Below are 70151 nucleotides of genomic sequence, written 5' to 3'. Positions count from 1 at the left end.
TACACATGTGCCCTCTTTCTTTGGATTTCCTTCCCACTTAGGTCACCATAGAGCACCAAGTAGGGTTCCCTGAGCTGTACAGTAGGTTCTCATTAGTTATCTATTTTATACACTGTATCAATAGTGTATAGATGTCAATCCCAATCTCCCAATTCATCCCACCATCCCCCCTTGATCTCCATAGGTTTGCTCTCTGTGTCTATGACTCTATTTCTGTTTTGCAAATAAGATTAACTTCCCAGGTGGCACTAGTGGTAAAGGACCCATCTGCCAAAGCAGGAGACTTAAGAGATGCCAGTTCTATCCCACGCACAGAGGAGCCTGGTGGGCTACAATCCGTGGGGTTGCAAAAGAGCCAGACATGACTTAGTGACTAAAACAAAAACAACGACTAGTGAGGTTGAACATCTTTTCATAGGTTCATTCATTCTTGGCGGAACTGAACAAGAATCTTCACAGTGGATAATAAAAAGGCAGATATCACAGGGCTCCTTGGCCTGGGTCCAGGGAGCCCTACTTGTACAAGGAGACTGAAGAGAGGGTGAAGCTCTTCTGCTCTGTCCTTCAGCCAGGACAAGGTGCTAATCGGCTGTTGATCGAGCCCACAAGGGCCTGACAGGGGAGGAGAGCAGTTGTAATTTGCAAAGAGAAAAGCCAGGGCTTTAGAATGAGAGCAGTTCAAGTCCTAAGTCTGCTTTCTGTGGCCTGTGTGATCCACAGCAAATTACTTAACCTCTCTGAACCTTAATGTCTTCATCTTAAAATAGATTATTGTGGGAGATCCATGTGGTTTTGTGTGGTTAATGTTTTGACAACGAGCTTTCCAAGAGAAAATAATGCTCTGATTTGTAGCATTTGCAGATTTTGTTATATAAGTACTCAGACTGTGGCTAATTTCAAGCCACCAACTTGGTGTCTTTGGACGCAGCTGGGAGGAGGGATCCGCAGACCAGCTCCAGCACATCACTGGTCCTCCCATGAGATGCCTCGCCCAGGATTTGGCAAGTGTCAGGGTCTCAACAAAGTTCCCTTCCTCACTGCCTTCCACTGTAGGGACTCTGTGTGACTTGAGAAAGAATTCTTGGGTTTATTTAACATGTTTATTCAACTATGTATTCGTATGTATTGAGCTCCTATTATGTACAAAACCCTGTCCCTGGAGCAGAGTATAAGCTCAGGAAGAACAGGCAGGAGGTCTGCTTTGAGCCTGTTATTGTCAGAGACTCCAGGGTGGCTAGGAGATCCTCCCATAGACCGTCATCTCTCTCATGTAGTATTTTAACCACCTTTGTGCTTATCTTTCCCGCCAAGCTGTGATCTCCTTGAAGACAATGACTGTGTGTTTGTTTGGTATCCACGCTGTCTGGCATCTTGAAGGTCTCCAACAAGTATTTGTCAGGTGATTTCTGAAACTTAAAAGCTGTCTAAGGAGGAGATGAAGCTAATGCATCTGAAACATTCAGAGAGTAACACAAGAGCCATATTTACAAAACTTTCAATTTGATAAGCCTCCTTGTGCTTCAAAGCATTTTCAGTTCAAACAGTTAATAGCCATTGAATGCTTGGGTATGTCAGGTACCAACAGTAATTCAGTGTTATCTCATTTAATGTTTGCAACAACCCAGTGGGATTGGTGCTGTTATTCCTATTATCCCCATTTCATATGAGTAAACTGAATAACAGCCGTTAAACATTTGTTTGGGAATGGACCTTTTGGCCAACCCAATGGATTTCCCAATGGTTTTGATTATATGTGTAGTGCCAGGATGTGCACCTCAAACTCGATCATGACTGCCCCAAGAAGTGGAGAAAGGGGTTATGTTGTTATTTCTATCAATATTGCAAAATCTCTCCTCCATAAAGGTGAGAAAACAGGCTTCAAGAGGAAGAGAGAGTTTAAGTGACTTGTCCAAAGTCACACAGCTCACAGGCTATGGAACCAGGATTAAGGCCTAGGCTTTCTAACAGGATAATAAAGTACAATGTTAGGGGATGTACAGAACAAACGCTGTGTCAGAGAAAGGTGGCACCACTGGATGTCAAGTGGTCAGGGAAGCTTCCAGAAGACACTGGGCTTGAGCTGGAGGTGGACCTGGATCCGCAGATGTCATCCTCCTGTCCTCAAACACGGACACACATACACACACAGCCCAGTGGCCCTGACCCCTGGCCTCCAATGTGGAAAGCGAGGAGATAGCGTTCAGAAAAGCTCACCCCATCTCATGGAGACTCCACAGGAGATGTGCCCAGCAGCAGCTGCTGTTTCTCCCATGTGGATGTTAGTTATTTGTATAAAGAATCCACCAGCCCTAGGTTGCTTAGACGGCATTGACCTTTCTCATGGCCTTCATCTCTGACTCCAGGAGAGGCTGTCATGCTTCCAATCACTTAGAAAGTGCCTGTCTCCTACACATAACCTAGAGTCAGCCCCTCTGACTTTGAGGGCAACGGTGCAGCCACAAGGGCAGAGCCTGAAGCCATGAATCACTGCTTAAGGGGGCAGTGTGGACGGCATCCTCCAGGCAGGCAGAGTGTGAACCGCGCTCTGGGCTTCTGGGCAGGAAGCCAGATGAGGGAGAGACAAATGAGACAGTGAAGTTCACTGCTCCATCCCCAGATGCTGGAATCCCTGTCAGTGCTTAATTTGTGAGTCATGCTGCTGCTGCTGCTAAGTCACTTCAGTTGTGTCCAACTCTGTGCAACCCCATAGACGGCAGCCCACCAGGCTCCCCCATCCCTGGGATTCTCCAGGCAAGAACGCTGGAGTGGGTTGCCATTTCCTTCCCCAATGCATGAAAGTGAAAAGTGAAAGTGGAGTCACTCAGTCTGACTCTTAGCTACCCCATGGACTGCAGCCTATCAGGCTCCTCCGTTCATGGGATTTTCTAGGCAAGAGTACTGGAGTGGGGTGCCATTGCCTTCTCCATTGTGAGTCATATGAACTGTTAAATAATTTTCAAAAGGTTAAAAACATATTAATCAAACAATTACATGTCAACAATTTATTTACCTTATTAATGAAGCAACCAGTGAAATGACAAAGCTAGATTCAAAAGAGGATAAAGGAAGAAAAAAAATCAGTGAAAGAAAGGAAGCAAGCTGGAATAAGATTGCTAAATTTGATAAAGAACATGAATGTCTTATAGGGCAATAAAATCATAGAATCTGGGACTATCTTCTCTACTGGATGGAAGACATTTGTATATTACCAGTTTCTCTGTTAATATCTATCTTACAGGGTTGGCCCCTAATGGATAGTGAACAGCAAATAAACAAAGGACATGCCCCTCCAGTGGCCTTGTTGCCTTATTTCCACGTTTTCTTAACAGCTCAAAGGAACCCAGCTGGTCCTGTGCTCCTCGGGATTCTGCCAGTTGCTGAATATGTTTAGTTCACATATGCATTCCCAGACTGGGGACAGAAGCACAGCACGGGTTCGGGGGCCCATCGGACCTATTGGGAGAAGCATTGAGTTCAAAGACCCACTGATCACCTGTCCTCCCTAAGCTCCTATGAGGACTGGTGGATGACAGTGATGTTTGGGTTTCCTGGCATTGGTGCCTGTTCACAGCCAGAGTGCAGTATATGCAGAGCTCAGAGAGACAGCGGCTTCCGTTCCAGACCGCCCCAATAAAGCAAGTATCTCAGTAAAGTGAATCACATGAATTTTTTGGATTCCCAGCGCATACAAAAGTTATGTTTACACTATACTGTAGTTTATATGTCCCCAAAGTACATACCTTTATTAAAAAATACTCTATTGCTCAAAAATGCTAACCATGGCCTGACAATGTAGGGTTGCCACAAACCTTCAAAGTTGTAAAAATGTAACATCTTTGAAGTGCAATAAAACAGGGTAGGCTGCAGTCCCAGAAAAGTCAGATTATTTCCTTTTCTCCAGTGCATGGTCACCCTGGTAACAGACTAAACACCCTTTTGGGGAAGGCTGGGAGAAAGATTAACTATTAATTTTTCACCATGTAGTAAGGATCTTCCTCCAGGGGCCCTGGCCTCCCCTTCGTTCAAGGGATTCTGGGTAAATGAATTGGGTCTGGGAATTGACTGAAGGGTGATGACTCCCTTTTTTGGTTATTCAAGTTAGACTTCTGTTCACTTGATCTAGAACTCTTCCACTTAAACACATCAGGTAAGCATTTAGAAGACAACCATTCACGTCTCTTCTGGGAACACCACGGTCAACCACCTGGTTCAACGGGTCCCTGTGAGTCAGACTTTTCTGACTGCTTCTTTGACTCTGCTGTCCATTGGGGCCTGGAGACAACGTGGGCTCTGTGGAAAGAGCCCATGAGAAAGAATAAGATGTGAATTCTAGTTCTGCCTTTGCTGCTAACTAGCTGGGTGATGTTGGGCAAACTAATAAGCCTCTCTGAGTCATCTTCCTTAACCTTTAAAAAGGGAGTGTTAACCCTGCCCTGCTGGGAAAGAAGGCTGTTGTGGAACCTTTGAAAAATATAACCATGTCTTTATTATTTTTTTTTAATTGGAGTATGGTTGATTTACAATGTTGTGTTAGTTTCAAGGGTACAACAAAGTGATCCAGTTAAACACAGTGTCTTTAGACTGTGGCTACCTGTGTCGTTTTGGTGATTTAGATGGTGTGAGTGGAGGATGCAAGCTGCATCTGGTCTGTCAAAGTGCTTTGGCTCAAATGATGTGATGAATGTGTTGCCAGCATTTTTAAAATAAGGGGATTTCAACTAAACGTCTCAATTCGGTTGTTTTTGAAGCAGTGGAAGTTCTGGCACATTCTTGTATGAGGGTGATAGACTGTAAGGTATCCTTTAAGAGCTGCTCTTTCCAGTTTACCTGCCCTGCCCGCTACTGCACTCCCGAGGACTGAGTTTATGGAGGGAGACCGCAGGTGCCTGGTATGATGCTGGGAAAAGATGCTTACCAAATGCAAACGCTGGGTTAACAGTTCAGTGTGACAAGTACCACACGGGTCGGTGCCAGTCTGAGTTGGAGCTAAGGAAGACATCAGTTCTCCAGGATCGGGATGGACCTCTGCTTGCTAAATACCACCCTTAGACTCCTTCCTGGTTTTCAGCCATCTTGCTCTGACTTTGGGGCTGATTTTCACTTCTCTGGTCATCTCTCTAGTTCCAGTTCTTAGAAGACCCATCTGACTTGTCTGAGCTGATTCACTTGCCAGATACTAAGGCTAGATCTGTTCTCTTTCAACTATGACTCCAGCTTGAAATCTTGGCTTTGAACTCCCCGTTGCTATCCCCCTGGCAAATGCCATCTTGTTGGGAACAGCTCCAGGTCACCCTGCTACTCTGCCAGCGGAGCGTTTACTAATTCAGCACCTTTTCCTGGGCATCTGCTATGGCTGTGCCCCGTGGGAGAAGCCCTGCACTCTTCCGCCTGCCCTTGGCTGCAGTGACCTGTACTGGCGGGGGCAACAGCCGCCTCTCACAGCTCAGAGCATGGCACACACTTGCCTCATCTGAGCCTCGTGAATTCTGAGTTCTTGCCATCTGGCCTGCCCACCTTCCCACCTGCCCAAGGCATCTTGGGCACCCCCTCCCCAGGGATCTAGGCTGCTTCTCAGCCTTATAATGGAAGCTAGTTAAGAATGTCTCCTTGTCTGAGCCTCATGTCACTGCTCTGAGGGAGTCGGGCTGCCGAGTCCAGTGGTCAGGGAAGGTCACCTTTAGGAGATGGGCTTTGCCCTTGAAGGGTCCATGGGATGTGGAGAGTGGGGCAGCAGGTGGATAAACGGCAGCTTTCAGAGTTGAGGGAACGGGGAGGGTGAGGCGAGAGGAGGATGGAAAAGCACAGATCAGCTCCAACTTGAGTCTCCTTCCCACAGCAGAGCAGCAGGTTTCATTTAGGGAGGTCAAAAATAGAAGGATCTAGCCTGTCTCCTTTGGGGGAAGTGGTTGGTTGAAGGTATTTTGAGAGAGATGGTGACGGCAGCCAAAAGCTGTGGCTTGAAGAGGTGATCTCAGGAGAACTTGCAGGCAGTCTGGAGGTGAGGCTGGAGGTGGGGTTCAGGGAAGAGACTCTGGGTTCCGGCTCCTCCATCATGTTGCCTCCATCCGCTCGTGGCCTTTGGGCCTGATCTCACTCCACAGGCCACACTTGGCTCAGCTCCTTGAGGGCGGCTGAAGAGTGCTGCCTGCTCCTTGTTGCCCCTTCCCACCTCAGGAGGACCCGAGTGAAGTCTGATCTGTTATTTACCAGCCTCTCTGGGAAGCGGGATGGGGCTTGAGGGAAGCACCAGGCAGATTGCATTGCCCTTGCCCTTGGGTGGGGCAGTCAGGGCCCCAGGCCCCTCTGCTTTGGCCCTTCCCAGCTTCCTTCTTTCTTGGCTGGACTGGGCCTGGGAGAGGTGATTAATACTGCTGCCAGGAAGTACCACGTGGCAATTACTGAGACACCAGCTCCTTCCAAGGGGGAAATATTGTGGCAGGAACTCCTGGGCTTATTAGAGTGGGGAGCAGCTCTGGGAGTGTGCCAGGAGTCCCTGTGTTTCCAGGAATAAGCAGAACAGGGAGTGTGGTCTCCAGCCACAGCTCCTCTGGGCAACGGTGGCCAGCCAGTTGCCTCCATGGCTGGTTTGCCCCACTGCTCTGGGTTCCTCTCTGGGCATGAGTGCTCTGCTGGCCCGTGGACCCTCGATCTCATCAGGACATTCAGAAGGGTGTCAGAAGAAGGCTGAGTCTTCCTGTCTCAGAGCTCATTATCCCTGTGACTCACCCAGCTCTGTTTCCGGGCCCCATCTCACTGAGTGATGGTGACTTCTTGCCTGAAGTTCTTCTGAGCGTGTTCTATTGCTGGCCGCCTCTTGGAGACCTCTTGGGGTCCTTTATGGGGTCTTGCCCTCATCACGACCACAGACATCTGCTTTAGTGGGCAGTAACTGTAGCAGACAGCGGTCCCCAGACTGATGAGGTGAACGGGGAACTGCCTAGGCCCTCTGATTACTCGCCTTCCACCCCGAGCCCTCAGCCCTGGCTGGGCTGGAGCTTGCATGGTGGCAGGTGGGAGGACACTGAGGGGAAAGAGTCTTGGAGCTGCTCTAGGGTGGCCACATGTCCCTGTTAGAAAAGAAAACTCAGGATCGGAGGTCGCACGCCTGGAGATGCAGGGCACAGCTGGCGTCCTGTGTCCATTCTTCCGTCTTGTCCCCAGCTTTTTACCCAGCTCCGGAGCTCTGCCTGGGTGCCAGGTGATGATAGCAGCATGGCTGGCTGACCTGTGTGTTCTCGGAATGCTGAGAAAGCTGCATCTTTTCTCTTTTTTTCCCCCCAGAATGTGATAGGGGAGCCTTGAAAAGTGGTAAAGTTTTCTTTGTCTTGTTCTCAAAGCCACTTTCATCAGCCAGGCCAGGCCTCCTGTGCAACAGGGATGCAAATTCAACAGGAAACCTGAGAGAGTGGGCCAGGAAAGGTGCAGGAGTGGGAGATGATTTTACCATCGTTTAACAGCCTCTCAAAGCCATGCACTTGCCAGCACAGAGCAGTGGGCACAAACACGGGGACAGAGGAATGGAATGTTCCTGAGCGGGGGGTGGGTCTCCGGCCCTCGGCCCACACCGCTCCCGGTCCAGGCCCCGGGTGTGGGGGAAAGGCTGCTATCTTTGGAGGTTGGAGCAGAGTTTGGACTTCCAAGGGCTGTGACACGCTACCAGGTCCGTCCCAGCGGGCTCTGAGGGCTTCTGCACAGATCTGTGTCAGTTCAGCATTCTCCGGTGAGTTCTAGCTCTGCTGCGGTCCAGGCTGCCATGGGATCACAGGAGGCCAGTCGGGGTTCTGCGACCCCAGCCCGTCAGCACGGGCGGCAGGCGGGCAGGCAGAGGGGACCGTGTGGATGGTCCCGTGAAGCTTCTCCCACTTCGGAACACGGAGAGCATGGCTCACTGTAGTGACAACATCACCTCCATCTGCCACAGACACCCACTTTCTAAGTGGTGCCGCCATGAAGGCACAGCTCCCCGGGCTTCCTTCGGTTTGGTTGTGCTTTACCAACCAGTGGCCTGAGGCCTGGCTTTGGTGATGGCAGAAGAAGTGTGGGCTTTGGGGGAGGCCAAGGGACCTGGCTGAGAACCCCAGATCTGTCATTTACCAGCTGGGTGGTGATCAGGAAGTTTCTGGGGGGAATGACAGGCGAGAACCGTGTGTGCGTGTGTGCTAAGCCAGTTCAGTCGTGTCTGACTCTGAGACCCCATGCTCTGTAGCCCGCCAGGCCCCTCTGTCCATGGGATTCTCCAGGCAAGAGTACTGGAGTGGGTTGCCACGCCCTCCTGCAGGGGATCTTCCCAACCTAGGGATCGAACCTGCACCTCTTAGTCGCCTGCATCGGCAGATGTGTTTTTTACCTCTAGCACCACCAGCAGCACCTTATTCCGGGAGAAATGGCATTCTGCTTTCTGTCTTCACACATCGGCATGATAAATGCTACCCGATTCTTCTTCTTTTCACGATGACTTGCCTAAACCTATGTTGTGAAATGGGGTTGTTGTACTGACTCTGGGGGACTGCTGTGAGGCTGAGTGGTGAGACTGGTAAAACCTCTGAGTGTCTTGCTTTCCAAGCACTTGGTAGGGGCTTCACAGCCCAGTGGACAAGAGGGACTCTGCTACTAGACACATGCAGGCTTCACTGCCCCACCGTGCTAAGTTGTAACTCCCTTAGACTCCCCTGTAATGAAAGGATTAATAGGATTTACTTCTTAAGGTGGTTTTAAGAATTAGGAAAAAGGAGTGTAAAGTATGTAACACAGTGTTGAGTACACAGTCAACAATCAAGAAACAGTAGCTGCTATTACTATGAGAACCCATTTTCTCTAGCACTTTCAGCAGTCCCATTTCTGACCCTCAATGACTCAGGGGTAGACAATGGTTTTCTCAGCAGAAATGATTATAAAAAACACTTGGACGGCGAGGATGCCTGGGTAATTAAGGGTGGGATCCGTGGACCTCAGGCTCAGAGAGCAGTTCCAGGGGGAACTGGAGCTAAGACTGTCCATTTGCTTCCCGTGCGTGAAGCAGAGTCCATGTGTCCCAGCAGGAGCAATCCAGGAAGCTCCAGGAGGAGGAACGGAGGACAGGCAGAGAGAAAAACTTCCTGAATCAGGACAGTGGGCAACTCACTGGAACTCACAGACTGAGGCCCCTGGAAAGGCACCGGAGCCTTGGCTGGGAAGCGCCTCCAAGCCAGGCGACTCTGAGCGTCTCTGTATCCAGCACGGGCTCTGGGGACGGGCTGACCTTGAGTAGAGACCTGCTTCCACCGCCTTCCAGCTGGGACTGTGCATACATTGTTGACCCTCTCTGGGCCTCAGTCTCCTGAAAAATGGGGGCATTATGAGAATTAAAGGAGCACAAATAAGGAATATTGCTATGTCCAGAACACATTAGGGGATCAAAATGACTGGTACGGATCAATTGGCAGATAGTAATATTAATTTGCCTCTTTCTCCTTCACCTCCTGCCCTTGCACCGGAAGCTTGACGCCTATGTGACTCTCTGTCTGTGCTGCATCCAAGGAGTAATGGATGGGGGACCTCCTCTTTGCTTAGGAAGAGTTCTGGCCTCCTGTCTGCTGGTGGGAGCTGTGGCCGTGCCCCTTCAGCCAGACACCTGGGTACTGGAGATGCCACCCACCTGACCATGCAACACTCCACACCTGGATGCCTGTTTTTGGTTGATATAATTTTAGACTTTCTGAAGAGTTGCATAAGTAGTACAGAGAGTTCTCTTCTACCTTCCATCTAGCTTCCCCTAATGTTAGCATCCTATCTAGCCACAGCACAATGATCAAAACTAAGAAAGTAAAGTTTGCTCAGTGCTATAATTAAATGGCAGGCTCCACGTGGCACAGCAGTAAAGAATCCACCTGCCAGTGCAGGAGATGCATGAGATGTGAATTTGTTCCTGGTTTGGGAAGATTCCCCTGGAGAAAGAAATGGCAACTCATTCCAGTCTTCTTGCCTGGAGAATCCCATGGACAGAGGAGCCTGGTGGGCCACAGTCCATGGGGTCGCAAAGAGTCGGACACGACTGAGCGGCTAACACTATTACTGCTAGTACCCATTTATGATTTAAAAAAAACCCTCTTCAGAAAATGGGCATAGAGGGACTCTACCTCAACATTATAAAGGCCATATACAAGAAACCTACAGCTCGCGTCATACTCAATGGTGAAAAGCTGAAGGCATTTCCTCTAAGATCAGGAACAAGACAAGGATGTCCATTCTCACCACTTTACACAGTAGAAGCCCTCTTGCCCAGCATGGTTGATCGACCAATTGAAAAATTTCATTAAAGAGAAGATACATTAAAAATGATAGTTCAGACATTTCACTGTACCTTAGAATATTTATGTCCATTAATTTACCAGACTTTTGGTATATATTTTGAGCTTTTTCTTTGAGTATGAATCCACCTACTAGAGTTTTGCCTCATCTTATTTGCATTATATCCCCATAACGCTTTAGCTACAACTTCCAGTATTTTTACCTTTATTTTTAAAAGCAGAGCAAAGATTTAAACTTACGAAAGAATATAAATGTAGACTCCTGGATTTCAGAATTTTTTGCATTATCTTATTCACACAGAGCTAGTCAGTATTTTTTTAAAGCAATTTTTCTTTATCAAAAAATGTCCCCAGTCCATTCAAAAGAGTTTTTATGGAATCAGTATTTTAATTTTGTATTCATGCTTTATTGTTTATTAAACAGTGAACTAGATTAATGGCAATTGGAAGAAAAACTAGCATGGGTGGATTTGGGAACAGATGTGATGGGAAAGCAGACGGCTCCCCAGGTGTGCAGGGAGAGTAGCAGAGCGTGGGTTCCTACAGTGGATGCGCTGTGTGCCATGGGTACCAGTCAGCATCTTTTCCTGAGTGAGAACTAATTCAATGGGCCAGCAGCGTGGAGGGTCTTGGAGAGCTTTCAAAGTATATGATCTTTCTGGCCCTCTTCCCATCAGGAGGTGGAATCCACGCCCTTCCTCTTGGAGCTTGGGAGGCCTTTGTGACTGCCCTGATGAGTAGAATGCAGTGGAAGTGGTGCTGCATGAGGTCCAAGGCAGCATTTGGAAAGTCTCTGAGGTGTTTGCAGGCTTCCCATAGGACAGTCCCTCAAGGAGGGAGAGAAGAGAAATGCCCTAGAAGCCCCAGCTGCTTGAATCTTCCTAGCTCCAGCACCAGACCTGTAAGTGAAGAAAACTTTGAGACGACCCACATCCAGCCACTGTCTGACAGTAATTGCATGAGAGACCCTGAAGGGGAACTGACCCACGGACTCACCACCTTCGTTAGTAACTAATGACATCATTACTGATTTTCTTAAATGAGCCTGTTTGTTTATTTATTTCTGGCTGTGCTGAGTCTTCCTTGCTGTGCAGGCCTTTCTCTAGTTGCTACGAGCGGGAGCTGCTCTAGAGTTGCGGTGCTCGGGCTTCCCATTATGGTGGCTTCTCTTGCTGCAGAGCATAGGCTCTAGGGCTCCCAGGCTTCTGGAATTCAGTGGTTGTGGCCCCTGGACTCTAGACCTCAGGCTCAGTAGTTGTGGCACATGGGCTTAGTTGTTCCTCTGCATGTGGGATCATCCCAAACTAGGGATCGAACCCGTGACTCCTGCACTGCCAGGTGGATTCCTTACCCCGGAGCCATCAGGGCACCTCTGTCAATACTGTTTTTAAGCCACTATTTTGGAGTGGTTTGTTAGACAGTGAGGACCAAAGGCCTTTCACTGTGAATCCTTTATACATTTTGAACTTTGAATTCTTATTTTTTAAATAAAACTAAATAAAACTAAAATTATCCACCCCTCTCAGATAAAGCACATGATCTTTCATCTTAATTTCATTGTTACTTGTGGGGCTCACACTTCATGGCTAGCATGTCCCAGATGCTGGAGGTACAAAAGAGGAATAAGTTATAGACCTTGCCTTGAAAGAGCACAGGAGATGAGAAGACATAGACTTGCAGATTTTGATACCACAGATGCCAAAAAGAATAAAAAAAAATCCTATTTGTGAAATGGAAGAGGAATAAACAAGTAACCCTCTCTTGAAGCAGATCACGGAAGGCTTCTTGGAGGAGGTGGCATCAGAGACCACAGGTGAGAATGGAGCTTGAAGAAGCAGGGATCACTGAGCATCATCCTCTCAAGGAACTCAAGATGGTAGTGTTCTCTGGCAAGGATGCAGATGGTACCAGATGTTCATTGTCATTAGCATCCTGCCTGGAGGGGACAGGACCCCTGGGCCTCCCCTCCAACAACTAAACCCTGGTGTATTTGTTAGAATTAACAGATAAGGGAGGAGGGTAGGGCGACAGAACCAGTCTTCCCTTGGGGAAGCCCAGCACTTCACAGAGTGAAGAAGGCAGCGGAGATACCTTGCGGGCACCTCTTCTAGCTCAGTAGCGGCCTGGCTATCATGCTGGTACATGAGGCAAACTGCAGACCTCGGTTTGCCACATGCCGGGAAGATGGAATGTTTTGTCTCAGCCTGTGATATGCACCCCGTTTGCCGTAGAGATTACCGCTTCCTGGGCCGCAAGTGTAATTAGATGATCAATCATAGAAAGTCTAAAGCCAAGGCAGACTTGGGGGAGAGAGATTTGTTTTACGGTGTCAGTTCGAATATCAGCTGGGCAGAAAGGGCCCCAAGAGAGGCTGTGCTTCAGACACAAGGGCCTCCAGCAAGAGCGCGGAAGCCTTCAGGCAGAGCGAGGAGTGGTAGGAAAATTTCAGCTTTGTCCAAATAGCACTGGTGTTTCCTAAAGCCTCCCCAGCCCTGAGGGTTCCCATCTTCCTGCAGCCACCAGGCTTAAGGGTGAGGATCAGGTGGGGAGATCCTAGAGTACTGTTCAGACCAGTCTGTACAGTTCAGCAATGTCTCTGCAACTCAGTTACCCCGGATACTGTTATAAAACAGGGGCTGCAAACTTAAATGTATGTGCGGTCTGGAAAGAAACGTAACCTGAGTGACACCAGCTGGGCGCAGGGTTGTAAGGCTTGATGAGGGGATTTCCCTGATGGTCCAGTGGCTAAGACTCCATGCTCCCAACGCAGGGGGCCGGGATTCGATCCGTGTTGAGGGAACTAGAACCCACATGCCCAAACTAAAGAGTCTGTGTGCGGCAACAAAGACCGGGCACAGCCAAATAAATAAATGAGACTGGTGGGCACTGTGCCCAGCTCGTTGGAAGGGGGAAGGAGGGGGAGGAGGGGAGCTCTGCCAAAGCCTTGGGGCCTGGCCCCTTGCAGACTGGGATGAGTGGGGAGAATGCAGGGGGCGAGGAGCAGAGAGTAGGGATGTAGCTCCTGCCGCCCCATCCATCCTTAGAGTGCAGAGACAGTCTTTTCCCCAAAGCTGGCCCCTCCTCTGGCTGGGCATGGCCACTGCTTTCTTTAGTTAGTGCGTACTCCGTGTAAAGGGGGCCACCTCTTTTGACCCCAGCTTGTTGTTCCCTTGTGAGAATGCTGACCCAGTGTTTCCAAAATCTGGTGATTCTTTTGATGGGAACCTGTATTTTCATGTGACGTCTGCAAAGTTTAAATATTGGACACAAGTTGCAATCTTTCAACAATGCAATGTAAGCCCAACAAAACCTATCTGCAAACCAAATGTGGCCCAAGGCTGCCAGTTGGCAACTTCTGGTATGAAAAGGTTAGCTAGCCAGTACTGGGTCTCTGTTGCTGGGCTGGCAGAAACATAACCAAGGAGTCGGCAAACTTGTGACTAGAAAGGATTTTACCAGCCTGCCATCGCCAACCTTCACTTTTCCCATACAACAAAATAGATGGATCCTGTGTTCTGGCATGTTCTGGTGTGTTCTGGACTTTTTGTTGGGCTAATGAGCTGTCTCCTTCCTTTCAGAGAGGATGATGGTTTGGCTGTTAGGGACAGGAAGTGGGGGTGGACACCTACTTTAATGACAGACAGAACCACTGCTGAACTCCTATTCTATGCCAGTCACCGTGTGAAATGCCAACCACATGCATTCATTTAATCTGCACAGCAGCCCTGTGAGATTAGATACTATTTCCATGTTAAGATGAAGAAACAGGCACAGAGAGTAACTCACCCAACGTCACCCAACCGCAGTGGCTTATGCACACAGGTGTATCTGCCTACAAGACCCAGGCTCCTTATACCAGGGGGTGAGTCTGGGTCTAGAGCGAGGAGTGAGGTCTGTGGCACCAAGCCCTAGAGGCACCCAGGAGACAGCTGCCTTTATTTCCCTGCAGACAGGCTTCCATCATGAGTGTGTCCAGAGTTGTACTTCACCAGGCTCTTAGGGCTCAGGCTGGAGCCCACAGGAGGCCCTCGGACCCTTCACAGCCTTCTAAAGAGGGAAGATGCAGTCCAGGCCATACCTGTATTTCCTCGGAGTCCTGGGTGCCTTTCGGCAACTGGACGTTCTGGCATGATCTGGCCGGGGCTTATGGCATGTGGCTCATTTGGAGGAAGAGAGCCAACTCTGTTTCTCGGATATCCAGCAGGTTAGACTTCTTGGACAGTGATTTTGTGTGTGACAGCATGAGGGTTGTGGGGAGAAGCTGAGGTGCCTTGGCATCAGTGGGTTATTTTCACGAACTTGGCAGCTCCAGCTAATCCCCGAGGAGAACTTCCCCTCCCTTCTGCCACAGCCATCAGAGCTCGGGGACCTGTCACAGCCTCATGACTGCTAATTCATCTTCACTTAGTGCATCAAAAGGCTGGCAGATTTATCAAATAGGGTGGGTGCACGGGAAGTTTGATTGGCGACGTTGTGTTGTTTGCCCTGTTGGGCTGAGAAAACTTAGCTGCTCTGTGTCCCAGGAGTCCTAAGACAAGACCGAAAGTATTTGTGTTCCGCCTCAGATACTCTCAGGATCAGAAGCTAGAGTGAGAACTCCAGCCAGAGGTGTTTCCTTAGTGACTTCCCCGAGGGGCACCTTCTCCGTGTGTCTCTCCTTCCCTCCCTTCCTCTGTCTCCTGACTCCATAGGTGGGTTCCCAGCTGAGCAGGGTTTCTGGTCACATCCCTCATCCTTTGTGGCAGAGCAGCTCTGCCCCCCTGGGAATCCTCTATCTCACACATCCCTCCTGGACCCGGGTTATTGGCTTCTGCTGTTGTCTCCAGCCTTGGCCTTGTCAGGCTGCTGAGCAGCAAAGCCAGAAATTCAGCCCTTTCCTTGGACTCCTGGGGAAGAATGTATGTGTGTGTGTGGGTGTGTGTGTGTGTGTGTGTACGCGCGCGTGCTCAGTTGTGGCCCACTCTTTGATACCCCATGGACTGTAGCCCGCCAGGCTCCTCTGTCCACGGAATTTAGAACAGAAAAGCCTCCCCTAAAAGTTGTTTCAAGGAGCAGCATCACACAAAGAAACCCAACACACCCTATGGCCCCAGGCTGTTCCCTGAACAGATGTTCAGGACACAGTCCATGAGCATGTAACCTGCGGTGTACAAGCCTTCATCAATATCCAGGGGAAAGTGAGAGCAGAATGTCAGGCTTAGAGAGCAACACTTATAAAGAAAGGATTATTTCCAGGGTGAACGGGCTGAGTGGGGACTGGATGTGTAGATGTATAGACTGGATGCATAGACAACTGAGCAGGCACGCACACATGTCATCTATACATCCAGGATCTATACTCCTGGATGCCTGCTGTTGCTTATCTCTGCTGACATATCTCTAGGGGAGATGAGCGTACACAAGAAACTGGATAAACTCGGGTTAGACTGAGGAAACATACAGAGCCTCCAGAGTCTCCTTAGCTGACTTAATAGCTTTGAAGATGCAGCTGATGATGACGATCATAGAGGCCATGGTGGTAGCTAATACCTGCTATTTATTGAGCCCTTTGTAGGAGCCACGGAGGCCATGTAAGGTCAAGCTGGGGGCCAATCTAGGGGCCTTAATGGCAATCCTGGCAATGAAAACCACCAGCTTCATGAACTCGGGTGAGTTTTTTTTCACTTTTCTGGGTCTTAGTTTTTTGATCTGTAAAATAAAGGAACTATATTAGATAAGATTTCTTTGACAAACAAAATTCAATATTCTACACTTTTTCCCCGTCAAGAGAAGAGGAACAACTGAATGTCTCCTCTGGGCTAGAGACTGTGCTAAGGGCTTGATGTATCTTATTTAACCTTCAAAATAACCCCCCAGGGAAGGTGGTCTCACCGTGTTTTAGAGCTGCACTATTGCTGTGAACGCCCACCAGGGCTACCGACATGCATTAACTCTTCGCAAGCTGGTATCCTTCTCAATAGGGGCTTCCCAGGTGGTGCAGTGGTGCAGAATCCACCTGCTAAGGCAGGAGACTCAGGAGACCCGGGTTCGATCCTTGGGTCAGGAAGACCGCTAGGAGAGGGAAATGGCAACCCGCTCCAGTATTCTTCCCTGGGAAAGCCTATGGACAGAGGACCCTGGCGGGCTACTGACCATGGAATTGCAGAGAGTGTGTCCCACGACTGAACGACTGAGCAGGCACGCACGCATGTCCTTCTCAGTAGATGCTAAGGATATACATGGGTTTAAGACAACCTCTGCCCTGCAGGCTTCACAGACCCATTGCAGAGACTGAACAGACACTGAAGCCAGGAAGTACCAAAGAACATGTACAACAGCGAGTGAATCGTATCAGCCCCCAACTCTCTAGTGAGGATGTCTGTGGGATCAATTTACAGATGACAAATGGAGGTCTAGGTTGACGTGCTAATAGTTCGCTAACATTTTATAGGACTTTAGACTTTGTAGGACACTTTGAAATATAACAATTTACATGATTATTTCAGGTATGACTGCTCTCGTTAAATTATCTATTATTAAATTGAGAATTAGGGAAGTAGCTCATCTAAGGGAACTGGATTATTCTTCTGCCTGTCAGACTCCAGCAGGTGGATGAAATAATCCAGTGCTGATGGTGGACTCTCAGAGTCCCTAAGGTCTCACTGGATGCCTGGCCCACCTCTGCCTTAGAGAGTTGAGACATCCCATAGCTGTTTTATCCATAGTATTTATCAGGAAGGTTCCTGGCCAACTAGAGTTTTTCCTTGAAGTCAAGGTGGCTGCAGATCCACGTGGGACACCCTGAGAAGATCGTAACCAAGGTCACCTGCCAGGTGTCCCCAACATCTCATGGCTTTTAGCTCAGGGCTGGTTGCTGCTGCTGCTGCTAAGTCGCTTCAGTCGTGTCCGACTCTTCGTGACCCCATGGACTGCAGCCCACCAGGCTCCTCCATCCATGGGACTTTCCAGGCAAGAACACTGGAGTGGGGTGCCATTGCCTTCTCCGACAGGGCTGGTTGGTGGGACAACACCATCCCTCCAGAGTGTTCAGAGGATTGGGGGCCATGGAGAAGTAGGAGGTCTCTTTCTCTCAAGGGCACTCATCGCAGCGTGGGTCTTTTGCTAGTGGTACCGGTGGGCACTGACAGCAGCAACGCTGCCCTGCGGGCCCTAAAACAGGGTGAGACCCCCTTCCTCATGGCTTATTTTGAAGCTTAAACAAGATTCATTGAGCCTTTAACATAGTCTTTGGCCCAGAGGAGACCCTTTTGCTGGGACCTGGCAGAGTTCCACACCCCCTACCCCTGCCCCCAACAGTGATACTAGTTTCTGATTATTGAGCCTCTTCTTGACCCCTTCATTTTGCATTTTCTACATTAATTTCACAACCACTCCAATGAGGAGGGATTTATTGTCCCCATTTTACAGATAAGAAAACCGAGGCCCAGAGCTATGACATTGTCAAGGCCACAGTGCTCGCAGATATTGGAAATGAGACTGAAACCCAGGTCTCTCTGTTTGATTAAAAACAACCAAGCCATCCTTCAATCCTCAGGATAGAAAGAAGCCCCTCCTCTTTCTTCTCAGGTCATCAGTGCTTAAAAAAACCTTAATGTTGAGGACAGGGATGGGGGACGGTAACACAGTACCAGTGGGCACACAGCTCACCATCAAGGCTCTGTGCCCATCACCGACACTGCCCTGAACTGAACACAACTGAAGCGACTTAGCAGCAGCAGCAGCACCAACCAGCCCTGAGCTAAAAGCCATGAGATGTTGGGGACACCTGGCAGGTGACCTTGGTTACGATCTTCTCAGGGTGTCCTTCTCAGGGTCTACTGCTGTCCCATGGGAGAGGAAGGTGAGGCTCTATTTGAGACCCCCAGCCTTTTGCTGCAGCAGGAAAACTGCCCCCCACTGCCTTCTGTGACTGTGTGGTGCGCCCCTCCCCTGAGTGAGGTGCCAGCAGCCCGGGGCGGGGCTGGGGGAGTGGAAGGGGGCACTGGAGGCCTGGACCCGCAGTGCCCCACCCCATGGAAGGAAAGGAAACACAGGAAGGACAGGAGGAAGGCGGGCTGACCTGGTCCAGAGGGATGAGCCTGGAGGCAGTCGACGCTCTTCCTTGCCATGCAGAATCCAGCGTGTCTGTCCTCCTCTGCCTCACTTGGTCCAGGCAGCCTAATGCTCTGGAGACCTCTAGGGTGCTGTTTTCTGGAAAGCATCTGGTTGCCTAAGGGCAGTCAGGACTCTGAGGAAACATGGGTGAGGCTGGGACTGCACCTTCCCTCTTGGTAAGGCTGAGAGGGCTCTGAGGGGCTCCTGTGGGCTTCAGTCTGAGCTCTAATAGCCTGGTGAAGTTATTGACCCAGACTCATCCCCTGGTATAAGGAGCGGAGCCTTGGTCCTGTAGGCAGATACACCTGTGTGCATAACGCACTGCACTTGGGTGAACTTGGGCGAATTACCCTCTCTGTGCCTGTTACTTGGTCTGCAACATGGAAATAGTATCTAATCTCATAGAGCTGCTGTGCGGGTTAAATGAATGCATGCGGTTGGTGCTTCACACGGTGACTGGCATAGAATAGGAGTTCAGTAGTGGCTATGTTTGTCATTAAAGTGGGCGTCCACTCTTACCTCCTGTCCCTACCAGCAGAGCCATTGTCCTCTGTGAAAAGGAGATAGCCCATTAGATCAAGGAGAGGTCCCAGAGCTCCTGTGTCCTGGACAGGGCACAGCAGTGATGGGGGCAAGGAGATGGTCTATCGGGCCCCCTACTCCCGGCAAGAAAGGAAGTCAGCATTTATAATAAGGGAGCAGGATGGGAAGGCTGGTTTATAGCCAGGTTGTTTAGGGGGGAGAGTGGGTGATGAGAGCTAAAGAGAAAGTTAGATTTTTAAAAAACAGTTATAGAATATTGTAAACATGCACACAATTAGAAAGAATAATATAATGAACCTCAATGTATCCATCACCCAGCTTTAACCATAATCAGCTTACAGTGGATTTTGTTTCATCTGTTCCATCTCATCAGATAAATCCCAGGCATCATATAATTTCAACTGTAAGTATCTCAAGTGTGTTTCTCTAAAAGATAAGGGCTCTAAAGCGATGAGCTGGAATGCCATTGCCACAGCTAAAACTTGTTATCAGTAACTCCTTCATATCATCCAAAATGTACTCTTTAAATATTCAGTTGTCTCATGAATGTCACAAAAAGTTGGTTTCTTTTGAATCAAGATTCCAGTAAGGTCCACACGTTGCAATTGGCTGATAGGCGTCTAAGTTTCTGTTATTATGAAGGCTCTCTCCCCACCCCCAGCTTTTTCTATTGTGTCCTTGCAATTTTATTTTGGAAGAAACCATACCATTTGTTCTGGTTCATTTTCCACAATCTGGATTTTGCTGATTGCATTCCTGTGGTGAAGTTTTACCCTCCATTCGTCTTTGAGATACGGACACCAAACAGCTATTTGCCTGGGAGTCCTGAAGTTATAGCTTGCTTGCCACCACACCCAACTCCCCCACCCCCATTCAGAAAGGGCTTTATCCTTTGTGGGAAAGAACTGTCCCTGGTGTCCCCTGAGCCAGCCTGCTGGGGCTGAAGGATGGGGGGAGTCGGGAGAGGGGCTTCCAGGCGGTCCCCAGCACATGACGGATGTGGGCTTTTATTTGGGGACGCCTTTTCATAAAGCAGAACAATTTTCTACCAGATAGCGAGGATTGTTTTTCATCCTTCTAGAGCAATAAGGTTCAGGATTTGTCTCCCTCTTGACTTTCAAGAGCGTGTTTTCTCAATTCTTTCCTGAAATTAAAGTAAAGGTCAAGGAGGCTGGTCTGAGGCCCGGTCGTCCTTCCTCTCCAGCTCCTGCTGGTGAGTTCGGCAGATAAGTGGGGTTCTGCCCCCTGGACTCGGGTGACCCAGCCCGGCCCCGGGGGTGAACTGAGCTCCACTTCCCAATTCTTTTCTTCATGGGGGAAGCTTGAGGAAGAAGAGGAAGGAAAACGGAAAACAGAGCCAGCCTGTGGACTGCCTTCTGACTTTAGACTTCCTGAGCAGCTTCTGGAGGTTTTGTCCCCACAGGGTCGGGACCCAGAACCCCACAACCTCTGCCCGGCTTCCCGCCTGCCCTTCTGCACGTGAGCTCCCCCAGGGATCGGCACTGCTGAGCGCTGAGAAGTTTTTTCATCAAAAGGCAGAGCAGGCAGAGAACGGTGCCGCCGCCCCCCACTCCCCACCCTCTCCCCACACTGAGTCACTCCAGCTAACAGTTAATTAATTTGTGACACTTTGACAGTTTGTGAGGAGACTTTTTTTTTTTTTTTACGGAGCCATCAAAATCCACAGAGACGGGGTTGTCAGGCAGAGATCCATTCCCGCGTGTACCCTTCTCTCTTCTGCTAGACATAGGGACCCTGGCCCAGCCCCCAGGAGACCTGAGGCGAGGCCACGACGCCCTCTCCCAGCACTTCAGACCCAGGGACACGCGGCCAGGCCCAGGGACGCTGGCCGCCTTGGGGAGAAGAGGAACCTCAGAGGGGAGGAGGCTGGTTGCGTTCTGCTCTGGTCTCCTGCTTTTACTCAGAGGCCCCCTTCCCCAGCTGTGGCAGCTGTGGGTGCCTCTCCCTGGCACCCCCCCACCCACTGCAGTTCCTCGGATGGGCTGGCCCTCAGCCGCGCCCTGCGTGCCCTGGGAAGGCTTTAGAGCTTCCGGCTGGTGCTCAGGGAGGAGCTGACTCCGGGCTACCGCCTTGGCCGGCTGTGACTTCACACCCACAGGGGGCGCTAGTCTGGTGCTGCCGCCAAACCCTGGGTCCCCAGGCCTTCCGGTAGACCAGAAGCCCTCCCCTCTAGCCTCTGTGTTCCCCTTCCACAGAATTCGAGTTATCTCCCCACCCACCTCCAGACACACCTACACTCACCTTCATGGGGTGTTCTCTTTTTTCTTTCAATGCTTCTTAACCTTGTATGACCATGGATGGCCTACATGGATGACTCCCCAACCATCTGGACATTTAACCCCAGCTACCTTGTGACTAGGACCCAGGGGGCCAGGGAGAGATCTCAAAGGAGGCTCCTGGGTACCCCTTTAGGAGAATCCAGGGGAGAAACAACAACCAGGGTAGAGAAAGACCAAGGGGCTGACTCCTTCACACCGGAGTGAAGCGCTACCTCCCACGGACGCCTCTCAGACATTTAAGGCGGACCTGCCGTAGCCAGGCGCCGTGTTGGGAGGCGAGAAAGCCACGCTGAGTCGAGACAGGTGTGAATCGTACACTGGTGAAACCCACACTTTGGCAAAAACAGACACCAAATAAATAATCAGACAAGTAACAGCTTAATTTTACCTGTGATAATGCCACCAAGGAGCATGTGCGCCAGGAGAGCTTGAAGTAACAGGACGGCTCTGTGCTGGAGCATCAGGGAGCCTTTCTGGGGAGGGGCTGCCCTGAAGGGTGAGAAGGACGAGGACCTGAGCCAGGAAGGGGTCCTGAGCCTGGGTGGGAGGGCTGAGCTGGGAAGGACAGGAGACACTGCAAGTTCAGTCTGAGGCTCTGGTGAACTCATGTTGAGTGAGCGAGTGTCCCAGGGTAGCTTCTGTTGGCTCTGAGGTGGGAGATGATGCCTGACCATGTGTAATTCCAGGGCAGAGTGGGACCTGCTCACCAACTTTAGAGGTGGGGTAACTGAAGGCCCTCAAAGGCCCACCCTCCTGGCTCCAGCTGGGTGAGACCAGACACAGTGGGACAGCAGGGATGGGAGGGCCTCCCCCAAGCTGTTGCACACACTCTAAGGAGCCCTGGGCAGTTCTCCCCACAGATAAGCAGTCTAAGTTCTGCTGCCGAGCTGCCCTGTGGGACTCTGGGTTGGGCCAGGGAAGCTTGAACACTTGGAGGAGCACTAGGGGGTGGGGTCAGTGTGGCTTCCCCTCCCCCTAGGCCACCGCAGATGGGTTTACCCACTAAACTTTTACCCAAACAAGGTTCCTTGTTTGTTATTGTTCAGTTGCTCTGTCACATCTAACTCTTGGCGGCTGCATGGACTGCAGCACACCAAGCTTCCTTGTCCTTCACTATCTCCTGGAGTTTGCTCAAACTCATGTCCATTGAGTTGATGATGCCATCCAACCATCTCGTCCTCTGTTGCCCCCCTTCTCCTCCTGCCCTCAATCTTTCCCAGCAGCAGAGTTTTTTCCAATGAGTCAGTTCTTCACATCAGGTGGCCAAAGTATTCAGTTTCAGCATCAGTCCTTCCAATGAATATTCAGGGTTGATTTCCTTTAGGATTGACTGGTTTGATCTCCTTGCAGTCCAAGGGACTCTGAACAGTCTTCTCCAGCACCACCATTCAAAAGCATCGATTCTTTGGGGCTCAGCCTTCTTAATGGCTCCTTATAGCAGTCCAGATCTGTCCCCCCACAAGCAGCACTGAGTTTCTGGGAGGAGGGAGGCAGCCACGTGGGCAGCCATGGAGAGAACCTAGGAATTTCTGGGAGCTGGACCTTGTCTGAGCCCCAGAGGGTCCCTCTCCAACAACTGCAGAAAAGCAACTGGGATTGTCTTCCAGCTGCTGCTGCCTGACAGACTCGCAGCCTCACCACCCAGCTCCCCTGTGCGTGTGGGCCTGGGATGCTGGGAAAGATGCTCAAGGCCAGGAGAGGCTGAGCCCCGGAGCAGCATTCATTCACCCATTGCACCAGCCCCACAACTCAGTCTCCGCTATTCTCCTCCCCAGTATGCCTCCATCTCCACTCCTCCTGCCCTCCCCCATTCCAAAGACTCTTCCCCACCAACCCACACCCTCCCCCAGCTCAGCAGCCTCTCTGCTCCTTAGCCTTTCCAGGTAAGACGGGAATGCACCTGTCAATGCTCCATGCCAGCCTTCCCAAGATCAGGGCGTGGAAGACTCTCAAGGCTGCCTGTCCTTGGGCCCTGGGCACCCCCTTCCCTGTGGAGGCTGCTCTCCAGGGTCAGTAAGTGAGGCCTTGTTCAGGGACTCTTCTTTTTCCTTTGGAGAAAGAAGGAATGGAGTTGGGGTGGGAGCTTCTCCCCCTCTTCCCCTCCCACCCTTCCTTCCCAGAGCTGCCTGAGGAGCTGGAGAAGTGCCCACCCCAAGTCACAGCCTGGACTCGGTCTGGAGGCGCAGAGGGTGACCTGAGTCACTGGGGTTGTGGGGAGGAGACCCCTTACCACTCACTCCCAGTTCCCACCCAGCGCCAGCAAGCTGCTTTTGAGATGCAAATGCGAAGCGCCTCCCGCCCCCCTTCTTTTTCATTGAAATGCTTCAAGTCTCAGAAAAGAGGGAAAAATGATGTGTTTAAGACAGCAGTGTCTCACCCGCCATCGAGCCCGGTAAGGAATTGTTAAATTTTAATTAGACAATTTGACTCCTTCAAATGCCAACCTCCCAGGGGAGGACGCAGCCGGGAAACAGGTTGCCGAGCGTTCCTCACCCCTTCCTCCCAGCCCGTGCCCTGGAGTTTCGCTGGTGGATGGAATCCAAACCAGAGATCAGGATCCTTGCCCCTCTCCTCCCCGACGCCTCCAGCTCTCCTCCAGGGTCCCAGGCACCCTAGCAGACTGACCCTGTTGCCCTCACCCTGCCGGGCTAAGGACCAGAGCGACCACTGCCTCTCCGTCCTTCCTGAGAGGAAAATACCAGGCTGAGGCATCAGCCTCGGACTGTGGAGCTTCAGAGGAGTTTTCCCTCTTCCGACAGACCTGTTAGAAGCTGTTTCTGTTTACAGGCTGGAAAGTGACCTGTAGCTCAGCCCTCCTCCCAGCTGCCCTGTCTGCCCATTTCCCACCCCTGGGCAGGGTGGGTCTGAGCCTGGTGGGCTGCTGGCCTGGGCCCTCTCAGTGGGCCAGTTCATCCCCAGGTGGCTGTCTGGGCTCATAGAGCACTTCTCAGCTTGAGAGCTAGCATATTTTCAAATTAGAGCACACACACAAAATGCTAACGGTCAGAAAGCAGGTAGTGTAATGGCAGAGGCCCTGGGGGCTGGACAAGCCCAGGTCCACAGTCCACTTGCCCTGATTGCCCCATGCAGCTCCATCCTCCTAGACATCTCCTGAGGAAGCTCTGCGTCGGAGACTCTGAAGACAGCAGGTATCACACCAGGCTGGAGTCAGACTGGCCGTTAGGGAGAACTTGACAGAGGGGTCCTGCCTGCCAACGCAGGAGACATAAGAGACGCAGGTTTGATCCCTGGGTTGAGAAGATCCCCTGGAGTAGGAAATGGCAACCCACTCTAGTATTCTTGCCCAGAGAATCCCATGGACAGAGGAGGCTACAATGCATGGGGTCGCAGAGAGTCAGACACAACTGAAGCGACATCGCATGCATGCACGATGGTGGGGTGCTGACCACCAGCGTGGATGATTCTGGAAGATCTTTCAGTAGGTCTTTGGCCTTCTACTAGGGGTGGGGCAGTGAGTCCTGAAGACACACGAGGCCCGGGTGAGCTCCAGCACTCTGACGGCCAGAGGCTTGCAGGCACCCACACAGATGGGTCTCCCCTCGCCCCTGGCTCCCTCCACTTCCCCCCACACTAAGGCAGTTAAGGAAGAAGAGCCCAGGTGATGCCAGAGCACACCTGGAAGCCTCTGCTAGTGAGGCTGGGGGTCAGGGCATGGTTGCCCCACCCTGTGGTTGCCCCACCCTGCAATTGCCCCTCTGCTGGTGAGGCTGGGGGTCAGGAGCAGTGGTTGCCCCACTCTGCTGCCCAGGTGAGGATGGTACTTAGGGGAAGAGGCCATGAGTGAGGCCTGGTATCTGCATGTGTCTTTGTCAGCTCGTTTGGGCTGCCTTCATAAAACACCCAGACTGGGGGGCTTCAACGCGAGAAATTACTTTTCTCATGGTTCTGGAGGCTGGGAATCTGGGACCAGGGGGCTAGGGTGGTCAGGCTGTGCTAAGAGCTCCTTTCCTGGCTGGTAGAGGGCTGCTCCTCACTGTGTGCTCACATGGCAGGGCGAAAGAGAGGTCAAGCTCTCTGGTGTTTTTCCTTATAAGGGCAGCCACCCCTACCCTCAAGCTTTCTTGTTGTCTCAGAGCCTGAGAAAGAATCTTGGCTAAGACTCTGCCTGCAATGCAGGAGACCCGGGTTCAATCCCTGGGTCGGGAAGATCCCTGGAGGAGGGCTTAGCAACCCACTCCAATATTTTTGCTGGGAAATCCCATGGACAGTGGAACCTGGCAGACTACAGTCCATGGGATCGCCAAGAGTCAGACATGACTGAGCTACTAACACACACATCCCTACCCTTATGAGGACCCTTACCCCCGTGACCTTCTCATGACCAAAGGCCTCATCTCCAAATAGGATCACACTGAGGGTTAGGACTTCATATGAGTTTTGTATGAACGCAGTTCAGTCCATTGCAGCAGGCTCAGATCATCCATCCCTCTCCCAGGAGACAGAACCAGATAGTTAACCCCACCAAGAGCTTAGAAGCAGCCATGACCATGCATGTGTTTGGAGTTCACTGAGTGACATTGATTGGGGACTGCAACTTGGAGCTTTTATGCATGTGGCAGGAGCCACCTGGGAGGAAGACGGAGGTGGCATGTGGAGGCTGGTGAGCAAGTTGATCATAGTCTCATAATCCCAAATCAAAATGCTTGTTCTGACAAAAAAAATTTTTTTTCAATAATTTGAGATCTTACTTATCTGAGGTCTTTTAACTGTAAAAATAATTCTCCTAGGGTTATACAAAAAGCCTAACTCTTTTTCAAAAAAGAGCAAGAAATGTGGACCATCCTGGCATATCCAGGGAGCCAGCTTTGTGTGGTATTTCCCACCTATAGGAGCCCCTGATCTCACCTGGCTGGTCTCACCTGGCTTCTCCAGACCCAGGGCCAGACCAGACTTACCTAGAGCTCTCCTCTCCCCCAACAGGCACAGGCTCTGACACAGATGAAGTTTGAGGGGCAGGGCAGGGGCAGGAATTGGAGGGGTGCCTCTGGAGTGAGAAAGACCATAGCCTGGCTTCTCCTTTGTTCTATCTTCTGACGGATGCCCCTGGAAGCCCTGGGCAAAAGGAAAAGAGGAAGGGCTGGGGCTGGAGCTGGAGCAGGGGGAGCCTGGGGACCAGCAGGTTTTCTTAGAAAATTCCTCCTGAGAAAATGCCAGCAGAGAAATGCCTGCAGGTCACTGTTTTATGCATTCTAAGATGCGGATCCTCTCCGACATTTTAAAGTCTCTGAAGTCATAATGCCTTTTACAATCAATGCCATCTAAGAGCTGTATTGGAGTTTGATGGCATTTCTTCTTTCCGAGTGGAACATAAGACAACGGTGCACTTTACTTTTAATTCTGTCTTAAAACCTAGGAAATATGGCAGTCTCCAGTGAGGAGCAAGTGGCCTGGGAGAGCTGGTCCTTCCAGGCCAGCTGCTACCCCATCCCAAGGGTCTTTCAGATTTATCCAGCAACCACAGTCTGGGAATACACTTTACCTTTTCTTTCCTTCACTCCTTCCCAAGCGCTCAACTGCTGCATCTCAGAATTTTCTCCTCGTCTAGTGCCCACTTTCCAAGGATGAGTGGCCATGTCACAGGAGGAGCCCAGCAGGTCCTCTGACCTTGATGGGCTGCATTTGGACAGCGCCTGTCACTTCATCTCTTGGGGGTCTTAGACTTGTTGTCTGATTGCTTGTTTCTTTGGATTATTTTGCTTGGTTTGTTTTCTCAAAGGTTTGATTTTTCCATGAGGGTTTACCTGTGCTGGCCACATATGCATCACCCTACTCAATCCTCACAACAAAAACTGCTGTCCCTATTTTGCAGATGGGAAAACTGAGGCTTAGGAAAGCCAAAAAATATGGCCAAGATGCCTGAGTTAGGAGAGCTACAGTTGGTATTTAACCCAGGTGTTCTGGTCTCCAGCTCCTATGTTATAGCAGTGTCTCTCGTGCCAATAAACCCCACCTGTGGGGGTGGATTTGCTGATGTCCAGATCCCAGATCAGTCTGAGAGCCAGCCAGGCAGCCCCTGTGGTTAAGAGATGTCAGTCCCGCCCCGATTAGGAAGGTTGCTGAGGACACAGAAGAAGCTGGAGCTCACTCTGAGCACTGGTTAGCAGGGTCTACAGGTAATTAGGCATGTTCCATACTTTCCATTTTTTTCTACAATGTAATTATGTTACATTTGTATCAGCAGAAAGCTACAAGAACAATTAAGAATAAATGTTCAATTTAAAAATTAAATGCATGAGGCCTTTCCAGCCTTTGGCAAGACTTACTCTGTGGAGTAACCAGCACCAAAGGGGAGTAAGTGTTACCCCCAGCCACCACCCCTGCCCCCCATTGCACCCATCAGTACTCACATTTGCCATCAAAATTGCACCCATAATGTACGTCTCAGTTGAAGTTCTCCCCTCTCCAGGAAGCCTTCTGTGAACACTCCAGCTGTGCCCACACACACATGCTCCCTGGGGCCTGAGCATCACTGTATCCCCAGTAGATCTGCATGTTGCCCTCCTCCTCTGTCTGCCTTCTGGAGACCAGAGTGTAACACCCATGATATTCTTGGGTTGCATCTCCCCTGTGTCACTTGTTGATCTGATGGGTTACATTTCAAGTGTGGAGGGGTTTTCTTCCCAGTTGGACTCACCCTTTGATTCAGTTCTGCAAACATCTGTTAAACACTTACTGTCTGTCAGTCATATCATTAAGAGTCAGAAGGGAAAAGCAAGATAGTATGCTTTTTGTTTATCCCACGAATAAGATGGGCATGAGCAAGATATGGTGTAACCCTGGAGATGCTTATACACACACAAATGAACCAAACAGACACATGAATGGAGAATGCTCCAGAACAGAACCATGAGGCAATGCCTTGGGAGCCCCCAGGAAGGAGGGAGATGGTCCAACCAGGAGAACTTGGGACAGATTCCAGGACAGGAGGATTCTGGGAGGGGCTTGCTTTGAAAGACATGTAGGACTAGCCAGTAGGGGCAAGGGAAAGAAGTTTTCCAGGTACTTTTCTGATTCGTAGAGTGAGGATGAGAACTACAAGCCTTAGAGGTTATTTTGAGGGTAAATGAGATAATATATCTAAAAAAGAAAAAAACTTGGCAAACGATCACATCCTTTGCAGGTAGATGAAGCTGTCATCATATGTAGGGTCAGAATCGTGCTGCAGAAATGAAAGTCTGGTTGGGCATGGAGAATGGGTGGGATGGGAGGGACAGGGGGCTGAGAGTCCCCAGCAGATGCCGCCAGTTCTACAGAGGAAGGAACCAAAGAGGTGGGAGCAGGGCAGAGGCGCAGTCAGGATGGTGGGGGAAGGGAGTGTGTCTCTGACTTCTCAGGCCCCTGACAGTGCTCGGCACAGTGCTTTCTGCCCGGCAAGCTCGATAGATGCTGATGGAGTAAATGAACGGTGGGAGCAGCCCCTGCTGCCTGATCAATACAGACATGCAGGTTTCCTGCTGTGGCCTCCAAATGGGAAGAGGAGCCAGTGGGCTTTGCAGAGGGCAGCTTCCACGTGACACAGTGCTTTGCTCCCTTGGAACTGGAAGACTTGTTGCAAGGGTGGCATTCCATGTCACTCCTCATGGAATTAGGCATTTTGCTTTCCTCTAAGAGGCTCCGGAGTGGCAGTGCTGGGTTGGACATCATCTACACTCCTCTGCTGAGAGCTGGCAGAGCAGATGTGTTAGCGAGGTGAAGATGGGCAGACCCTTCTCTGGGGCTCCCCTCTGACACGTCGAGGCTGGTGTGCCCTCCTCCCTGATTTGGATATAGTACCATGTTCAGATCGATTGGAATAAACTGCTGGATTTCAAACCCATTCGGGTAGCAAAACCACCTGGAAGTTGTGGAGCTCTGTATGGAATGCCTTGAAGTACTGTTCATTTAGTTCCATTGTGTGAAATAGGAACACTTTTGTTGGCAAGAGAGCCAACTGTATTATGTGTGCATTATGTTTCAATCACAACCAAAACACAGGCTGTCAAGCTCATCCATGCCTGCTGCCTCTGAGCCCCTCCGCTTTCTTTTTTCAGGAAGAAGCATCTCCAAGCCTCTCAGAGCCCAATACAGAAATCTGAAGTTATCCTCGTCTCCTTCTTTCCCGGCTTGACTACCCCCACTCCCACCCCACATCTATCCAGTGATCAAATTCCATGAAATCGACAGGTTAGCTACTGACTCTGAACATGTCTCTCCGTGTTCATCCCCGCACCACCATTCAGAGGACCACCATCTCTTATCTGAATTGCAGGCACAACCTCACTTCCTGCTAACATCCCCGCTGGCTGCACAGTCCGCAACTTTTCCTAAAAACGAATCCAATGGAGTCATTCCTCTGTACCTGGACTTTCAGGGACTCCAAGCTTATAAGACCCATTCTGCCCCATGAACAGCCCTCTGGTTTAATTTTCCCCAGCTTCTCCATCATGCTTTACAGTTTTAGCCAAACAGAATTGATTGCTATTTGGGACCACATTGTGTTCCCTCTGGCTGAGACATAGCCCCTGGACTCAGTTACCTGGCTCACTCCTCTGTCTACTTCATCTCCAATGACGCCTCCCTCAGGAAGTCTTTTCCCTCTGAGATGAGATGCCCATTTCTCAGGGCTCTCAATGCACAAAGGCACTCACCAGCTCTTCCTGGGGTCCCTGCAGCCTCCCAGCTGGTGACCTGCCTCTCCACTTAGCAGCACCCTTCTATTCTCTGCACGGCAGTCAGCCTCTTCTCTCTGAAAGGCAAATCTCATCATGTGGCTCCTGCTGCCCTTGAGGTCAAGTCTAAACTCCTGGAGTGATTTTTAAAACCTTCTAGGATCAAGCCCATTGCAGCCTCCAGTTCAACTCACTCCAAACTCTCTGCACTCCAGCTGCCCCAGATCCCCCGCTATCCCTCTCACATGGCACCCACTCTCCACCTCCATCATTTGCTTACCTGCTTCCTATGTCTGGACCCTTCCCCTGGCTCCCAACTGTTTACCTGGCGACACCCTGCAGGTGTCTGTTGAACATCACTTCCTCAGGAAAGCCTTCTTTGAATCCCTAAACTAGGTTGTGTCTCTCTCCTCATTCCATTTTCTAACGCCCACCACTCAGACATTTAATTGCTTGGTTAATTGGCTATTGTTCCTTGTATATTTTTTTCCTGCCTGTTTCTGGCATTATACAGAACAATGTTCAATAAGCAATTACAGAATCAAGAGGGAATGAATGCATATTTCTGTTCTTACCACTAGAAGCTAGATCTCCTCGTGGATTTGTGTGGGGCAAGGGATATGCTTAATTGTTTGTTGAATAAGTAGGTGAATAAATGATCAGCTCTTTTCAAGCTCATTGATTTTATTATACTTTAAAAAATGGTACCTTCTCATTTGTTTTACCATCAGCAAGAACCTGCTAGCAGAAGAATGGCAGCAGGCTGCAAAATTTCAAGAAAATTTGGGGATGCAAACTTAAAATCCTGAGGCTGGAGAATTCTCTTGTAACCTCCAGTGGTGGGTGTTAGCCCCGAGCCTCCCATGGGTAACAGCATGCTTTGGGAGGTCCTCCTGCTCACTCCCTGTGTCTGTTTCTCCTGGCCAGAGCCTGGCCACCCAGTGGCCCTGCTGCCCCCATGGATCCGCTGAACCTGTCCTGGTATGATGATGATCCAGAGAGCCGGAACTGGAGCCGGCCCTTCAATGGGTCCGAAGGGAAGGCTGACAGGCCCCACTACAACTACTATGCCATGCTGCTCACCCTGCTCATCTTCGTCATCGTCTTTGGCAACGTGCTGGTGTGCATGGCTGTGTCCCGCGAGAAGGCGCTGCAGACCACCACCAACTACCTGATCGTCAGCCTCGCTGTGGCTGACCTCCTGGTGGCCACGCTGGTCATGCCCTGGGTGGTCTACCTGGAGGTAGGTCTAGGCCCCCGCAGTGCTCTGGCACCTCCCCTGGAGACGCTCCTCACTGGTTCCCATTCAGTGAGGAGTCCAGGCTCCTCACTGGTACCCCTCAAGACTGTGCCTTCTCAGGAAGGCCCTCTCTCCACTCTGGGCTCAGTCTCACAAAAATGGGTGGATTGTCTCCTTAACAGTCCTGACTACGGGTTATAAGGCGCTTACTAAGTAAATGCCAGGGGCTTCTCAGGTGGTGCTAGGGGTAAACAACCTGCCTGCCAGTGCAGAAGATGTAAGCGATGCAGGTTCGATCCTTGGGTCGGGAAGATCCCCTGGAGAAGGGAATGGCACCCCACTCCTGTCTTCTTGCCTGGGGAATCCCATGCACAGAGCAGCCTGGCGGGCTGCAGTCCATGGGGTTGCACAGAGTTGGACATAACCGAAGCATGCATGTGCTAAGTGTCAGGCCTTGTGTTAGTCCTTCAAAGACAGCATCTTCCCACTGAGTCCTCACAGCATCTTCTAGATGGTGAGCTGGATGGTCAGAGAAGTTAGGTGACTTCTCCAGCTTCACACGGTGACTGGAGCCGGGGCCCCAGTGTCGGTTCATTAGGTCTCGTGGAGAATGAGAGTCATTGATGAGGATCCCTGAGGACGGCAGAGGCTTGTGCTCCCAGGCCTGACGTCTTCACCCCTCTCCCCCTGACTTCAGAATGGGGGCTGCAGCTCCACACTCTCCTCTCTGCCTCCCCACCCCACCTTGTGTCTGGGACCTCGAGGTTGAGGTGTCTGTCAACTGCACCCCAGCTCCTTTCTTCAGGAAGGACCATGCAGTGACCCACTGCTAGGCTGGGGACAGAGCCCACCCAGCCTGAAGCCCCCACTGTGGGCCAGGAGCTACCAGGCTCTTTACAGACCCACTCTTAGCAAATACTCCTGCTGCTCCTGAGTTGATACCATTCTTCGCACTTTAAGGAAGGGGAAACAGAAGCTGTGAGAAGTTGCCTGTCTGTATCCAGATCACGCAGCAAAGGGAGAAACCTCTGGGATTCCCAAAGTGGGGACCCGCCTCCAGGAGGACACACTCTAGAGGTGACAGGTAGATGAGGGGGGGACTAGGGGCCTGGAGTGGGCACAGGCTGGGTGCTCTTGTCTCTTCCTAGGGTTCTGGGGTGCTGTCTGGCTACATGGGAAACTGGACAGGTGTTCAGACACCAAGGTCACTAAGATCTCTGTGTTGTGACCTTCCTGACCTGGATGCGAGGGGAAATTACCTGTGTTGTAGAGGCAAGCCCCTGCCTGGGAGGGAAAGGCTTCCACCTTGCAAAGAAAACAAGAAACTGTTGTTGGTTGAGGTTGAGCGGAGGAGACATCAGGAGAAGAAGCAGAGGCGGGGAGGGGAGCTTGGTCCCTCTGTCTCCATGTCCCCAGGGCCTCCTGTTATCAGGACCACAGGGAGCTCTGGGCCAGCACTCCCCTGGTTTCCTCTGGCATGACCCAGACAGGTTGTAGCTTTCAAAGTGACTGGACTGTTAAGAGAGAACCAGCAAGAAACAAACAATAGAAACAACACAAGCTAAAAACACACAGGTACCAGGGGCCAGGCATCTGGTTCCTCCATGATGGCATGTTCACGGGGACCCTGAGCCTCGATCGGGCCCACGTCCTTTCTGAGGGCCTCCCCCTCCGGAATGCCTTTCTGTTTCTTGGGGCTATTCCCCTCCTGCTCCCTTGTAAAGGGGGTTCCCAGGCCACAGACAAGTAGGAAAAAAATGATGGGTGTCTGGCCAAGCAAGCGACTTCTCTGTGCTTGGTCTTCTCATCTACAGAATGAAGATCATCACAGTACTTACATCGTAAGCATTGTTTGAGAATCACGTGGGTTAATATATGAAGAGTGGTTAGAATGGCAGCAGGCACATAGTAAGCAGCGTGTGAGAGTAGCCATGCAACAGTGATGAAGATGAAGGTGATGATAGATCATTACCCCCCTCCACACACACACTGAAGGACCCTCCCCGTATCCAGGCAAAGAGACGCCCTCTTCCAGAGGAAGGCATGCTCTACCCAGGGCTCTGGGTGTGGGTTCTGGGGCTTTCAGACCCACCACCCCTACCTAGACCCTCTAAGGCAGGACCCAACGTGTGTGTTAGGGCACCTAGGAATCTGTAAGTCCTTCACACGGATATTTTAAACATTATCTGTTCACATTATTTTAAAGGTGAAGTTCAGTCTTTCAGGGGAGAGAGGAGAGTGGTAGTTCAGACAGCAGTACTCAAACTCTTCCATCAAAACAAGAGCTGGACAGTGGGCCTTGCTTGCATGACATCATCTCAGCTACTTATTGTCCCTAGAGAGTGTGGAGTCTCACCCTATGCCAATATCCTGTTAAAGCATCCTCTCAGCCTATACTGTGTTCTCTCTAGGAGATGCCCTGGTTGTCCAGAATTTTCCATCCGGTTCCATTTCCAGGGATGTTAAATCCTCTGATAACATCAGCCGGCACCCGGCTAGGTGGGACTGGGTGTGCATCCTTTATTCTTCTCAGAATAAGGAAAGCACGCTGGTTTTGGGGTGAGAGGACCCAGTTCTGGTCTTGACCCTACCACTTTGCATCTGGAGAAGCTGAGAGAAGAGAGCCAGTTGCCAGCCCGTGCTGTTTTGGCCTCACAGTCCTTTGAAGGGAGGGTTTGCTGGGTGCATTTTCCAGAAGCGCAGATGTAACAGACTCAGATCACAGTCACTGACTTAGTCAACAGCCACGAGCATCCTCGGGGCTGGGGTCTGAGGCCCCAGCAGGGCCATTACAGTGGAGTCTGATGGAGATGACAAAGCCCGTTCTGCAGATCCCAGTCTCATGTGAGCAAGGACGTTGATGAACGTTGTCAAAGGTTCCGAGGAAACAGCCCCAGAGTGGGGCTAGCAGTTATAATCGCTCCTTTCCCACTTTATGCTTATCTAGTGCTTGTGCTTAGTCAGCCGTGTCCGACTCTGACCACACAGATTGTAGCCCACTAAGCTCCTCTATCCATGGAATTTTCCAGGCAAGAATACCATAGGAGTGGGTTGCCATTTCCTCCTCCAGGGGATCTTCCTGCTCCAGGAATCAAACCCGAGTCTCTTGCCTCTCCTGCATTGGTAGGCAGATATTTTACCACTGACGCCACCTGGAAAGCCCTGTTTATCTAAGGACTTTTTACGTAATTGTCTCCTCTTCTGACAAACTAGATGGTCCCTTCCAAGGCAGCTCAGGAGAGAGCATAGGATGTGCTGCCCCAAAAAACTTGCTTCAAATCCCAGCCCTGCTGCACATGATCTGGGTGTACTCCAGAGCTTCACCCCTCATCCAGGAGTGGGCGTAAGCAGCGCCCTCTTGTATGAGCTTTCAGTTCAGTTCAGTTCAGTTGCTCAGTCGTGTCCAACTCCATGAGCTTTAAGTTACAATAAATGAGGTAAAGTGCTTGCAGCAGATGTTCTATAAACAGTGGCTACTGACACACTTTCTTGAGCCTTTGATTCAGAAGCCCCAACCTGCGTTCTAGAGCAGCTGTTCCTGGGATCTTGCAGGAAGCCCCCCTCCCACTTCTTCTGTGCTCTGGGAAACCCTTTAGGGACAGGGGTTGAGAGCTCCCTAAAGACTTTGTCAGGATTGTTCACCGCTGTGCCCCAGAGCCTAGGACAGAGCTGGACACATAATAAGATGCTCAGTAAGTGTCTATTAGAAGTAAGGAAGGCAGGGAAGAGGGAAGGAAGTGAGGAGGATGGAGGAGATGACCCTGATATCTCAGATCTAGGTTGCCAGGTGGGTGAGAGCAGCTTGGAAATACTGGTCCTACCCTAGGAGGATGTCAAGGTGGGGCACAGAGCCAGGTGTGCCTGGGACTCTCCCAGGGGTGCCTTAAAGGTAGACTCTGTTGATGCCAGGGAAGCTCCTCCTATCCCACACCCCCAACCCTGGCCACGTGGCTGCCTGGCCAGCACTTAGATACCCTTGCCTCACGTGAGCCCCAGAGACGGCAGTGCCACACAAGAGGCTTCCTGTCTTCCAGGAAAAGCTACAGTTCCCTCCATGCACTGCCCATCACTGTCCTTATGCCAGCAATTGGCTTTATGCCTGTGAGCAGCTAAGAGGGCAGCACCGAGAATGAGCTTTGTAACTAGCCCTGCTGTGCCCCACAGAATGGCTACTGCTCTGCTCCCATCACCAGGACGGGCTTTCCTGCTCCTCTTTCTCCAGTAGGTAGTGGCCCAAGTTGTATCTCCCTGTCTTGACTCTTGTCCCCAGGGATGGGGCTGCTCCAAGCTTCCACAGCTGCCAGGGTAGCCTGCTAAGTGAGCGTGTGTGTCTGTATGTGTAAAGGGGAGTTGTGGGGTGGGGGTGTGCATGTGGGGTATGCGTGTATGTGTCAGGGGAAAGAAGGGTGAGAAATGCGTGTGTCATAAGCTGGACTCATGGTTCTGCACTGAACCAGGGATGATTTATTACACATCTCTAGCCCATTCTGTTCTTCCTAAAGCTTCCCCCTCTTTCATTCTCCATGTGCAGCAAGGAGCAGAAATGTCTTCACTGTTTCATAATCACCATTGCTCTTCACAGACACTTACTGACTCCCAGCTCTGTGTCATACCCATGCTGGGCACTTAAGGAGCAGCCCAGCCCACCACCCCGAGATACCTGAGCCAGGGCGAGTCCAGAAACTGAGCTGAAAGGCCTCGGGCGAGTCCCCTCCCTTTTCTGGGGCAGTTTCCCTATTGGTAACATGAGAGTCGTAAGGTATTCACACAAAGGTTTTACAGATGAAGGTTCAAAGCTGAAGCACTTGTATAATTTCATCATCTTTCTTCTCCCAAACTTCTTGGCACAGAGTGAGTGGCCTTACGTGTCTAGGAGGAGAGGTGACCCGGGCAAGGACCTCATTGACCCACGAGCACAACTCCCCATGGCTGCCCCTTTTCTCCCCAGGCTGGAGACCCATCACTGAGACCCATCAGACCTCAGCTGAGCCCATCACCCCAGGAGACCAAGCTCTGGTGCATGGGCCAGTATCCTCTGCTGTCCACCCACTATGTTGCTTTGTCTCCAGGTGGTGGGCGAGTGGAGATTCAGCAGGATTCACTGTGACATCTTCGTCACCCTGGACGTCATGATGTGCACAGCCAGCATCCTGAACCTGTGTGCCATCAGCATCGACAGGTGAGCCCAGCCAGGGCGGGAGAGGCGACCCAGACCATCCACCTTGCGGGCTGCCCTGCCTCTCCTGCAGGGTCAGGCTCTATCCATGATGCTGTATGGCTGGCTGTGTGCCTGAGTCCACGTGTTTGTATGCATGTGTGTGGGCCTATGTGTCTGGCTGGGAGAGGACAGACCCCATAAAGGGAGGTGTCTGTGGACAATAATGCGACCAAGCATCCCTGGACAGAGATCAGCATAGAAGAGAAAGTGCTTGACGTGACTGCAGGAGGTCCTATCTCTTCTTACTTACATGACCTTGGGCAGATTGTGGATGTTCTTAGAACCCGAGTTTCATTGTCTAGAAACCAAGACGATGACACCTGCCCATGTGTGACTCTACCGTCAGTTGAGCGTTTTCTGTCCTGCACAGGGCACCTGGCCAAGGGGACTCAGGCTGAGCTCACTTTGCTAAGTTCTACATTTGGAGCCTTTTACTAATTTGCACACACAAGTCATATGGGCTTCCAGAAGCCCTGGCTCTCTGCCCTTAACAGAATTCTTGGAAGATGAATGGAGCTGATGTCTGAGACGTGCTGAGCAGAACCATGTGTGGCATCATAAACAATTACCGTTGTTATTCTTTTCTGCTGAATGAGACCTAATCCTTGCTTTATGGGGCCCAGGTAGCAATCCATCAGTAAACACGTCTACCCTCCATGGGCCCAGCACAGGTGCAGCAGGTCCAGTTTCAAAGATGCAAAGACCCAGGCCATGGCCCCTCATGAAACCTAAAATCCAAGCAGGGAGACTGGAGTGGCAGACACAGTCTAGGATTGAATGGTAGCCTGTCAGTCATTAAGCACTTGATGAGCGTCACCAACTTCCTTGCTAAGTCCAGGACAGGAAAGGGTTGATTTAGGGTAAAGAGAAGGGGGACCAATTTTCCATCCTCCCAAAGAGGGGTGTCTCTGTGGAGTGAGGAGTCCCTTGGCCTGTGCCCCAGACTCAGGGGCCACACCCCGCGCCCTTGCAGGTACACAGCCGTGGCCATGCCCATGCTCTACAACACACGTTACAGCTCCAAGCGCCGAGTCACGGTCATGATCGCCATCGTCTGGGTCCTGTCCTTTACCATCTCCTGCCCGATGCTCTTCGGACTCAACAACACAGGTGAGTCCTGCCTCTGTCCCCCTGGGGCTCAGCTGGCCCCTGAGGGAGCTGAACCCTGGCATGGACATGGGTGGTGGCCCACCAAGAGCCTGTTCACCACCTTAGACTGAAGCCAGGCTGAGTCTCCTGGGTCAGGGTGACTCAGGTCTCCTGGATTGTTCCTGGTAAGGTCAGAGAGGAAAAATGGCTTGGAGCACAATGGTGTCGGGTGAAGAATGGGGATAATGTGTCAGGAGGATGCCTGGTGATTTTCAACTTTATTAAGTAGAAGCCAATCAGACAGCCTGGCAGACTGCATGTCTGTGCCTGTCTGCGTGTGTGCACCCAGGGTGGGAGGCTGCTGGGCCTCCATCACCCCTGATAATGAAGCTTCAGCCCCAAGGACTGGCCAAACTCAGGCTAGGCCTGAGCCACCTGGAGCAGAAAAGGTAGAAGAAAATAAGAGGCTAGCCCCTTGTGACCGGGTCCTGTGTGAGGCAGTCAGGAGCATCTTAGAGAAGGCACAACCGCCATGTGGGAGCCTCTGGGGGCTCATAATGCCTCACATAATGCCTTGCACATAATGCCAGCATGCCTTTGGAGACCATTACTGGACAGGACACAGGAAGACTCAAAAGCATGTGGTTCAAAATCTAAGAGTCATGGGAATTTCAAGAAGCAGGAATGGGGCTATACATGCTTGAATTAATCTGGAAAGGCCTTGGGAGACAGCACAGTCATCTGCTGCATCTGACAGGAAACGTGGAAAGCCAGTGGAACACAGGTTGAGTTCAGCAAAGAGGACCAAGTGGTCTTGTTCCTAAAATTAAAATGTGTCAGATCTCCCCCCGCAACACACAGGAAAAGCTAAAATAATAAGCTACTTTTTAAAAATTGTTTTCTCCCATTATTTTTTCCAAAAAAAACGTGGCTCCACTTGTGGGCTCATGGATGACAAAACCAATGACGAAGCAACGAGGGGTTATTAATGGAAACACTTGGAAGCAGCTTTTTGTTCATGGTTGTTTTTAATACTCTGATTTGCGTGTTTACATCTAAGGCTTCCAGGCCACCTTAGACATCGAGCAGTACTCTCTGTAAACATTGCTCCTTGGTGGCAGGCAGGTACTGTGGCCCCAGGTGGGGGGGCCTCGCTGACGCGCCCACCCCAGGGGCTTTCCTTCTTCCCTCCCCAGACCAGAACGAGTGCATCATCGCCAACCCCGCCTTCGTGGTCTACTCCTCCATCGTCTCCTTCTACGTGCCCTTCATCGTCACCCTGCTGGTCTACATCAAGATCTACATCGTCCTCCGCAGGCGGCGCAAGCGCGTCAACACCAAGCGCAGCAGCCGGGCTTTCCGGGCCAACCTGAAGGCCCCGCTCAAGGTCCCGAGACCCCCTCTCCCCCAATGTCTCTGCCTCACCGTGACCCGGGGGGCGGGGCAGGCTGGGGTCCAGGCTGAAGGAGCCAGGAGGAGGGCAGATTTCAGAGCTGGGACCTCAGTGGGCAACTTGAGTCTCCAGGACGGGGAGGTGGGGAGGGCGTGGAGAGTACCTAGGAGGAAACCTTTGTCTGAGCGCAGCAGTTCTTGCAACCGGCTTGCTCCTCTCCTTTGCTTTCCTTCCTCTTCCTTCGCTCACTCTAGCCTTCCATCTCCCTTTCTGTCTCTCTGACACCTTCATCCCATCTTCTTTCTTTTCTGTGCTCCGTCCTCTTCTGCTCAATTCTCCTTCTGCTCACCTGCTCTCACCTGCTTCCCTCCTCTGCCCCCTTTGCATTTCCACCCTTGTATCTTGTGACTTCTTCCTCCCCTCCCTCCCCACTCAACCCTTCCAGAGGAAGATGGTATGTAGGCACAGAAGGAATAAGAGCTTGGGGCTTAGACACATCATGTTCAAATCCTGGCACTGCTGCTTTTTTGCTGAGTGACCTTGGGCAAGTTGCTTAACCTCTCTGAGCCTCCGTCTTCTCATTTGTTAAGTGTGAATAAGAATAAAGATCTCACAGGGTGGTCTTGAGGATTTAGCGTGAGAGGGACTGGGCATGCCCGGTGGGGTGCCAGATCCTTAGCAGGTGCCACTTAGAAGTCAGAGTCCTGTTGTCCCTCCTCCTGCCCACCTCATCACGTCACAGTACCGACCTTCAACCTTGCCTCAGTTGCCTGCTCAGGCCCCACCCTCCTAATCTCTGCCTTTCTCTGAGCTCCCATGCCCAGCCTGACTACCCTGCATTGGGTTTCTGTCCCCACCCCCCTCCCCATCATGACCCATGTGCTGGCTCACTCCACAGGGCAACTGTACTCACCCCGAGGACATGAAACTCTGCACCGTTATCATGAAGTCTAATGGGAGTTTCCCAGTGAACAGGCGGAGAGTGGTAAGTGTTCAGGTCAGGGACCCAGAGCCCCGTCTGTCTACCTCCAGGGAAACGACCTGCCATGATTCTCAGAGACCTCACCAGCTGGTCCGAGGGATGAGCCCCTCCCAGGACCCCCACTTTGCCTCAGCTGAGGCCAAGCTCACCACACACACTCATAAGTAGGCGTGGAGCAGGACAGCTCAATTAATTCTACAGGGCACAAAGAATTACCCTTAGTGTAAGGAGGTGGATGGGAGAAAGTGCTTGGCCATATAACAATAATATTAATGGCTATGACCATTAATTGAACACCTACCATCTTTCTATTTTCTCATCAAATCCTCACAGCGACCCTGAGAGGTAAGTCTTATTGATTTTATGGATCTTCATTTTACAGAAGAGGAAACAGAGGCTCAGAGAGGTTAGGTAACTCACCCAAAGCTAAACAGTTAGCGAGAGAATGAATAGCTGAGCCCAGACCTAAGTGACTCTCTGAAACCCATGCCCATGTTCTTTTTATTTGCACATACCGCCTGACAGGCAGGTTTGGGGGCTGGAAGCTGGGAGCTCGTGGCAGGAGGGAGAGAGCAGAGCACTCGGGGCTCACAGTACAGTGCAGCCTGTAATTAGAGCCCAGAAACCCACAGTCCCCAGCAGATCCCAGGCTTTGCCCAGGGATAGTAGCACCGGGGTCCAAGCAGCAGATGTCCCTTCCCCCAGCATGAGCAGAGGATGGGGGCCAGGGAACACACGGAGACCTGTACACCGAGTCCAGGTCAGGTGTCTTCAGCAAGCAGGGCCCCCACTTGTCATCTGAGCAGTTGACGATCACCAGCAAAGGCAGGACTCCACGGAACGACTTGAGGGCAAGGATCAAGGCACAGTGAGGCTGCATTTGAGAAGCTCAGACTGAGACCCCAAAGCCTGGAATAAGGGGGCATGGGGAAGGACCTGGGGAGCTGTGAAGACCTGAGGTCAGGGCCCTCCAGATCAGCCCAGCAGGGAAGATGTGGGGATAGAGGGGTTCGCCCTCCGGCACGTCCAGCAGTCTAGCAGGAGTGAAGCTCACCTGTGAGTGCTGGTACAAGTGCCGGGGTAAGAAGAACAGGGTGCCCTCTCTGTGGTTAGAACATGAGCTCCTGGAGAGGCAGGCACTAAACGTCAATCACTAACTTACTCTCAGCATCCAGCTTGGCTCCTGGCACTCAGCTTGGCACTCAGCAAGTGTTGCTCAGCTCCTGGAAGAGAAGTGCCTGGGTATGAAGCCCCCACAGAGTGGTGGTGAGATCACTGAGGCTGCTTGAGGATTGCTCCAGGAAGGGGCTGGGGGTGACCTGGCAGGCGGAGGCTGCCGTGGGCCCTGGGTCCTGTACCCACAACAGCCCTTGCCTCCCAGTGACCATCCCCCTTGCCTCTCTGGCAGAGGGACCCTGGGATGCTTGCAGGGGTCTCCAGAGGAGATAAGGGAGCCTGGGTGAAGCCAGGTGAGGCCAGGGAGGCCAAGGCGAGGCTGGGTGGCCGAGGGCTGAGAGCTTGCCTGGCTCCACCCAGTGCTCTCTGCCTCTGTGCAGGACGCCGCCCGCCGAGCCCAGGAGCTAGAGATGGAGATGCTCTCCAGCACCAGCCCACCTGAGAGGACCCGATACAGCCCCATCCCCCCCAGCCACCACCAGCTGACCCTCCCCGACCCATCCCACCACGGCCTGCATAGCACACCCGACAGCCCCGCAAAGCCAGAGAAGAACGGGCATGCCAAAGACCACCCCAAGATTGCCAAGATCTTTGAGATCCAGTCCATGCCCAATGGCAAAACCCGGACCTCTCTCAAGACCATGAGCCGCAGGAAGCTCTCCCAGCAGAAGGAGAAGAAGGCCACCCAGATGCTCGCCATTGTTCTCGGTGAGTCGGCCCTGGCCCCTGGCCGCAGCCCGGCCCTGCCCAACCCCAGCAGGGCGACGGACCCAGCAATGTAGGCCCCCTTACCTGCCATCGCTCCCTAACCAGGGCTGGTAGGTCATAGGACTGGCACTTTTCAGGCACAGGTCAAACCCAATGACATACCTGACTAGGTAGATGCTATAATTATGCTCATTTTAAAGATGGGGAAATTGAGGTTCAGAGAGCTTGTGTCACTTGATCAAAGAGGATGCGTGATTTAAACTCAGGCAGCATTCTTGCCTGGAGAATCCCATGGACAGAAGAGCCTGGAGGGCTACAGTCCACAGGGTTGCAGAGTCGGGACACCAGTGAAGCAACTTAGCACACATGCAAACACGTGCTGATTCTAGAATCTGAACTTGACCAGTGTACCATGGTGGCTCTGAGAACCTAGTGACCCTGAGCAAGTCACTTCTCTCAGTCTCCTTGTTAGCAGAGTACACTACCTCTCAGGGTTGTTGTGGTCATCAAGTGATGCACGGTGGTGAAAGCATTTTACAACTTCAAGTCAGTACCCTGCACTGTTGTTAATGCTGCTATTGTTGAGGAATCAGGAAGTTTACTTGCCTCAACCAAGACCCAGTGGAACCAACGCTGTGAACAATTAAAGGGGCAGTGAGGAACCCTCCCCCCAACCCCCTACTCCCACAACCTCCCCCCTAACCGCCCCCTCGACCGAGATAAATGAGGGTGAACGAGACAAGGCTTTTGGGCGTGCGCACTGGTGCCTGGGCGGGGCTGCAGCAAGCGATCCGGGTCCAGGTCCCCCTGCCCCTCCCCCACCCCGTGCGCCCTCGGGCCCCGCCCTTCCCGGCCCCCGCGCAGGGCCCCCTGACCGCCGCCCTCTCCCGCAGGCGTGTTCATCATCTGCTGGCTGCCCTTCTTCATCACCCACATCCTGAACATACACTGTGACTGCAACATCCCGCCCGTGCTGTACAGCGCCTTCACGTGGCTGGGCTACGTCAACAGCGCCGTGAACCCCATCATCTACACCACCTTCAACATCGAGTTCCGCAAGGCCTTCCTGAAGATCCTACACTGCTGACCCTGCTGCCTACCTGCACAGCAGCCCGCCTCTCCCCTTCCCTGCCCCGCGGCCCCGCCTGGGGCCCCGGGAGCCGCGGGCAAGCGGGGCGCAGGGCAGTCTGGGCCATGTCCTCGCCCGCGGGCCCTGCAGTGTTAGCTTGGCTCCTGCCCTGCACCATCCGCGCACCTTGGAGCAGCGGGGAGGGGGGGGGGGGGCAGCGCTGGAGAGCGAGGCGCCACGGGTGGACCCCCGGGCTCAGGGGCAGCTCACGGGGGCCTCCGCCCACTCCCAGACCCTCTCTCTTTGGCACCAAAGACGCAGCTGCCTTCTCCGACCTTTCTCTGGGGCTCTGGGGCTCTGCGGCTGCGGGGCCAGTATCCAGGCTTGGAGGCCTGGTTTTTACAGGCCGTGCCGGCGCGGGCGGTGGGGAGGAGTGGACAGTCACAGCCACCCAGGGCCTACACCTGAGAAGCCAGAGCTCTGGCCACGGCCCCAGGCAGTGTCAGGCCTGGGAGACCCGCGTACACCCCAGGTCTGGATGGACCCCAGAGAAGCAGAAGCCCAAACTCCTCACCCCTTCTCCCACCTGGCCTGGCAGGAGCCGCTCAGTTATCCACAGCAGTGGTCCTGATCCACCTGCTCACCAGGAGGTTTCCATGCCCCTGAGATGGAGGATCCCGGGTCTCCAAGGGCCTGGGGCGGGGGTGGGGGTGGGGGTCCTGTGTGGACAGGACTCCCCCACCCCAAGCCCACTTTGCTGACTGACATGGGTACAGGCCTTCTCTTAGCAAATGCTGGGCCAGTGGGGGTTCTGGCAGAGAAGGCGGGCTCGTCACATCTGGGGCTGGGGTTGGAGGTGTCTGGGGCTGAGGTTGGAGGTGTCTGGGGTCCTTGGCAGGGGGCCTGCCACCCTCTGCCGCAAACCACTGTCCTTTTCTCTTCCTCTCACCTTTTCGCAGTCCTGTCCCCTTTCTCTGTTGCCTCTGCCTTAGAGGAGCCCACGGCTGAGCAGCTGCTGAGGGGAGAGGGGAAGCCTCTCCTCAGGCCCCACACTCTGTAACATCACTACACATGCTCCACACTAATAAAACTTTGACAAGAGTCCCCTCAAGGCTCCCTTGGGCGGGGGGTGCAATGTCCCCTCAGTCCTCCGCATCGCGTGCGGCCAGGGCTCTGCATGTGCGGGGCTGTGAGATGGAGAGACCCCAGGGTGGGGGGGGTGGGCCCTGACACTGTCAGAGGGACAGGACTGGGTGCTGGTGGGGAGGGGGGAGGAGCACAGGGGCTGTGCCGGGAGGACCAGGAGAAGAGGCACATGCCTGTGTGTGTCCCACTTATCCCAGCCCCTCCTTCCCAGTGGATCTGAGCGCTCAGTGCTGATGTGGGGTGGCCCTGAGCTTCAACTGTTGGCCAGGATGGCAGGCAGAACATTTCCAGTGGGAATCATGTGGCATCCCCAGGGCTCCCTAATCACCAGAGCCACAGGGCAAGCCAGGCTGCCCCCTGCCCTTCGCCTCCTCTTTCCAGGTCCGAGCACCTCCGCAGGCCCAGGCTTCAGCCCTGCTCACCCACCAGGGCAGACGAGGCTTCTGGAAACAGTGGCCTTCGAGGTGCAGCCCTGCCCGGGTCCGTATCTGCCCCTTGCCCTGTCTGGTATCAGGACCCACTTACTGCGCGACGTGGCCTCGTGTCCTCCTGCCTCCTGGCCTCCAGACCGGTCACAGCTCCGAGCCTTCTGGGGCCACGACTCGGCACTGACACAACAACAGAAGTTTGGCTTTTTTAAAAATGAAATATAAAATCAAGCCGGTGAAGGAGGAATATTCTTACCACCTTGAGAATAACAGCAGTGGTAACAAACAGGGTGCTGGCTCCCACGGGCTCAGGCTCCTGGGAGCTGTCAGGGCGTAATTTGCATGCTAAATACAATATTTTTAGCACCAAAAGTTTGGAGCACTTGACTTGCCCTGAACACTTAATTATGGACTTTGATCTTCTCCCTGAACCTGAACATAGTGCTAAGCCCTGGGAGAGGCTCCTGTCCCCAGAACACCCGATGCCAGAAGATGGGCAGAGCAGGCTGCGAGTCTAGCTCAGGGGAGGGGCTAGCTCAGCTTGATAACCCAGCTACCCCCTCTTGGGAAAGGCATTAGGCCCCCAAGGAGGCTAGCACCCCCAGGGACCTCTCAGCTCTTACACAGCCCGGAGTCCAGGCACATGCACGAGGGCACGTGCATGCACACACATGTGTGCAGACACATGCGCACACACACATGCACACACAGAGTCTATAAATGATCTTGACCTGGAACGGGAGCTTAAAGACTCCTGTTAGCATTAGAAATCTTAGGGGGTCACACAGGGTAGAAGAGACGACAAAAGGATGGAGAGAGAAAGAGAGGAAGAGAGAGGAGGGAGGGAGGGAGGGAGGAAAGAGGAAGGGAGGGAAGGTAGCCCGAGAGCAGGTTGGGAAGAGCACTGACAGGAGAAGAGGGGAAGAGGGCAGGCAGGGGTGGGAGGCGGGGCAGGGAAAGCTGCCCACAGCTGTCACGAAGCTTCGAGTCTTTGTGCCAGACAGCAGATTGACAGCTGGAGTGGGCAGGGGGAGGGCTGGGCTCCACCTCCTCCCCCCCTCAGTGCTTCGGGGGCAAAGGGATGGCGGGGGACCCAGGGACACCAAGGTGGAAGGGGGTGGCCCAGGCTCTGGCTGTCTCCCCAGAGGGCCCAACAGCCCACGTTTGCCCCGATCAGCGAGGGCAGAAGGGAGCCCCAGGCTGGGCATAGCAGCCCTCTGATTTTCTCTTTCCTGTCCATTCTCCTGTGTTTCTGCCTCCATGCCCGTCTTTGTCTGTAGAATGCCTTTTAATCAAAGGATCATTGATCTGCCTTTATGGAACACGGAGTCTGCACCCCAGGTGCCCACCACCAGCATGCAGCCAGGAAGCACCACTTAAGGGAGGAGCCTTCCTGGTCAGGCACGGTGGGGCGCCGTGCAGCCATCCTCTCAGATGTCTGCTTGTGGCCACAAGTCGCCAAAGCTTCGGTCCCTTATTCATCCCCTGCTGGGCTCTGGAGAGGTTCCAGGTGGCCGCAGGCTCAGATGTCCCAGGAATTGAGAAGGCAGTAGTGCAGGATAAACTGCATCCATTCATCCATCCATCCACCCAGCATGGTCTTACTGGGTGAATATTCACTGAGCAACTGTTTATGGTACTCCAGACCCTAAGCGAAGCGCTAGGAATGAGCAGTGAAGAAGGGGGTTACCATCCCTGCTTTTCTGGAGTTCACAATCCAGTGGACGTCAGGCGTTAGCCCAATACTCACACGACAGTGGTGAAAGCTCTGGGCAGAGTCCTGGCTGCGTGCGGCGACCATTGTCATGGGCACGCGATGCCCAGCCCCATGGCGCTCTTTACCTAGATGACGAGGGTGACTCAGGAGGTAGCAGCCCCAGCGTGGCTTGACCTGGGAGCAAATAGGTAGGGACCTGGGGAGGGCAGGAAGTCTGATGGCAGAGGACTTCCTCGATGGTGGGGCAGAGGCCCCTGGAAGCGACTGCACGTTCTGCTCCGGGTGGGCTCAGAACAGGCAGTCAGCTGCCTGCACCCAGGGGCTTTGAGGACTGGCATGCTTTGGGGGTCTTGCCAGGGTGCCCACCTATCTTGGTTGCCTTCCCACATCACCCCTATCCTGGGGAGGTGTGGCCCAGCCTGTGGCCCCCTGCCTCTCTGCCCTCCTGGGCCCAGGACCCAGGCTGTGTCCGTGGTGTTAGCAGACACCTCTGCCTCCCATGCCATCCTGTCCTCCTTGTGACCCCTGGTGGTCAGCCCATATGACCCCCCCCCATTACAGAGGAGAGACCTTTCAAGTAGGGATGGTGGTTGTCAGGTGTCAAGGCTGGCTTTTGAGCCCAGGCCTTACAAATATGCATCTGATGTTATTCATCCAGCCCCTTCCCTGACCAGCCCTGAGTAAAGTTAGGAGAGGGCACTGTAGTCAGGAAAAAAATTTTTTTTAACAGGAGAGAGAGAAAGAAAACCATTTGGGACCAGATTTTTAGGATGTGGCCCATAGGGTGACTGTGAATAGAACAATGACCATTTGGGCAGCTGGACCACATGAGTATATGCTGGGGGTGGGCGTGCAGGTTAGGAGGAGTGGGTTTTAGTAGATTTTCAGTAGCAGTAGGCAGGAGTCTGGGCATCCACGTGACTGAAGGTCCCCTCCGGCCAACCAGGCATCCCTCCCTTCCTCTGGTTCTGGGGGCATCAAGGGAAATAGGAAGCTGGTGGGGAGAGAGTAGACCCTCTTTGCAGAGGAAGACCACGCTGGCTTAGTGGATCTCTGGGGGGCGGAGAAAAGGGGCACTTGGCTACCAAGTGCTTCCCACTCCCTCTCCCATCTCAGCTCGGCTCCTTGGCAAACAAAGCAGGGTGAGCGCTGCAGGGCACAGCCCCCGGCCTGCAGGGCGTCTGGAAAGGACTTTTACGTGGTTGGAGCCATGCAGCTCCAAGTCCACAGAAAATGCTGTGTGCCCACCACACTCGATTGTGCTTTCTGCCATCTTCACCTGGGGCTCTGTCTGGAGATGTGTGTGTGAGGCTGGAGAGAGGAAGGCAGCCCCCCACACCCCCCAACCCCCCGGATCCTCAGGGTCAGAAGCTGGGAGTCAGGTGCTGAGGAGGAAGGCAGGAGCTGCGGGGAGGGAGGTGGTACCACCTGGGACATGGGAGAGGCAGAGGGCTTCTTTCCTAGGGCTTTCCTGACCAGGTTCAACTGCAAACACTTCCTATTGGCCCCATGAGTATAGTCTGTGGAGGTCAGGCTCCAAGCTGCATCCAGGACGCGGAAAGGATGGCGTGGGCAAGAGAGAAAGGAAATTGCCTGGAGGAGATGAGTTTTGTGGTCTAGTTCTTCCCACAGCAGGTGCTGCTCTGGGTTACAGAGCCAAAAAGCCCACAGCAGGGACACCCCTGCCCGGGCCATTCTTAGCCTCATGTCCAAATCACTTCCCCCACCCCATCCTGCACCCTCTGTAGTTCTCTCTCTCTCTTTTTTTTTTTTTTTGGATGCAGTTCTCTCTTCATCCTTGAAGCAGGTTGAGCCCTCATGCTGTGCCTCTGCGCACTGGAACATCAGCCCTGGACCCTTCCCTCTCCTGGTAGATGCAGGCATGGCCGCCTTACTCTGCTGACATGGAAGCCCTTGTACGTCTCCTGGGGCCTCACAGATGTGTGTCAGGGGGCATGACCCACTGATGGGGCTTGCCCTGCCCTCCAGCTGGCCTGACACTACTTTAGGTGTGTTGCAAGAGGTCTCAGGGTCACAGCCCACCCCAAGGTACTGAAGGAGAGCCACCCTTTCCTCCTCTGGATGGACTGGCAAAGAAAAATAGTCACCTCCTTCCAAGAGCATCCTTGACAAAAGACTGCAGAAGGCTGGGTTGTTGGTGACCTCTTCCAAGAGAAAAGTTCCTGACTCTGCAGAAACTCTGGAGAAACTGCAGGAAAATAATCTGTTGAGTGCTTACTAACAGATCTGCCCTTTGACCACAGGGCATCTGATTATTATCACAAGCCAGTTAGATAAGCAGCAGATAAGCTGTCAGATGATGCAGCCAAGTCTAAGAAAGTTTCAGCAGCCTAAGGGCACAGGCTGGTGTGATCCCCTGGAGGAGGGCATGGCAACCCACTGTAGTATTCTTGCCTGGGAAATCCCATGGACAGAGGAGCCTGGCGGGCTACAGTCCATAGGGTCACAAAGAGTCAGGTATGACTGAGTGATTAACACACACACAAAATCATACGGTAGTGGATGGCCCAGCTTCAAAGCCCATGGTCTTTCCACTACCCAGCCCCCAACACCTTCCCTCCCTACCTCAGCCCTGCCTGGCAGCTACCGCCATCCCTTAAGTTACAGTAACAACCCTGCTGCCTGTATCTGATCCAGCAGGCATGGATGGAGTGTGGAGGAAGGACCAGGTATTAACAGAATGTGGAAATAAGCAGATGCAGTGATGGGCTCACATCCAGGAAGGAACCTCGCTTGCAGGGAGCATTGGGACAGGGTGACTGTCTCCAGCCAGGCAATCGGAGAAGTCTTCGAGGGCAGGGACAGGTGAGTTGGGTCTTGAAAGATGATCAGTAGGCCTCTGACCCACCCTGGGAGGAGAAGGGCCCGGGACCATGAAGGGAAGGGGTGTGGATGGCAGGACCAGCTGGAGCGCTGGAGGCACACAGGCCTGGGGGTGCTGGAGCCCCCGCTGGAGTTGTGTTCTCTGGGTGCTGATGGGGGTGGGAAGGTGGTGAATGGCCTTGAACAGAGGACCAGAGCTGCTGTTCCTGTGCTCAGGGAGCCCCGAGGCCCCTCTGGTGTTCTACCCCCTGGCTATACCGCCCCCCGCCACTCCCCACCACAGGCTGGAGACCAGCCCTGTCTTCTGTCCGGCCCATCATTCTTTCATGGGGCTCCACCCTTCCTGGTTGGCTTTGATGGGACAGTCTCCCAGGCCCCTCATGTCCTTGATACTTCTAGGGTGTCTTTTCAGCCCCAGGCTTTTTCCGTTGGTCCCTGGGGGAACCCCGTGACTGCGGTATGAGGTTACACAGGTGCCGCACCTGGGGACTGGTTCCCACAGTCGGTCTGGACTTCCTCCCTGCCTTTAACTTCTGTTAATACAGCTTGCCAACCCCTCTGCTCATTCTGGGCTCCTAGCCCCACAACCAGGAGAAGCCCCCTGAGGGACCACTATTCCCAGCACAGGAGGCCTCCCAGGCAGAACAAACCATCAGCATCTCTGGGACAGCTAGACAGGTAGTGCCATCTCCCAGGCAGGGCTTCCTTGATAGCTCAGTTGGTAAAGAATCTGCCTGCAATGCAAGAGACCCTGTTTCAATTCCTGGGTCAGGAAGACTCCCTGGAGCAGGGATAGACTACCCATTCCAGTATTCTTGGGCTTCCCTGGTGGCTCAGCTGGTAAAGAATCCATCTGTAGTGCAGGAGACCTGGGTTCGATCCCTGGGTTGGGAAGATCCCCTGGAGAAGGGAAAGGCTACCCATTCCCGTATTCTGGCCTGGAGAATTCCACAGACTGTGTAGTCCATGGGGTCGCAAAGAGTCAGACACAACTGAGTGACTTTCACTTTTCATCTCCCAGGGCTCTCCTTGGTGGGTGGGATGTATTGGCTTAAGCAGTGGTGTTGAGGCTTGTCTAGACAGAGGGTAGTGAGCAAGTGAACAAAATGATGATGAGAAAAAGGTGGGACCAGAATGATGGAGGAAAAGAAAGTGAAGGGAGTTCCTGTACAGACTGGTGATGCACATCATCTCATTTCATCCTCTCAACAACACGTGTTACAAAGAGGGAGGCGGCACTCAGAGTCTAGGTAAAGAATCCACCCCAGGGACTCCCCTGATGGTCCAGTGGCTAAGACTCTGTGCTCCTAATGCAGAGGGCCTGGGTTCAATCCCTGGTCAGGGAACTAGATCCTACATGCTGCAACTAAGATCCAGTGCAGTCAAATAAATATTAGAAAAAAAAAAGAGAGAGAGAGAGAGAGAATCCACCACAGCTCTGCCAGACTCCAGGGCCCCTCACAGGAGGACTCCCTTCTCCATCACCCCTTTCCTCCTCCTGCATGTGGTGAGGGGTCTTTGGAAGGCATGGTTTGTTCTGATGGCATCCTCCTTCTTGGTGGAGTGACCGCAGCTCCCAACTCCCCCGCACGCTGAGTCCAAGCTCTGGAATTAGGAAGGGTGTCAAGGTCTCCCGGTGAAGTGCCCACCCTCTCGCCCACCATCTGCTCTTCCGCTGGGCTGTCCACACCCACAAACAGGTCCGTTGCTCTTTCACATTCCCCAGCCTCTGGGGTCCCCACCCCTTCCAGCTAGTCCAGACCTTGCCCCTTGTCTGCTATGTCCTTGTCGTCCTCCAACATCCCAGCTCCCGGAAAGCCCTTCCTGGTGAGCTTAGTAACTGATTGGATGCTGGGGGGCGAGGGGAGAGGAAGAGGAGGGTAGACCCCCCTGTCTGTGCACAAGCCACCTGTGGCTGCTCAAATTTAACAGATTGAAATTAAAAATCAGATCCCTCAGTTGCATCAGCCACATTTCAAGTGCTCAGCAGCACGTGGAGTTAGTGGCAGATACAGATTATTTCTGTTCTCCTGGAAAGTTCTGTTGGACAGTGCTGGTCTAGAAAGACTCCTAGATTGGCTGGGGTCCCCACAACTAAATGACTCAATGGCACATCCATCTAATGGACATGAGTTTGAGCAAACTTTGGGAGATAGTGAAGGGCGGGGAAGCCTGACGTGCTGCAGTCTACGGGTCGAAAAGAGTCAGACACGACTCAGTGACTGAACGACAACTAGGTGAGGGACAAGGGCAAGGAGCAGGGCTTGTGGGGGTTCCGCTTGGGACACTGAGTTTAAGGGTCTGTAGGACCCCCGCGTGGAAACGTCCGGTAGGAAATCAAAGGTTCCTATCCTCCTCCCCAGTCTCCCCTAAACAGGTTTGAAATTCAACTGAGATCCTCTCCTTGGGAATGTCAAGGGCCTTAGTAAAATGCAATTCTAAAAATCCCTAGGAAACCTCTTGAAGGCATCTGTGCTGAAATGGCACTCAGGGTAGAAGCTGTGTGTGTCTGTAGGGTCTGTGTCTGTCTGGCTTGGGATGGCTTGGGAAGGGAGAAGAAGGTGCTAGTAAGCAATGAGAAGGCTGTGTTGGCTGGAGCTGGCCTGACACTGAGAACTCCATTAGAGTAGAGAAAGCAAGGGTCTGGGGAATCACCGTTTAGACCCTGGGATCATCAGAGCTGAAATGAATCCTAGGGATAGTCCTGTTTGCATCTCTGTGGGATCCTCAGCATTTATGGGACAATAGGTGCAAAAACAAAAAAAAAATCATTTACTTTTTCTAACTTGGTTCTTCAAAGTCTCCCCTCAGACTCTTCCCCATAGGATAAGCCAGATGCTATTGCCCTTCTGTGGTTCTCTCTTGACTATTGATCTGAACTCACTTGGCTTTGAACATGAAGCCCCACACCCTTTCTCTGGCTTGTGCAGAATTCTAGGCGTGGAGCTAAACTTAGACCTCAGGGTGTGAGGAGAAACAAACAGTGTCATGTCCCCTCTTTCCCTCTTCTTGCTCCAGCATGTTCTAGAAGAGACACAACTCCCAGGGGCATTTGGAACTTCAAGTTTTGCCCAAGGAGGATGGGCAGGAAGCCAGCAGGGAGCAGGCGGATGGAACAGTCCACTGAGTGCAACCCTGTCCCGGTCCCCAGGGTCCCCACTTTTCCAACCAGGAGAGTAAAAGACCACTATCCTGGGCTGCTGGCCAGTGACGGTCTTCACGGTGATGCTAAGGGCACGGAGAGAAGAACCACAGGACGCCCCCTGGCGGTTATCCTCAGCCTTGGCTGTTCTCCAGCTGATACCAGGATCTGATACTGGGAGGGATTGGGGGCAGGAGGAGAAGGGGACGACAGCGGATGAGATGGCTGGGTGGCATCACTGACTCGATGGACGTGAGTCTGAGTGAACTCCGGGAGTTGGTGATGGACAGGGAGGCCTGGCGTGCTGCGATTCATGGGGTCGCAAAGAGTCGGACACGACTGAGCAACTGAACTGAACTGAACTGAAGGGCATAGCTCGGGCTTCCCTGGTGGCTCAGACGGTAAAGCATCTGCCCACAATGTGGGGGACCCAGATTCGATTCCTGGGTCGGGAAGATCCCCTGTAGAAGGAAATGGCAATCCACTTCAGCACTCTTGCCTGGAAAATCCCATGGACGGAGGAGCCTGATAGGCTACAGTCCATGGGGTCTCAAAAGAGTTGTGAGAGTTGGACATGACTGAGCGACTCCCCTTTCAAGGGCATAGCTCAGTCAGTAAAGAATCTGCCTGCAATGCAGCGTACCCGGGTTTGATTCCTGAGTGGGGAAGATCTTCATTGAGAATGAAATGGCAGCCCACTCCAGTATTCTCACCTGGAGAATCCCATAGACAGAGGTAGCCCTGGCAGGCTACAGTCCATGGGATCCCAAGAGTTGACATGACTTAGCGACTAAACCACCACCACCCTGGTTTAGGTTTAACTGGTTTAGGGTGGGGTCAGTGCTGGTTTAACTGCTCAAGGGTGGGGCCAGGTTTTTTAAAAACTCTTACATTCCTCCTCACCCTGCACACCTCACGCAGGAGGTCCTAATATGCAGGCTTGATTTATAACCTGTGTTCCAGGGCACAAGCCCTTTCAAAGCAGCTCCCAGGGCTCTCTGCGGTAGACCGTGGTCTGTGTGGGGGGAAGTGTCCAGGGCCCGTGAGGCTGGTACCACGATCCAGAGACCACAGCGTAGGAGACACGTTGCTGCCAGCATTGCTAGAAAGGACCCCTGCACTCGGCATGTACGTGGGACCAACAGGTGTCCTCTGCTCCACCCCTGGAGCAGAGGCTGCAGCAGCCCACGAGGGGGGCACGCAAAGGCAGGCCTGGGGCTGTAGCTCGTTAGGGGTTGTGAAACCACGTAACTCAGATCGGGACTTAAACCAACCAGGCCCACTTACACTCCACAGACAGAGTGTGGCTCATCTCTGAAGGTGAGAACGGCCTCAAAATATGGTATGGTTAGTTTTAAGGGCTGGGTAATTTCATAGGCTAATGAGTAGGAGGAGTATTCCAACTATTTGGGGAAGAAATTGGGGGGAGTGATTTCCAGGAACTGGGGGGAGTGATTTCCAGGAATTGGGCCACCACCTGCTCTTTGATGGTTGGCCTCAGAACGTCAGGGTACGTCAGGTGGGTATGTCACTGAGCTTGCTGATGTGTTACCGTAAGCCTATATTGAGGCTCAAGGTCTAGTGGAAGTTGGCTCTTCCGCCATCTTGGACCCATTTGGTTTCAATGTCGATGGCGTGTCCTCAGGTTATGTCATTCTTTTAAATGTTGTGCCCGGCGCTCTCCCCTCCCGTTTCATTTGGGGTGGAAGATGTTCTCTTCTCTGACAATTGCAAACATCCTTGAGTTGGAGGGGGCTTCCCCGGTAGCTCAGACAGTAAAGAGCCTGCCTGTAATGCAGGAGCCCTGGGTTCCATCCCTGGGTCAGGAAGATCCCCTGGAGAAGGAAATGGCAACCCGCTCCAATATTCTTGCCTGGAAAAATCCCATGGACGGAGGAGCCTGGGGGGCTACAGTCCATGGGGTCTCAAAGAGCCAGACACAACTGAATGACTAAGACTTTTTGAGTTGGAGGGGCTGCTCCGGCATCATGAAGAGGGAGAAAGAAGCTGGATAGGACCCCTAGGGCACCCCTACCCCACCCACAGTCCTGGCCCACCCCCTCCCAACAGTGGGCCAGCCCTAGCAGAGCCAGAGAGGAAACAGAAGCCACCGGCTGCGAGCCTAGGCTGGGTCACACAAGGCTAGTGTGAGCAGTCCCAGCCCTGCTCCAACCAGCAGACCAGGCCAGGCAGCTGACTGGGCAGGACCGAGCTCCCTGAGCCGCTTCCCAGGAGGAAGTCCCTGCACTGAGCCCAGAGAATTGCACGTCGGCCCCCGGGTGACATCACCACCCCCACCCCACCAGGTGACATCACCACCCCACCCCTCAGATGACATCACCACCCCGCCCCCAGGTGACATCACCACCCCTCCACTTCCCAACACCTGCGCTCTGCCTCCTCTCCGGTGGGAACTCACACATACACATCATACACTCAACACACATGGGCACACACACACACCCCCCCCGTACTAACACTACTGGCCCCCATATCAACCTGGCCCCATAGCTCAGTCCACCTCTTGGGAGTTACTCAGAAACACAGCTTTATTGAAGTCAGATTCGAAACTCGGTCATCTAACTGGACAGAGTGAGGGCGAGGCTGGGGGGACAGGGACCAACGTCCCATGTAGGATCACTCATGAGAAGCTCCCGTCCCCCACAGGAGACTGTACAGCAGACCTGGCCGCTGGGACCAGGGCCGCCAGGGAGGTGGTCAGGGCAGCAACAGGGGGCTGGCTAGGGCTCTCAACTGGAAGTGGACATTTCCTCTGAACTTTTAGCATCTGCCCTTCTACAAACACATGCGTCTGTCTCTCCTGACCCTGCCCCAGTCACACAGACATGAGCTGGGAGGGAGCGCTTCCCTCTTCTCCGTGCCTCCCTCCTTCTTCAGAGAAAGTTCCAGGATGCAAGGGCTCCTGCGAGTTTGGGGGCAAGTGATTAAAGGTGGAAGGAATCTGGGAATAGAGGGAGCTCACTGTGCGGGCTTGAGTCCGGATGCAGTGAGGAGCAGGCTGAGAGTCTGCTTGAGATACACATGGAGGAGGGGCTGACAGGAGGTCTCCAGTCAGGGGCCCCTTCCACGGCTACAATCTCAGCATATGTCTCCCTGCCCCTCCACCACCCAGGGGACCAGGTTCCTGTCTCCTCTCAAGATCAGAGGGACAGGTGGCAAGCACAGGGAAGGGGCCCTGCCAGAAGCCCAGGTTCACTTCCAGTAGCCTCTACTCCTTACAGGAAAGGAGACCCCAGGTGGTCTAAACTTCTGTTTGGGCTCCTGGCTCAGATCTGCCCAGAATGGCCAGTGAGGGCTCCCTGCCCTCTGGGAAGGCGACGATGTCCTGCTTCTGGCTCTGGAGGGCCAGCTGCAGGGGTGTGCAGCTGACGCTGTCCTGGATGTCCAGCTGGGCGCCAGCCTTGACTGGTACTTTGAGGATGGCCATGTTTCCCTTCAGGGTGGTCAGGTGGGCAGGGGTCCAGCCCACCTTATTTCAGGCATGGATGTCCGCACGGTGCTCCAGGAGGTGGATGACGCTCAGGAAGGACCCCCTCTGGACCGCCAGGTGAAGGGGTGTCCAGCCTGACTGCTCAGCAGCACTGGGGTCAGCCCCACATTTCAGCAGGGTGGACACCACCACCTCCGCCTTGTGGCAGGCAGCCAGGTGCAGGGGGGTCCAGTTCATGCCTCCAGGAACCCCCACATCTGCCTGGCTCTCAGCCAGCAGGTGGATGATCTCCAGGTGGCTCTTGTAGGCTGCTAGATGCAGGGGTGTCCAGCCCTGCTGGGTCGGCAGCTCCAGGCTGGCCCCATACCTGAGCAGCATCTTGCAGATAAGGTACTTGCCCCTGGCAGGCGTGGTGGGCAGTGGGCTGTAGCTGCTCTGGTCGAGGGCATCAGGGGCCGCCCAACTTTTTAACAGATGTTGGGTGGCCCTCACTTTGCCTCTCTCCACTGCCAGGTGCAGTGGCCTCCTCAGGTTTCTCTGCCGAGCATCCAACTCCGCCCCCTGGGCTGTCGGCAGCTTGACCAGGCTGACGTGGCCAAAGTAGGCGGCCACGTGGAGAGGGGTCTTGCCCTCAGCCTCTCGCAGGTTGGGGTCAGCTTGATGGGAGACCAGAAGCCGGGCCACATTCTCAGGGTTGATCTGTGCAGCCAGGTGGAGTGGGGTCCACCCCTCGTGCTCCTGGGCATCAGGTGGGCCCCCTGGTCCAGGAGCAGATGGGTGGAGTGGTCGTCCCCATTCTGGGCTGCAAAGCGCAAGGGGGCCCAGCTGTCCTCATCTGCCAGGTTGGTGTCGGTGCCGTGCTCCAGGAGCGGGGCACAGAGGTCGGCCTGCTGGTCCTGGGCAGCGATAAGGAGGGGTGGGTAGCCACAGGCTGTATGGCAGTCCACGTCCACCTCGTGGGCCAGCAGCAGCCTCACTCCCTCCAGGTAGCCCCAGGCCAGCAGGAAGTGGAGGGGGTGACCTTGTTCTCATAGATGCACACCTGCTCATCGCTAGGGACCAGGCTCTCACTGTCTGAGAGATGCAGGACCCGCTTCAAATAGTCTCCTGAGTCTGCTGGGAGGAAGACGAGATTGAGAAAAGGACCTCTGACTTTGTCCAGGGGTCATCTCAGTCATTCCCCTATCTCCTGGAAGTACCATCCAGGAACAGAGTTTCCTGGATGGGGTGAGTGCAGGTCCTTTCCCTAGATCCCGGATCTCTACTCAGGCTCCACCGCCCTAGACAGCAGCTGAGTCTGGCAGTTCTTCCTGTAAGGATGAGGCAGAAAGAGGTCAGTCCGGAAGCAAACCCTGACTCCACCCCTTAGCACCACGTGCTCTCTGCCTCTTTGAGCCTAGGGGTCCTGATCCCTAAGGAGGACACAAACAATGCCCACCTCGTGCTACCATCTTGAAGACAAATCCTGTAGGTACGAACTTCTGGAGACGTGCCTGGCACAAAGTAAATAAATGCAAATTGAAGATAAATTTGTGGTGGCGCTCTGTGAACTCCTCCCGAGGTGCTCAGGGACCCATTTCTTCCTGCTTTACCCAGTGGTGTATTAGAATTAAAAGCAACAATTTCCAAAACGAAAAAAAAAAAAACAAAAACCCACTAACAAATGAAAATCACTGCTCAGACCAAACCACAAGAGATTCTGAGTCAATTATTCTAGGGTGGCTCAGGCATCGGGTACTCTTTCATTCCCTCAAGAAATTCCATTATGCCATCAGGATTGAAAACTGATGTTCCCTTTTCCGGGCCAGGGAGGGAGGAGTCCAGCCTCAAAAGAACACAGTCCTGAAGGGGAAGCAGAGCCAGGCTCCCCATGGGCACGGGCTTCTCTGGAACTCAGGGCCGGGTGCCCAGAGAGGGAACACAGACTCCAGGCCTGGAGAGAAGGGTAGGCCAGGGAGGATGGCAGAGGATATGGTTTGAGTCCCCTTTCTCCTCCGCTGTGTGTTCTGGGGTTCCAGCTGAGACCTGTCTGGACTCACCGCTGTCTGTTCAGTTCAGTCGCTCAGTCGTGTCTGACTCTTTGTGACCCCATGAATTGCAGCTCACCAGGCCTCCCTGTCCATCACCAACTCCCTGAGTTTACCCAAACCCATGTCCGTTGAGTCGGTGATGCCATCCAACCATCTCATCCTCTGTCGTCCCCTTCTCCTCCTGCCCTCAATCTTTCCCAGCATCAGGGTCTTTTCAAATGAGTCAGCTCTTTGCATCAGGTGGCCAAAGTATTGAAGCTTCAGCTTCAGCATCAGTCCTTCCAATGAACACTCAGGACTGATCTCCTTTAGGATGGACTGGTTGGATCTCCTTGCAGTCCAAGGGATTCTCAAGAGTCTGTTAGCTCCTGGCAGATCTCCTCACTGACCTGGGGAACCGGAAGACAGGGGGCAGATCAGATGAGAGCCGGGAGGTTCTGGTCCTTGTCGGCCTCGCCTCCTCCCTTCGCCTCTGAGGACTCTCCTCCCACCCTGCACCAGGAGACTCCTCCTCTCTCATGCCCGCCACCAGCTGTGTCTAGGGGAAGACCCTGAGCTGGGGACGCCCTGCCCAAGAAAGAGTGGCCCAGGGCCTCGGCTGCCCCCTGGGCCACAGGGAAGGCAGGGTGGTGGCCCTGTGGGTTCAGCCCGGAACCCCGCACTAGCTCATGGCTGGTTCCCAGGTGAGGAGGGTAAGGACAGCGGATCAGGGATGATGCTGACGGACAGGGCGGGAAGACAGGGAAGAGCTGCGGGCGCCTTCTGCAGGACGGGCCCTGTTTAACCCCACATGCGTCAGGGAGGGCATGTCCTTCTCAGGGGTTCAGGGCCGCGGCCACCACCAGCGCTCAGAGCACCCTCTAGCAAATTAGGAAAAGGTATCCCTGAGTGTCTGTGTGGCTTGGCCAGCAGAGCATGCACTGAGTCTGGTCCCCGTCTGCCCCTCAGCCAGGCAGCCTCGTGGGGCGCGCACATATGCGCGCATTCTCAGTGCCCGCCAGAGATGAGGCCCTGACCTCGCACGTCCGCACCTCCCCTGGCCGGCCTGCTGCCCGCTCCCCCGGCAGGACGCTTTCCCGGCCAAGGCCTCGCTCTCACGGTGGGCCACTGGACTCTGGAGCAGCGAAAGCAGCATGTCTGTCTCCTCTATGATGTCTGCTCCAAGAAACAGTAGTGTCGTGTAGTGTTAGACACTCAGTCGTGTCCGACTCTTTGCAACCCCAGGGACTGAAGCCCGCCAGGCTCCTCTGTCCATGGGATTCTCCAGGCAAGAATACCGGAGTGGGTTGCCATTTCCTTCTTCAGAGGATCTTCCCAACCCAGGGATTGAACCCCGGTCTTCTGCGTTGCAAGCAGATTGTTTACTATCTGAGCTACGGGGAAGTCCCCAAGAAACATAGACACAGCAAAAGAGGCCGCCGGTTGGCCAGCAGTTCTTCCCCATTTTAAATGTTTTTCCCTCTACCTCCTCCCCAAACCCAGCCCTGGCCTCAAGGGCACCCACACTTGAGCATCAGGAAGCAGGCAAGTTGGGACTCTGCCTTGGAGGGGTGTGTGTGTGTGCATGCACGCGCCTGAGCATTGCTTCAGTCATGTCTGACTCTTTGAGACTCTATGGACTATAGCCCACCAGGATCCTCTGTCCACGGGATTCTCCAGGCAAGAATATTGGAGTGGGTTTCCATGTCCTCCTCCAGGAGATCTTCCTGGCCCAGGGATCAAACCCACGTCTCATATGTCTCCTGCATTGGCAGGCAAGTTCTTTACCACTAATGCCACCTGGGAAGCCCTTTGAGGGTAGACCTTTTCCATAAAATACAAGGGCAAGACTAGGTAATCTCTAAGATGCTCACACTTACACACAAGTGTGTGTTTACATCATCCCTAGAGGAGTGGATGATTGCAACATCTATCCATGCCTGTGAGCTTATGGTCTGGGAACATTTTACAAATGAGGACACTGCAGCCTGAGAGGACCCAGGCCAAGAGATTCAGAAGCAGCAGAGCCAGGCCCAGTTAGCTTCTGGCAATGAGGGTTTTCTAATTTACCTCCCACAGGGTACACATTAAGCCAAAGAGACCAGACCACAGTCCTCAGCTGCCCCTGGCTGCTCCCTCAGCTGCCTCTGCCATCCCCCCACCTCCCACCACACTATGGAGCAGACTCTGCCCTAGTGCCATGCAGGGCTCTCCCTGCAAGTCTTGGGAGTGGCTTGGGGCCTTGGTCATCTCTCCTGGCCCGTGGGCACCCCAGCTCTCCAATCCTCGTCTAGGTCAGTCTGGTGAGAACCTGGAAAGCAGGGCCTCTTCTGGGCTCCCGGTCCCAGCAGAGCCTCATCAGTTCCACCATCTGCTGGGACTCAGCCAACCACTCATCTGAGACAGGCTGCAGGGAGGGCCGCCTGCCTGCGGCCACTTGGATGATGATGGTCATGATGCTGAAGCCTGTGAGAGGAGGCCCAGACTGTGTGGGCGAGGGAAGGCAGAGGGGCTGGGCGGGAGGTTGGGGCTCTGCCCATGCACACAGCAGGGGCTCCATAAATGCACAGTGCGTTAATACCTAGATTGCAGACTGACTTGAGGCTTAGATTTGAGCAGCTGGGTCTCTGGACCAGCTCCAGATCCTCCCAGGCCAGAACTGGCCGTGACCTCTCACTGTGGGCCTTTGCTGTCCAAAGGCAGCTGGACTGACTGGCAGGCCTAGTTACAGGCTTTGATTTTGAACTTTGCTGGATTATCCAAGTTCCCTGCCAGTCTGTTTACCTGACACCGTGGCAGGACTGGGGGTGGGAGAGATAGGAAAGAATATTTTGAAGCAAAGGAATCAGAGGCAGAAAGCATGGTCTGGGCTGAAGTTTGCCCTTTCTTCCACCGACGTGTGAGCCCTAGAAACAGGGGGAGGAAGGTAGGAGGGTGAAGTCCCCAACATAAACCTACACCTGCCCCGCCCCCTCCAACCCCCAGCCTCTCACAGTCCCTTCCAGTTCCCCATCTGACGGTGCCAATGCCGCCTGCTATCTGGATAGGGCTTCTTCTGAGCGAGCATCTCCCAGATCACGATCCCAAAGCTGCAGGCAGGGCAAGTGTGCCCCGAGTGACTTCCTCTATCCAGCCAGAGGGGCCCCGTGGACCACAAAATCCCAGGCAAAGCCTCTCTGGCCGGAGTCCCGCTGCACCCCTCCTTCTCCCCCAACATGGGCAGGGCAGGGCCAGACATCACCCCTGTCCTGCCCTCTGCGCCTTGGGGTCCAGGCAGCGTGGTGACAAGCTGCTTGCTGGGTATGTGGCCTGGAGCCCCGCCTCCAGCCCACCTGTACATGTCATATTTGGGCCCTGGGCCCTTGTTACTCTCCAGGAACATCTCAGGGGGGGTGTAGCTGAGGGTGCCCTGCAGAGCTGACCTCTTGATGCACTACATCTGGGTCAACTGTTCCATCCTCTTGGACAGGCCAAAGTCTGAAACCTGGAAGGAAGCCCAGGGTGGGGATGGAAGGGCAATACGGTTTTGCCTCCAGAAAGCTGCCTGAGTTCCTATCCCTCCCGCCTTCCTCATTTCCAGTGTTGTGTAGCCACTGAGAGCACAGGCTGTCTCCCATAGCTACCATGGACGACAGGATGACCTCGGACAAGTTACCTTCTCAGAGCCTTCATTTCCTCATCTATAAAATGGGAATAATATCAGAACTTAACTCGTAGTACTGTTATGAGCATTGAATGAGGAAATATACAAAAAGCACTTAAAACAGTGCCTGGTGCACAGTAAGTACTTGGTAGGTGTGGCCATTACCCAAAGGACCCGAGGATAAAGTTGCTGCCTTTGGTGAGCTTCTGTTCATCCCACTTCCATGGGCCCTGAAGCACTGACACCATGTATATTTAGCCCACACTCTGCTTCCATCCATCGATTCATTCATATACCAATTGCCAACTCACTGAATTCCAACTAGGCTGGGTATTGAGAATCAGGCAGCAGATAAGAAAGATGAAACCGGGACTTCCCTGGTGGTCCAGTGGTTGAGAATCTACCTTCCAATGCATGGGACGTGAACTTAATCTCTGGTTGGGGAACCAAGATCCCACATGCTGTGGGGAATCTAAGCCCATGAGCTGCAGCTGCTGAGCCTGTGTGCTCTAGCGGTCCGCTAGGAGAAGCCCGCATCCCACATCTAAAGAAAGCCCCCCGGGCCACAACAAAGAGCCCACAAACCACAGTGAAGACACAATGTGGCCAGAGAAACCCATTTCTTCTATGAAAGATGAACCCCCCACACCCATTACTCTCCTAAGTGGTTATTCAAACAGGGAGTAGAGTTACTAATGAAACAGTTTCATAAATGACTATATACTTAAATTGGGGTTAGCGATGTGAAGAGACAGACACAGTGAGGCTGTATAACAGAGGCATGTGGGAGTGGATCAAGGAAAACTTCCCTGAGGAGGTGTTATTTAAGCTGAGAGCTGAAAGATGAGTAGGCCTTTGCTAGACAAGGAGGGAGTGGGGGAACGCTGTTTTTGACAGTGGAAACAGAATATGCAAAAGTTCCAAGGCAGAAATCAAAGTGTAACATGTCTTAGGAACTGAAAAACAAACAAAAAAAAGGTCATCATGACCCTTCTTAAAAACATTTCATTTACACACATCCTTACTTGAATCAAAGAATGGGATAGAGATGATTCTGTCCACATTAGAAATGGAAGACTGAGGTCCAAAGAGGGTTATTGCAGGCATCCTGATATGCAGTTTCATGCACCAAATTTCACTATGCATCCATCTGTTTTAGGTGTGATCCCTGCCTTTAGTATTTGTCCACGAAGGGAGCTGCTTAGAACTCTTTGACAGGCCAACCAGGCAGTAGATAATCCAGCTTACGTGGAGAAGACTGTGGACTGACAGGGGACAGATGGGTCCTCCCCTTGATATACAAGCGGCTGTTCAGGAGGATGTTGCCTGGCTTGAGGTCCGGATGGAGCAGTGGTGGCTTAATGCTGTGGAGGAAGTTCACGGCCAGGCTGGTCTCATGGATGGTGCGGACCTTGAGCTGCCAGCCAAGGCTGTGAGTGGGAAGCATCTTCTCCAGGGAGCCGTTGGCCATGAACTCCATCACAACACCCAGGGGCTGCCTGCAAACCCCACAGATGGACACGACGTGCTGAAACTTGATCTTCTCCATTTTGGCTGCTGCTTCAATGAGGCAGTTCACATCAGAGCTATGGAGAAAGAGGAGCGAAATATGGAAGCTGGTGACCTTTAATTACAAGAGGAACTAGGACACACAAACTAGGCTTGAGGCCAGGCTGCACAGACGCAGAGACCCCCTTAGGGGCTTGCGAGGTGGTGGGGGAGGACAGAGAGATGCGAAAGGATGCTCTGATTAGGGTCCAGCAACAAAACAGGAAGTGAAGGAGGCTGTCAATTTAGAAGTCAGCCCATTCTACAGAAGCAGCCACAAAAAGTCTGCTGTTTATTCTGGCTACCTATATATGTCTATCTCCCACAGGAGACCACAAGCCCATGGAGGACCAAACATACCTTCTGCGTCTGTTTTAAAATATTTATTGAGGTACCAGCTCACGCCAATCAAAACGACCATCATTAAAAATGTGTACAAATAGCAAATGCTGGAGAGGATGTGGAAAAAAGAGAACCCTCCTGTACTGTTGGTGGGAGTGTAAGTTGGTGCAGCCACTGGGGAAAGCAGTATGGAGGTTCCTCAAAAAGCTAAAAACTACCAAACAATCCGGCAATCCCACTCCTGAGCATATATTCAGACAAAATTATAACTCAGATACCTGCACCCCTATGTTCATATCAGCACTATCCACAATAGGCAAGATATGGAAACAACGTAAACATCCATCAACAGATGAGTGGATAAAGAAGATGTGGTACGTATATACAGTGGAATACTACTCAGCCATAAACATGAGATAATGCCATTTGCAGCAACCTGGATGCAGCTAGAGATTATCACACTAACTGAAGTCAGAAAGAGAAAGATAAATGATACCACTTATATGTGGAACCTAAAATATGATGAAAATGAACTTATCTATGAAACAGAAACAGAATCATGGACATGGAGAACAGACCAGTGGTTTCCAAGGGGAAGGGGGTTCAGAGAGGGATGGAGTGGAAGGCTGGGTTAGCAGATGTAAGCTTTTATATATAGAAACGATAGACAATAAGGTCCTACTATAGCACAGACAACTATATTCAATATCCTATGATAAACCATAATGGAAAAGAATATTTAGAAAAAACATGTGTGTGTATATATATATATATATATATATATGTAACTGAGTCACTTTGCTTATAGCAGAAATTAACATGACACTATAAATTAACCATACTTCAATAAAAATATGGAAGAATATAATTTATTGCCTTTTTTATTATGAAAGTAATATATATATATGTATATGTGTGTACACACACATACCTTGTAGAATATCGTGGGACTAGTAAAGAAAATTAGGGAATTCCCTGGTGGTCCCATGGTTAGCACTCAGCGCATTCACTGTGGGACCTAGGTTCAATCCCTGACTGGGGAACTAAGATCCCACAAGCCACATGGCATGCCCCCCTCCCCCCACCAATTAAATCATCAGTAACCCAACCTTCTAGAGTTGGCCTCTGTTAATAATTTACTATATTCTTTTACAATACATTGCAAGGAGCCTCTCTCCTCTTCTCCCTCCCTGGCCCTCTTTCCTCCTCCACTCTCCCTTGCCATCACATAGTGTGGGCTGTTTTTGACCTGCTTTTCCCTGTCAGGGTAGCGGGAGCATGTTCTGAATCATTATTCTCCTGAAGCGAGCTCTGTAATGGCTGTATGGGATTCCATTTTGGAGATGAACTATAATTATTCATCTTTGTACTCATCACAGCACACGGCCACGCATAGCACAAGGCATCTTTGCTGAATTGAAGTCAAGACTGAAGGGAAAGCCTTACAGAATAAGCATTTGCAAAACCTTTCGCTCTTTTCACTGTCCATGCCCACAGAACAGCAAATATGCAAATTGTTTTAGATTGCTTGGGGATGGTGGGGATGAAGATTAAGGAGAAATGACATTTTTTTAAAAAGCAAAGTATTTGCAAAGCTGCAGTGGCATTGCAGTCAAAGGCTGCTGGAAATGTGTTCATAGGGCCTCCCTGGGAAGCCAGCCAGAGTTGCCTCACCTCCAGGAAAAGGCACCTGCTCCCCCCACACCCGCAACTGGACAGGTTGGCTGGTCCGGATTTAGGTCTTCTTGTCTTCCCTACTATTCAAGAGAGCTCCCCGCCCCTCCCCCAACCTCTGTAAGGTATTTTTTTTAATCTGTCTCTTCTTGTCCTTTTGAGATCATAAGAATTGAGAAGACATCCATCACGAGGTGGAAAAATCACGGGATCTGGGGCTGCACTGCCTTGCTTTCCAATCCCAATTTCATCTCTGTATGACCTCGAACAAGCAAACTCTGGGTTTGAGCCTGTTAACTGTAAAATGGGAACAATAGGGACGTGCACAACTCCCCTTGACACCTAGACTGCTTGAGAGTGTTTGCGACACCTACTGTCTCTCTCTTTTCCTCCCCTCCCCCACCCTTTCATCTGGTTTCCGGTCCTAATATCTCACTGATCAGTTATTACTATAGCCTACAGGCAACTTTTTGTTCTTGGCGCGGGATTGGTCCCTCCTTTGCAGGTTCCTGTTCTGTTACTTGATCACTAACTAGACCCAGTCCCAGGGTCTCCAGGCAACCTCAGCATCTCCAGCTGGGTATTCACACTTAAAGTGTCTAAAACGGAACTCCCGATTCTCTCTTCAAACCCACTCCCCGCTCAGCCTTCTCCATCTCAGTGAATGGGCTCCATCCCTCTTCAAAGATCTTGATTATCCTGGACTCCTCTCTTCCTCTCCTTCCCACAAGCTGCTCCTCGGCACATGCCATCAGTGCTACCTTCAAAATACAGCGAGCATCTGGGGGAAGGGCGAAGGAATTAACTGGGAGTTTAGGATTGACATATACAGTACAGTGCATGTTTGCATGCTAATTCGCTTCATTCATGTCCAACTCTTCGCGACCCCATGGACTGTAACCCGCCAGGCTCCTCTGTCCATGGGATTCTCCAGGCAAGAACACTGGAGAGGGTTGCTGTGCCCTCCTCCAGGGGATCTTCTTGACCCAAGGATCAAACCTGTGTCTCTTACATCTCCTGCATTGGCAGGTAAGTTCTTTACCACTAGTGCCACCTGGGAAGCCCCATATACACACTGCTGCTGCTGCTGCTGCTAAGTCACTTCAGTCGGGTCCGACTCTGTGCGACCCCATAGACGACAGCCCACCAGGCTCCCCCGTCCCTGGGATTCTCCAGGCAAGAACACAGGAGTGGGTTGCCATTTCCTTCTCCAAAGCATGAAAGTGAAAAGTGAAGTCGCTCAGTCATGTCCGACTCTTAGCGACACCATGGACTGCAGCCTACCAGGCTCCTCCGTCCATGGGATTTTCCAGGCAAGAGTACTGGAGTGGGGTGCCATTGCCTTCTCCACATATACACACTACTACATTTAAAATAGTGGGCTTCCCAGGTGGAGATAGTGATTAAGAACCCTCCTGCCAATACAGGAGACCTAAAAGATGAAGGTTTGATCCCTGGGTCAGGAAGATTCCCTTGGAGGAATGCATGACTACTCACACCAGTATTCTTGCCTGGAGGATCTTGCATGGGCAGAAGAGCCAGCAGGCTACGGTCCATAAGGTCGCATAGAGTCAGACATGACTGAAGTGACTTAGCACACACAATGCACACACATTTAAAATAGATAACCAAAATACCCAAACATAAAACAGAGGCAATATTGTAACAAATTCTATAAAGATTTTTTAAATGGTCCACATCCAAAAAAATCTTAAAAAAAAAAAAAGATAACCAAGGAAGACCTGTTGTATAGCTCAGAGAACTCTGCTCAATATTCATATCTGCAATAATCTAAATGGAGAAAGAATTTGAGAAAGAAAAGATATATGCACGTGTATAAGTGAATCACTTTGCCACACACATGAAACTAACGCAACACTGTTAATCAACTGTGTGTGGTGTGTGTTTAGTCACTCAGTTGTGTCTGACTCGTTGTGACCCCGTAGACTGTAGCCCACCAGGCTCCTCTGTCCGTGGGATTCTCCAGGCAAAAATACTGGAGTGAGTTGCCATACCCTCCTTCAGCAATAAAACCCTACCCTGCTTTAATTTTTCGTGAGTTCAGTATAAGCTGGACTGCTCAAATGGCTTTGGTAGTTGTTTTTTAAAGGCATCTGGGTACAAACCCTAGGATATCGACCCACGCAAAGAGCAGAAGCGTTCCTGTGACATTCTGCTTATCCATTTGTTATAAGCGTTATAACAAATGTATAAGCAAAAACAGAATTATAAGCATTGTTAGATTTTCATGTAGGTCTCCTGCAGCTCCTGCTTTGGCAGGTGGATTCTTTACCACTGAGTCATCATGGAAGCATATCTGTTGCATTCATCATTATATTCATTATATCTTAGGGTCCAGCACAGCACCTGGCACATAATAGGTGAGCAATAAACATTCATCAAGAGGACAAATGAATGAAAAGATGGAAGGAGGATCCAGTGAAGTCATACTCATAAAACTCCTAGGAGAGCACTCCACAGGTGGCAGGTGCTAATTACTGTAAATAAATCTCTTAGTCCTTTGGGATTGGGAAGGGACTTGAGATGGGGGTTACTGTCAATGTCTCCTGAGTAGTCTTATCAATGCCATCTGTTTCCTCTTGCTCTTTGCTTCAAAGGCTGTAAATGATCTGGACAGATTCTAGAATGATCTGACTCTACTCCCAAGCCAGGATGTTGAGGGAGTTAGATGGGTGACTCTGGGACTGTCTCACTTTGCCCTTATTTGTTAAGCAGGAAGGGGTCTGGGAACTAGAAAGGAACTTGGCCATGTGGGATGCGAGGCTGTGTCTTGGGAGCTTGCGTAGTGACCATAGAGAATGTCCAAAAAAGATGCCACACTGTCCCCCACACCCCCAAGGACCTCCAGTTGATATCCCAGGAGCCTTGGGAGGAGGACACGGTGATCATCTCAGACTTCACATCCCAAAGTGTCTCCTTCACGGCTGCGCCAGGAGCCCGTGCACAGCCAAGTACTGGCCAGTCTGGTAGGAATGGGGCTGGAGCTGCATCTCAGAGGGAAGGCAGAGATGGCTGGAAGCACTGCGGGAGAGGTAGCACTAGGGAAAAGGAGGTCTTCCAGGGAGAGGCCATGGGACTTGGGAGGAGCCGGAGAGAAAAACGGCAGAGACTGTAGCATGTCAGGCTTGGGCAACTGGCAGTGCCAGTGTGAGAGCTGGTAGATGAGTGGGCTGGGCAGGTTCTCAGGCCAGTAGGCTGGCAGCCTCCACCTTCCAAGCCCCCTCCAGCCTGCACTGGCAGAGGGGGTAAGGCACTTCCCCCCAGGTCACAGAGCATCACTGAGCCAAGCGCCACAGCTCCTCAGCAAACCCAGCCCTGCCTGCCTGCCCTGTGGGTTCAGGGGTGGGTAGGAGGGCGGCAGAGGGCCACCCAGAGCCGACACCCCGAAGGAAGGTGAGGCTGGAAAACAGGAGGCCAGACCCGATAGGGAGGTCGGATTGAACAAAGGCATCTTGCCGGTAGCTCCTGCTCACTTTTGACCTCCGTGGATTTCAACAAACAGGTCTGGGTCCACAGACAGAGCCGAGCGTATGTCAGAGACGATGGAAAGAGGCAGGCTGTGCCTGGGGGAGGTCAGGCCACTGGACAGAGTTTCCAGAGGCGGAAAGGACCATGCTCAGTCTCAGACCGGCTGCCTGGTCCTCGCTCCCCGGGCCTCTGTTTCCCCTTCCCTAAAGGAATTGAAAGCTCGGCCAAAGGAGCGGGGCGGGGCGGGCAGGCAGGCGGGGGCCTGGGGGCCTCGGGCGGGAGGCCGGGGAGCTCTCCACGGCGCACTCGGTCCGCCGGCGCTGCTGCGGAGCCTGGGACAGCCGGCGAAGCGGCCGCTCGCCCCTCGGCGCCGGTCGGCCTCGAAGTCGTCGCGGGTGAAGGCGGGGAGGCCGCCCGGCCGCCGCTCCCCGCGCGCGGCCATGGCGTCGGCGCGGCCCGTGCTCTTGGCGCCCCGCGCGCTCTGGGCCGGGCTGCTCCCTGCGCCGCGGGTCTCTGAGGGGGCCGCTGGGCAGGCGGCGGCCCTCCCTCCTGCCCGCTCTGGAGTGAGGAGACACCGGCCCTGCCCTGTGAAGGCTGAGGAAACCCATCCGAGCCCTGAGGCCCCGGCAGCGATGGCAGCCCAGTCAAGGAAGGGGGCTCCCTCCCCGCGCAGCACCCTCCCCGCGCAGCACCCTCCCCGCGCAGCACCCTCCCCGCGCAGCACCCTCCCCGCGCAGCACCCTCCCCGCGCAGCACCCTCCCCGCGCAGCACCCTGAGAGGCCCTGCCCCGCCCCGGGGCGTCCCGCCCTCAAACACGTCCTCAGTCTCGGCCTGTGGTGTTTTTTTTTTTTCCCCCCTCCCCCAGCTCGAGCCTGGGCAGGGGCTGCAAGAGGAAGGCATCCTGAAGTTGGAAGAGGAGTCTGGACTGGACCATTCGGTCCTCTTTGATGTAGACCTAACTCTGTGCGGAAGTTGATTCATTCATTTATGCAACTCATATATGTCCTGAAAGAAAGAAAGAAAGTGAAGTCGTTTAGCCATGTCCGACTCTTGGCGACTCCATGGACTGTAACCTATGAGGCTCCTCCTTCCATGGGATTTTCCAGGCAAGAGTACTGGAGTGGGTTGCCATTTGCTTCTCCAGGGGGTCTTCCCAACCCAGGGATCGAACCTGGGTCTCCCGCATCGCAGGCAGACACTCGGTATGTCCCGAGGGTTTATAAAAAGTTCAGGGCTGTGCTGGGGGTCTCCATTGTAGAGTGTGGGGACCTGGAACCCACCCCTTCATAACAAATACGGAGTAAAAAAGTTGTAACGGGAGATTTTCTGGTCTGAATCTGTTGGCCTGACTGACTTAGTGCTCCCTTTGTTATGGTTGACTTTTTGTTAGTCAGTCTCTGCATGCAAAAGGCCACCCAACGGGGTCAGGACCCTTGGGGTGAGGGACTGGAGCTCTGTCAAGGGAGTTCCCCTTCCTGGCATGACTTTTGGCCCCAGCCTCAGAAGGATGAGCACCGGGGCTGGAGTTGATCACCCCGGGGAGGTGAATTCTTTGGTCCAGTTCTGGGGGTGGCTTGTTGCTGGGTGGGGGTGGGGGTCAGAGGTGAGGCTCAGGGAGCATGTGGAGCATACTGGGGTCCCCGTCTGCTGGGAGGAGGGGCAACCTAGGAGCCGAGGACCTCAGAGCAGCGTGGGGCTGTGGAGGAACCAGGCCAAGGGCTCAGTGCAGAGACTTGGGGCAGGCAAGGGAGAAAATGCACCTGCAGAGGCCAACGTGGCTGCTGGGGGGGAGGGGAAGCCGTCCTGGGGGGAGTCAGCCAAGGGCAGGGCCAGGGGTTGGCCCAGGGAAGCACATCTGGGTGGACTCCCCTTCCTTTCTCCTAACTCCCTACTTCCTTCCTCCTTCCCTGCATCCACCGTGGGAGGTCCCTTGGTCCCTCTGGGGATAAA

At 52.7% G+C, this 70151-nt stretch overlaps 2 protein-coding genes and 1 non-coding gene across 3 annotated transcripts; 2 read left to right on the top strand and 1 right to left on the bottom strand.

The window, feature by feature from the left end:
* Positions 1–19174: 19174 nt before the first annotated feature.
* On the top strand, positions 19175–42785 carry DRD2 (dopamine receptor D2). The gene is made up of 8 exons (XM_055547428.1): positions 19175–19326; positions 30820–31135; positions 36202–36311; positions 37324–37460; positions 38636–38826; positions 39731–39817; positions 41371–41698; positions 42592–42785. Exons 2-8 carry the CDS (start codon positions 30851–30853, stop codon positions 42783–42785), a joined length of 1332 nt encoding a protein of 443 aa, XP_055403403.1. The 5' UTR covers positions 19175–19326; positions 30820–30850.
* A 7389-nt stretch (positions 42786–50174) lies between these two features.
* TRNAR-CCU (transfer RNA arginine (anticodon CCU)) lies at positions 50175–50248 on the top strand. Its single transcript has one exon. It is a non-coding gene; the product is annotated as a tRNA-Arg (tRNA).
* A 5058-nt stretch (positions 50249–55306) lies between these two features.
* Positions 55307–68642, bottom strand: ANKK1 (ankyrin repeat and kinase domain containing 1). The gene is given in 13 exon segments (XM_055547907.1): positions 55307–56247; positions 56250–56507; positions 56510–56611; positions 57881–57909; positions 58557–58680; positions 59816–59836; positions 59839–59975; positions 60549–60593; positions 60837–60988; positions 62418–62733; positions 68463–68484; positions 68487–68546; positions 68549–68642. Coding segments are annotated over 13 exon segments (2301 nt in total).
* Between the last annotated feature and the right edge of the window lie 1509 nt (positions 68643–70151).

The sequence above is a fragment of the Bubalus kerabau genome, chromosome 15 (assembly GCF_029407905.1).
Source record: "Bubalus kerabau isolate K-KA32 ecotype Philippines breed swamp buffalo chromosome 15, PCC_UOA_SB_1v2, whole genome shotgun sequence".
NCBI lineage: Eukaryota > Metazoa > Chordata > Mammalia > Artiodactyla > Bovidae > Bubalus > Bubalus kerabau.
Note: the sequence above shows the minus strand (reverse complement) of the source record. Positions and strands in the feature narration are given on the sequence as shown.

Bases quoted from the DNA above. Each gene is read 5' to 3' on its own strand.
- DRD2 (XM_055547428.1), top strand. From the start codon at position 30,851: ATGGATCCGCTGAACCTGTCCTGGTATGATGATGATCCAGAGAGCCGG. The intron at 36,312-37,323 runs GTGAGCCCAGCC...GCGCCCTTGCAG, and splicing joins TGTGCCATCAGCATCGACAG to GTACACAGCCGTGGCCATGC. The intron at 37,461-38,635 runs GTGAGTCCTGCC...TTCCCTCCCCAG, and splicing joins CTTCGGACTCAACAACACAG to ACCAGAACGAGTGCATCATC.